Raw genomic sequence first — 60,948 nt, forward strand, 5'->3', positions numbered from 1 at the left:
GGGCGTGGTGTGAGCTGAATCTTTACCTTTGAAGACAAAAGATTCTCTCCCATTTCTCTTTCTCCTCCCTCTTCTCTTTCTTTACTCCTAAAACCCTTCAAATCTACAACTCCTACACATCAATCTTTCATAAATCACCGTCATTCTCCTTTCCTTTTCCCTTCAGAAGTTTTAAGATTCACAATATAGCAAATAGCTAAATAACTCCATAAAACCCACATGTCCAGCAAACATAACCTATAATGTTAACAGATACCCAATGTCTCAGAAGCAAACCAAATAGTTTTTGTAAAGTTTTTCTTCCTTCTGCCTGAGTGTTTCAAGGCCACTAGCATGAATTTCTTTTCCCCAGGAGGCGGCAAGCAGATAAGGTTTTATTGCTGTTACTTCTCTATAGCAGACTTTGGAAACCTACTTTTTAGGGAAAACTTCCCCACCAGTTTAAAATAGTCAAGTTTTTTGTTCTTTTACTTACAAAAGATTAAAAAGTTTAAAATCATAAGAAAAATTTTTATACTAAGCGCGGTTGCAACATTGAAATAACCAATTGCCAAATTTCTTAATCATTGTTCTTAAACCTTAACAGAGCTTTTTAAATCAACACAACAGAGACAAGTCACAAACACAGAACACAAATCATACAGCCATAGGTGGCACAATTACAAGATTAAACAAAACATTTAGCATATACAGACTAGGGGCTGTCCAGAAACCTTAGAATAGCCCTGAGGGAAGTATTGCAGCTTGAGAGCTTTCCTTCCAGAATCCAAACAGAGCTTTTTAGGATTCCGAGGCCCAGTTTGGTGCATTTCTCTGCCTCCACAGAGAACCAGATAGTGCAAAAAGGCACTCAGAAGCACAGTTGTGCCACTGGCTCACAGAACCAGATAGACACAAATACACTTAAAGACAAAGAAACAGTAGATAAACAATTCTGGAACACAATAGACAACCAGCCAGGGCACTCTGACAGCATCCTGTGCAGGGCAATAGGCATTACTGTTGCTTTGTCCCACGTAACCACCTACTATCCTTGAGTACTCACCCAGAATTAAACCGGTTCCCAAACACTCGAAGCCAATTGAGTCAAATTTATGTTTCCTCACCCAGTCCGCAAAAGTGTGTTACCGAGGTCCAAGGCTGAGGAACATCATCTTGGTAGCCACCCCCTAGAGACGGTAACCCCCTTCGCTCTCCAAGGAAAGGGACTGGCTGTCGAAACAGAGCCAAAAGCTATCTCACTGGGGAGCCTCCAAATGAAGTACCCAGGCGAGAGAAAAACAAGGCAGCCAAAAAAATGAAGTTTTAAGAGCGTTTATTACTGGCCAGGACTGATTTCCCAACACCAACATGGAAGGGGTCAGTAATGAGTGGCCTCAAGGTCACTTATTTATAGAAAGGAGAGAGAGAGAGAGAGAGAGAGAGAGAGAGACATCAAAATGTTTCTTGATACATTTGTTATAATAAAAGGAATTTCTATTCTAAACAGGAGGCAAAAGTTATCACTCTAAGAGAGTCATTCCCAGACAGGCAATAAGACTGTATTTCTTTAAGTTTATCAAGTTGTCAAGGTCTTAGGTTTTTAGGACAGTACATCTGGAAGTGTAAAAATACCATCTGCATTAGGGCACAAAAAACTAGTAATTAACTACAAAGATCTAAGATTAGGTTTCTGACGGTCCCATTTGGGGTGCTTTTCCACTTCAGAAGTGGGAGGAGAAAGCCTTAACTTAGACCTTAAAAGGGGTAATACTTTACACTGAAAAACTTTTACTAGCTCTACCATACCCTCTTTCTCCCTTTCCCTATGCAAATCTTCTAAAACAGAAACCAGCTCTCTGACACTGTTCTTTACAAAGTGATCAATGATCTCTTAGTGTCAAGTTCAGTGACCTGAAAGGTCAGTCTCCTTGACCTTTCTGCAGTCTTGGCCACTATTGATCATCCTCTCCTCTTTGTTCCCCTCCTCTGTAGGTTTCCAGGATTCTGTCTCCTTTCTGCCTCCTTGTCTGGCTCTTCCTCTAAATAATGTCCCTCAGGGTTCTATCCTGGCCCCTTTTCCCCTCTTTACTATTTCCCTTGGAGATCTCATCAGCTTCTATGGATTTAGTGATCATCTCTGTAAAATTCCCAAATCTATTTTTCCTGCCCTTCTCATTCTGCTGTCTTCCAACTTCTCATTTGAGTCCAATAGAGAGCTTAAAATGATTATCTTTCCTCCTAAAACTCTCCCTACCTCCCAACTTCCCTATTACTGTGGAGGGTGACACCATCCATCTTATCTCTCAGGGTCCCAACACCAGTTATTCTGCATTCACTCACATCTAATATATCAAGACCTGTCTATTTCACTTCTTTAGCACTTCACTTCTGCAGCATCCCTGGTTGGTTTCACCTCTGCAACACTTGCTGTTTATTTCACCTCCTCAGCATCTCAGGTCGATTTCTCTTCTACAGCATTCCTGATTGATTTTTCTTCTGCAACATCTGCTATTAATTTCACTTCCTCAATAGCTCTGGTCCATTTCACTTCTGCAGCATCCCTGGTATGTTTCACTTCTGCAACATTTGCTGTCAATTTCACCTCCTCAGCATTTATGGTCCTTTGCACTTCTGCACCATCCCTAATCGATTTTTTTCTGCAATACCTGCTATCAATTTCACCTCCTCAGCCTATCTTCCATTTAACTTCTGCAGCATCCCTGGTTGGTTTTACCTCTTCAACATCTGTTGATTTAATCTCCTCAGCATCTCAAGTCCATTTTGCTTCTACATCATTCCTGATCAATTTTCCTCCTGCAATATCTGCTGTCAATTTCACCTCCTTAACATTTCTGATCCATTTTGCTTCTACAACATCCCTGATCAATTTTTGCTCTGCAACATCTGCTGTTAATTTCACTTTCTCAATAGCTCTGATCCATTTCCCTTCTGCATCATCCTTGATTGATTTTTTTCCTACAATATCTGCTGTTGATTTCATTTCCTCAGCAGCTCTGCTCCATTTCACTTCTGCAACGCCCCTGGGTAGTTTCACCTCTGCAACATCTGCTATCCATTTCATCTCCTCAGTATCTATGGTCCATTTCATTTCGGCAACATTCCTGATCAATTTTTTTTCTGCAATATCTGCTGTCGATTTCACCTCCTCAGCATCTCAAATCCATTTTACTTCTATAGTATTCCTGATCAATTTTCTCCTTCCAATATCTTCTGTCAATTTCATTTCCTTAACACTTCTGGTCCATTTCGCTTTATAGCATTTCTGATTGATTTTTCCTCTGCAACATCTGCTGTTAATTTCACCACCTCAGAAGCTCTGGTCCACTTCACTTCTGCAGCATTCCTGATCAATTTTTTTTCTGCAATATCTGCTGTCGATTTCACCTTCTTAACAGTTCCAATCCATTTCATTTCAGCAGCATACCTGATTTATTTTTCCTCTGCAACATCTACAGTTAATTTCACTTTCTTAGTAGCTCTGGTCCATTTCACTTCTCCAACATCCCTGATAGGGTTTTTTTTTTTTTCATTATAGCTTTTTATTGACAGAACATAAGCATGGATAATTTTTCAACATTGACCCTTGCAAAAACTTCTGTTCCAACTTTCCCCCTCCTTCCCTCCATCCCCTCCCCAGATGACAAATAGTCCCATACATGTTAAATACAATATATGTATACAAATTTATACAGTTAATTTAATGCACAAAATCGGATTTAGAAAGAAGGTAAAAATAACCTGGGAAGAAAAACAAAAATGCAAGCAAACAATAACAGAAAGAGTATAAATGCTATGTTGTAGTCCCCACTCATTTCCCAGTGTTTTTTCGCTATGTGTAGCTGGTTCTATTCATTACTGATCAACTGGAACTGATTTGGATCCTCTCATTTTTGAAGATAGCCACTTCCATCAGTGGCTATGATCAATGATCTCCTGGTTCTGCTCATTTCACTTAGCATCAGTGCATGTCTCTCCAAGCCTCTCTGTATTCATCCTGCTATTCCAAAACATTCATATACTACAATTTACCCAGCCATTCTCCAATTGATGGGCATCCATTCAATTTCCAGTTTTTAGCCACTACAATAGGAACTGCCACAAACATTTTTGCACATATAGGTCCCTTTTCCTTCAATATCTCTTTGGGTTAAAAGCCCAGTAGTAACACTGCTGAATCAAAACGTATGCATAGTTTGACAACTTTTTGAGCATAGTTCTAAATTGCTCTCCAGAATGGTTGGATCCATTCACAACTCCATCCACAATGCATCAGTGTCCCAGTTTCCCAGCATCCCTCCCTCCAACATTCATCACTATCTTTTCCTGTTATCTTAGCCAATCTGAGAAGTGTGTAGTGGTATCTCAGAGTTGTCTTAATTTGCATTTCTCTGATCAATAGTGATTCTGGAACACCCTTTCATGTGAGTAGACATAGTTTCCATTTCATCATCTGAAAATTGTCTGTTCCTATCCTTTGACCATTTATCAGTTGGAGAATGGCTTGATTTCTTATAAATTTGAGTCAATTCTCTACATATTTTGGAGATGAGGCCTTTATCAAAACCTTTAACTGTAAAGATGTTTTCCAGTTTATTGCTTCCCTTCTAATCTTGTCTGCATTAGTTTTGTTTGTACAAAAGCTTTTTAACTTAATATAATCAAATTTTTTTCTTCTGCAACATCTGTCGATTTCACCTCCTCAGCATCCCTGGTCCATTTCACTTCTGCAGCATCCCTGGTTGGTTTCACTTCTGCAACATCCCTGATCGATTTTTCTTCTACAATATCTGCTGTCGATTTCACCTCCTCAGCATCTCAAGTCCATTTTGTTTCTACAGCATTCCTGATCAATTTTCCCCCTGCAATATCTGCTGTTGATTTCACCTCCTTAACACTTCTGATCCATTTTGCTTCTACAGCATCCCTGATTGATTTTTCCTCTGTAACATCTATTGTTAATTTCACTTCCTCAATAGATCTGGTCCATTTCACTTCTGCAATACCCTTCTCGGTTTTTCTTCTGTAACATCTGCTGTTGATTTCACCCCCTCAGCATCCCTGGTCCATTTCACTTCTGCAGCACCCCGGGTTGGTTCACCTCTGCAACATCCCTCCCTTTTCTTCTCAGACATTGCTCCTGTCTTAGTCTAGGCCCTTATCACCTCACGCATAGATTCATGCAATAGCCTGAGGCAATAGGGTATAGCCTCAGAGATTTGCAACCTCATTATCTTCTACTCTTAACTCTTTACCCTTCACATGTAGTCAGCTATTGATTTGTCATTTCTAACCACATTTTCCTAATGTGTAATTTTCTCTGACACAGTCCCCCATCACTTCACAATGGATTATTTCAATAACTGCTGGGATTGTGGGGATTGGAGGGTTTTGTCTAGCTCAGATCTTTCCTTATTTTTATTCATCCTCCAGTCACCAAAGTCATTTTCCTGAAATTTAGGTCCAATCATGTCATGCACTCACACACACATCCTACACAATAAACTCTAGTGGCCCCTGTGGCCTCCAGGAGCAAATACAAAATGTTCTGTTTAATATTTTAAACTCACTACAACCTGATCCCCTCCTTCCTTTCCAGGCTTAGGACACATTCCCATGAAGCATTTTGTGGTTCAGCCACACTGATTTTGATCTTCCTTTTTTACTACCTACTCCATATTCCATGTTTGTGCCTTGGCAAATACCACTACACCTAGAATACTCTACCTTCTTAATTCAAAGTTCAAATGATTAATGCTTTCTCCATGAAGCCTTTCTTAATTTCCCCATATGCTAGTGTCTTTCTCCCAGAGTCATTTCTATTTCCTCTTTTTTATGTTGCTTATCCCAATAGAGAGTAAGTTCCTTGTCTATTCCCAGTCCTTAGAATACTTGCTATTATAGTTAGTAATACATATTTGTTGGTTCCCACTCTATACCCTGTGACCCTTAGAGGAATGAGAAAGGAAATGATGTCCTGAATGGAGCCCTCCCTTGCCCCACACATCCATTAGACTGAGAAGACCAAAATTGGATTGGATTGGGCTGCCCCAGGGGGCCCAGCGCCCCTACAGAGTGCAAAGAGGCATGGTGTTGGAGGATATGATGGGAGCCTGGGTGGAGGAGGTGCAGGCATGTCAAAACCTTGACTTTCAGGTCCAAAGACGGCTCTGGGAAATAACTTTCCCTTTATGGGCCTTTTCCATCTCCTCCCCACCCCCATTCTCAGGATTTTCATGAGGAAGAAGTTTCCTGCCAGTGCAGGGGCAACTATACCAAAGGAGTAGGAGTCCGCAAGTGAGGGCTCCACCACCAAAAAGCTATGATTTGGGGCAAGTCACTGTTTTCAGGGTTTCCCATCCAGGTCATGTGAGAATTGCTTGAAAGAAATGGGCAGATTTCGCCTAGAGAAGAGTTGGAGGCAACTGGAGAGCTGTGTTCACTGATTGGAGGGATCAACCTTGTTCTGCTTGAGTTCAGAAAGTGGAGGGAAGATGCAAGGAGACCCATGTAATCTCCATGTACGGAAAAGCTTCCTAACCATGACAGCTGTACTCAAGCGGCAAAAGGCTTCCCCTTCCTGGAAATGCCCCGTTGTTGGCTGTGTTGATGCTGGTGAGCCCTGTAGATGTGTGGATAGCTTCCGAGGTCCCCTGGACTTGGAGATTCAGGGATGTCTATTGTCCCCCAGATGGTTACTGGCATGTTGAGGGCCTGGAGCCCCATTCATACCAGGATGAGATTCCCCACAAGAGTCAGCCTTCTCATTTGCCCTGATCCAGCCTGATGTCCTTCCCTCTCCCAGGGAGAGAGAGGAAGGGAGAAGAGGCAGATCTCTGGCTGTGTCCATTCCTTCCTCCAGGATGCCTTGTCATCCTCCACCTTCATCCCTGGATTCACACTTCAGTTTGGCTCCTTCCTTCTTGATTCCTCCTCTACAGGAGAGGGTTGGATTTAGTGATCTAAGATTTTCTCCATTTAGAAGGCCTTGGAACCTACCAGAGTAATGGGCCACTTAGTACCAGGCAATGGTCTCTTGGAATGACATTCTCTGAGTTCACTCTCATTAATTCAAGTTCAATTATTGCAAGAACGAGGACAAACAAGAACTTCAGGGAATAATAGCTGTCCCACTGGGGACCCAACTGGACCTGGCCAACTGGGCCAGCTCTTTTCTTTTCTGGGAGGGGAAGATCAGGGAATCCAGCCAAAAGAGAAAAAACGGTCTCATTTCTTAATCTAGCTTTAATCACTGATTGATTGAGCATCGCCTGTTAAAGACCTCAGTTTAAAAATGACCAAGGTCTCTCACTGCATCCAGGGGTCTCTAGTCATTCTGATCTACATCTGGCCCATAGTTCCAGATGGTTCTGGAGGAGAAAGTCCCTCCTCCTTCTACTTAAACCCAATTCACTTGCAAATCATAGCATCATCTCCCTATGGTCAGGGTCCTCTTTGAAAATGGACAAAAATCCCTCTGTTGTCCCTACTGGGTACCCTACCCTTACCTGCTGGTGCTCTGCCCAAAGGAATATAAATTATTGGTCCCTAAGATCTCACAAGATAGCTCGGGGTTTGCCAGCTAGATTGCTTAAGAAAACCTTAAGAACCATAACTTACTTGTGATGGAAAGAGCCATTCACACCAGAGACTGAATGTGGATCAAAACACAGTATTTTCATCATTTTAAAGTTGTTTGATTTTTCTTATGTTTTTCCCTCTTTTTGATTTTTCTTTCACAGCATGATGAATATGAAAATGCATTTAGAAGAATCATACATGTTTAGCCTATATTGGATTGCTTGCTGTCTATGGGAGAGAGAAAAATTTTAAACAAGGTTTTGCAAAGGTCCAGCAAAAGTGCTGGAAACTGTCTTTGCAAATATTTGGGAAAAGCAAAAGCTATTTAAAAAAATCATGCCTTAAATCCAGATTGTGCTTACTGATTGACAGGTCCCAGGCCAAGCCCACTTAATTATTGTTTGGGCCCTGATTGGCTCAAAGTGAATGCAAATAGCAACTGCTTCTGTTTTGGCCAGAAATCCAGAGGGTCTTTCTCTTCCAGCCTGATGTTTTCTGACTAGGTACAAGAAGCCATTCTCTGCTTTGTTTCTTACCTAGCCTTAAGCAGTGAATGAATGTTACCTCAAACCCAGACTGGTTAAAGACCTTAGCTAAGAAAGGTGACGTCTCCCAGCCCATCGGGCCACCTGCAGTCATTCTCATCCATCTCCTGCCACTGGACCCAAATGGCCACAGAGGAGGGAGGCCCATGACTTTGCTCGGCCCCCTCTCACTTAGAACCAAGTCACGGACAAGTCACGGCCTTGCCTCCCCCATGTCATGGTCCTCTTCATGAGCAAAGGCCAAATAGCAGCAAGTCATTAAAAAACAACCTCTGGGCTCATTTCTGAAGGACCGCATGATTGCCGGGAAGTCTCTAAGCCCTGTGACCTGAGGCAGCTGACTCTCTAGACTGCCTCAGTTTCTGTATCTGTAAAATGAAGTTAGAAAATGGACACGGGTGGACAGGGATGGTTAGAAGAATGACGGTCCATGATTTAACGTGGCTGCGCTGCAAGCCACGATCCGTGTGGAGGCCACAAGGAGGCAGGAAAAAACACCGTGCGATTACAATGGCTGGACACCAGCTAAGAGGAAGTTTCCTTCCCTTTTCTGCCTCGCTGGATGAAGACTGCCCCGTCTGGCTGCGGGCTGAGCTCATTTTGTATTACACAGCATAGCTCACGAGGTGCAAGGGTAGGGAGAGTTCCTTAAGGAAGATGATATAAAAATGAGATGTCTCTTCAAAAGAAAAGGTGAGATTGGAGCAGGTGTCCCCCCAGGCCCTGTCCCCCTAGGCCTGCCTCCACTCCAGAGAGGAGCCTCCTCTCCCTTAAGGAAGGGAACAGAGCAGTACCTGCAGATGGGACCTTCCACTGGTTCCCTCTGGTGAGTCCAGGAGCACAGACCAGATTAGGTGGGGAGCAGCATCTCCAGGGCTGGACAGCAGCCAGGAACACAAACACCACAGCCAGGGAACAGGCCTCCGTGACACCCGTGGCCTCTGTGACACTCGTGGTCTCTGTGAAACCCGTGGCCTCTGTGACACTCGTGGTCTCTGTGAAACCTGTGGCCTCCATGAAACCCATGGCCTCTGTGACACCCGTGGCCTCTGTGACACTCGTGGTCTCTGTGAAAGCCATGGCCTCCATGAAACCCATGGCCTATGTGACAATCGTGGTCTCCATGAAACCTGTGGCCTCCATGAAACCCGTGGCATCTGTGACACTCATGGTCTCCGTGAAACCCATGGCCTCTGTGAAACTTCTGGCCTCCATGACACTCGTGGCCTCCATAAAACTTGGGGCTTCCCCATGTCTCAGTCAGGTACACTTAGAAATGGGAATAGCAGCGCAAGTAACCCTAGAGCTGGTGAGTGTGGGAGGCAGCCCACGAGGATGGGCCCCAGGGGCCATCCTTGACTCTGGCCAAACCATCAGGTTGGGGCTGAAGGTGGTTCTGTGGTTCTGTGGAGAAGAGCTGCTTTGTCCTGCCTGGCCCAGAGCCCCGCTCGCTCCCTCCCATGGCGGGGGCTTCTTGCCCACGCAGACGGAAAGGCAGGAGCCGTGGCTGAAGTGCTCCTCGGTGCAAGGCCCCTGCGAGGGTCTCCCCGTGAATCCTCTGAGAAGGACGTGTTGGGGAGCTCCAGCACGGAGCCTGCTGGGATGTGTGAAGGAAGCTTTTCCCCCAGCAAGCCATTTGAGACGTGAGGTCCATTTTCTCCTGGCTTCTCTCCACCTCCTTCCTCCCAGAGAGCTGTCCCAGGGAGCAGAGGCATCTGTGCTCCCCAGGGGACCCTTCATTATCCTGCTGGAAGACCGTCTCAGGGCCCCCTTTGACCTCTTCCTCTTGGGCCCCTGGGCTGGACCACCCCAGTCCCTGGAGCCAGCCTCTGCAGGAGCACCCGCCCCCACCGGCAGTCAAAGGCCAGCCAAACGCCAGTCTTGGCTCTGCGCCGGAGGCCAGCCCGCCCAAGGCCCCAAGTCCAGGTGTCCACTGTGGGCCTCGCCCGTGCCCCCCCCTCTATCTTCCATGGTCACCCAGGCTCTGGACTGTGCCCTTTCCCTCCTTCCGGACGCGGCCTCTCTCAGTTCGTCATCACCTGGCAAATGTGGACAATGCCACTGGCTCTACGGCCTACCTGGCAGGCGCTGGCTTTGGGCACTTCCCCAGATTCAGCCAGACGCTTGCCCTCTGGGGAGAAGTCCGGGATCAAGTTGTCCAGGCTCAGGGCCTGAAAAGAGAGAAGGAGGGAGGGAAGGAGGGGAGAGGAGAGGGAAGAAGAGAGGGAGACAGAGAGGAGGGAAAGGCAAGAAAGGGAAGAAGAGATGGAGGGAGAAGGAAGGGAGAAGGGGAAGAAGGGAGAAGAGAAGGAGGAGGAAGAGGGAGGAACAAGAAGAGGAGGAGGAGGGAGGAAAGAGAAGAGGGAGGGAGGGAGAAAGGGAGGAGGAGGAAGGAAGATAAGGGAGGAAGAAGGGGAGACAGGGAAGAGGGGGAGAAAAGAGGGAGGAGAAGAGAAGATAGAGAAGGGAGGAGGAGGAGGCAAGACAAGGGAGGAAGAAGAGGAAGAAAAGGAGAGGAGAGGGAGGAGGAGGGGGAGGAGGGAGAAGGATGCAGAAGGGGAAAATAGGAAGGAGGAGGAGGAGGAGAGGTGAAGGAAGAGAGCCAGGACCCCAGTAGGACCCAGTGGCAGGGCAGGGCAAGCCTGCTATAGCTGCTCCTTGGGAGTCCCAGAGTCTCCTGCTTGCTCCTTTCTAAGCCCCTTTCCCTCAGAGTAGAAATCCAGGGTCTTGGTGGGGCCTGCCTGGGTTGGGGGCACCCAGTTCCACAGCCCAGAGAGCCCTATGCTGTAAGGAGTCTTTGGCCAGAACAGCGCAGCTTGTGAGGAGTCCCATGGGCATCCACTGTAGACCCTACATCCAGAGAAGGGGGCTTCAGGCTCTGCAGCTTCTGCCTTCCCTCCACAAGCAGAGCTCCCCAAAGAGGGGGCCAGAACCTGGTAACACCCCGAGGTCCACCTGCTCCTCAGTGACATGGACGTGGAGACAAGGGATCCCGAAGCCAGTGGACCCCACTGGACTCCCATGACCCTGAACTGAGGGCTACCGGCTGGCCCGATGAGGTAGCCTCGGATCAGCCTGGCCCACAGAGAAGCAAGAAGGGGATGGGAAGAGGAGCTGCGGCTGGCCCCCAGAGGCCGTCTCACCCAACCTGGGTTTCTCCTGAAGCTGTGGGGGCCCACTGTGATCCCAGCCAGCCATCATCTCCTGGTCTCGGCAGCAGGGAGCCTGAGGAGGAGCCGTTGGAAGCAGGGCCGACTCCAAGCCCTCTGCCCACTGTGGGGACATTGTTGGGCAGGTAGGGGGTCCAGGGCAGGGCTGGCCCCACCAGAAGGGGGTGCCTCCCTCATTGCCCACCCCCCTCCTGCATAGGGTGGCCTGGACCCTTTGCCCTGGCCCTCACCCACACCCAGGAGGCGCCCAGCTCCTCCTCCACACTGCCGTGGCTCAGCAGCTCCTGAGCTCCTGGCTGGGACTCTGCAGCTCCTCCTCAGCCCTGGCCAAAGCCTCAACTGGAGCAGGCCAGAAATCGGGGGCTTCCGTCTCTGAAAGCATTTCCTGCCCAGCACCCAGACAGCGGGGAGTTGAGTCCAGGCTGCCCAGGAGCTCCAAGGTTATCGAACCCAGCACCCAACTGAGGCAGCCCAGACCAGGCCAGGGGATGCCCAGCTGCCCTCCTCCCCATTTGTGTATCTCCCATACTTGTGAACACTTGTGAATCTTCCATTGAGTTATCACCTTGTTTCAAGTTCTGGCTCATAGGACATATTTTGATGGAAGTGGATTTCTTTGACAAAGAGACCTGAGTCTCAATTGATAACTGACGGACAAAAGCAGCTACACCCAAAGAAAGAACACTGGGAAACGAATGTGAACTATCTGCATTTTTGTTTTTCTTCCCGGGTTATTTATACCTTCTGAATCCAATTCTCCCTGTGCAACAAGAGAACTGTTCGGTTCTGCAAACATATATTGTATCTAGGATATACTGCAACATATCCAACATATAAAGGACTGCTTGCCATCTAGGGGAGGGGGTGGAGGGAGGGAGGGGAAAAAATCGGAACAGAAACAAGTGCAAGGGATAATGTTGTAAAAAAAATTACCCTGGCATGGATTCTGTCAATATAAAGTAAGTATTAAATAAAAATTAAAAAAAAAAGTTCTGGCTCATAACAGGCTCCTAGCTCTTCAGGGCGAAGGACTGATGTTCAGTTTGGGAGGTGACTGATTCTACGTCATTGAAGATATTTGACAACATAGCTGAAAACATCAGGTTAAAAAGCCTGGGAGCGAGCACACGACCCTGTCTTGTTCCATTGGTGACTGGAAAAGCTCAAGAGCAGTGCCCATAGTCCAGAACCCGGGCAAGCTTGCCAGCACGGAACTGGTGAGCCTCTCTGGGCACCGAATTTTGACACAATTTTCCACAAGCCCGGCCGACCGACAGTGTCCAAGGCCTTGGCCAGGTCTGCGACGTATGCAGACATCTTCAATGGAAGATTCGCAAGATTGTGGGATCCTTTGTCTGCAGATGTTTGGGTGCTCAGTGCGACCTCCGGAGCTCAGACATGGATCCATTCTCCACTGCTTGTGCTAATTTTGGCCCATCAATCAACACCAAGAAGACCCAGGCCCTCCCCCCGGCGGATGAGCCGTCGGTTCCAGCACATGGAGACGCTGTGAGCTGGGGACAAGCTCACTTACTTCCCAGGGATGTCCACACTGACAATGAGGCTGGCACACGCATTGCCCGAGCCGGCCCCGCATTTGGGAGGCTCCCGGGGAAAGTGGAGGAGAGGCATTAGAGCGCCCGCCCAACTGAAGGGCTATCCTCGTTGTCGCCTGTCTGTGGAACCTGGACGGTCTCCCAGTGTCCCACCAGGAAATGGAATCGCCGCCAATTAATTTCTCTTGGGAAGATTCTGACCAGGGACCAGATACTGAGGCCCTTTCTCAATTTCAACTGCCCAGCGTTCCAACTCTGCTGCGTCGGGCTGGCTGAAAGCCCAGTGTATGCTTTGCCAAAAAGACTACTCTGAGGGAACCCACAAGGACAAGCACTCACAAGGTGGTCAGAAACAATGATGCAAGGACCCTCCCAAAGTCTCTGAAGAACTTTGGAATCCATTGTATGAACATGGAAGACCCTGGCCCAGAAACGCCCAGCGTGGATGCCCTCCTCAGAGAAGGGGCTGTGCTCTATGAGCAAAGCAGAACGGAGTTAGCCCAGAAGAAAAGTGAGATGCACAAAATTAGAGAAGCCCCCCCCACCGTTGGCATGGCTGCTGTGTGTCCCGCCTGTGGCTGTGCATGCTGAGCTCTTACTGGTCTCATCAGCCAGCCGCACACATTGTAACTGGTCTTTAACATAATAAGGTCACTTTGGTCCTCTTGCAGAATGAAAGACAGCACCACATTAGGACTCCCTTCCCATAGTCCCTGCCAGGATCGCCCCCTACACACTGGGCTCCCCTTCCCACAATTCCCAGAGAATGGCCCAGACACACATTGGGATTCCTCTTCCCATAATCTCTGAGAGGATCATCCCACACACATTAGGGGCCCCTCTTCCACAATGTCCTGGCCAAGTAGGCCCCCTTCCCACAATCCCTCGTGGCTTGAAGGCTCTAAGTCCCATAAACCTTCGGGTGCCAGGGTGAGGAATTCGAGTTAGCCCCTCTTTCCTTTACATCCTGGGTCGGGCCTGGGGTACAGGCGAACCCTCCTTCCCCCTCTCCACAACATTTCCGTTCCCTAGGCAACCTTCCCTTGTTGCCGTGGAGACGCGGAGAGAACGGGGTTGAGCAGCTGCCAGTGGCTCAGAACGCCGAGGCAGCGGAGGGTCCTGGGGGCAAGGGTGCTGGGGGCAGGGGCGTGGGGGAGAGGGCCGACCTCCCCCACGCAGGGCCTGGCCTTCCCCACCTTGAGCTGTCCACGAGTCCACGCGACTGACACTCCCAAAGTGGAGCCAAACCCCGTCGCACGCCCCGCCCCCAACAAGCGCGTGGCAACCGCGCAAACTTAAAAGGGTCCGCGCGGTCAAGGCCGAGCCAGGAGCGGGCCGGGAGGAGCTTCCGCTCCGGGAGGTCCCAGGGGCCGCTGGAGGTGACTGAGCAGGGCAGCCGAAGGACGGTGCACGGGACTGGGGAGTCCGGAGCCCGCAGACACCCCCCAGCCCAGCCGGTGTCGCGACATTCCAGGTACCAAGCGATCTGGGCCGGGGCTGGGGGGAGGGGGCTCAGAGGGGTGACACTTTCTACCGCCCCGGACGTTTGCCATCACCCCGGGCGGCGGCGCAGTGCCCGCTCCGGAGAAGAGGTGGTGCTTTAAGGGAGCCGAGCGAGGCTCGATGGGTCCGAGGGAAAGCTGCTGGAGCCGGCCGGCGCCCAAGAGTCAGGGTGCGCTCCGAGAGGCCCGGGGCTCCCCGGGGAATCTGGAGAAAGGAGCCCGAGCTGCCCCGGGCCGCGCCCGCCGACTGCCCACATCTGCTCCGAAGGGCGACTGCCCTTTCCCTAACAGCCTGATTTCCGCGTCTCTCAGCCGTTTCCTCCCTTCCTTGCCCATCTGGCCCTGTCTCAATGCATTTTTAAAAGGGACCTGAGCCGTCCGGGGTGGGGAAGTGGGGACCGAAGGCGCCTTGTAAGCGTGGGCAGATGCCGGAGAAAGGTGCGCTCTCTGTCGCTGTCCTGTTTCCGTCTCTGTTTCTCTCTCTGTGTGTGTCTGTCTGTTTCTTTTCACCTGCCTCTCTGTGTCTCTTCCTCTGCCTCTGGGTCTGTCTTTCTGTGTATCTGTCTGTGTCTCTCTTCTGTGTGTCTCTTCCTCTGCCTCTGTCTGTCTCTTCTCTATTCCCCCAGTCTCTCGGTGTGCATGAACTCCTATGGCATTTCACTTTCGTGGGGTTCACTTTGACTCCATCCACTCGATCCTGCCCTGTACCCATCGCTTTCTTGGCTCTTGGGGTATAGTTGTGTCCGTTCCCTGGATGTCCCAGTCTATTCAGCCATTCCCCACATAAAGATTGCCCGGGTAACTCAGTCCTTTGAAGCTCCTCCCCAAGGTGCTATGAAGACATTTGAAGGGTTTCTTTGGGCTTTTTTTCTTAGCACTTGAAGAGTGTGTGTGTGCGTGTGTCTGGGATATTGGGTGGGATGTGAACTGTGCACACTGGTCACTAATTGGCCACCTGATAAGATGAAGCTGATTGGGTCAGGATCCACCCCTCCCAACCTGACTTCTGCCCCCTCCCATCACCGGGTCCTGAGTGGAAGCGGAGAGACTGTCTCCATCTTCCCATCACCTTCCTTTTCAAGCTGCTGCTGTCTTTAGGCAAGTGGCATGTGAGTCCTCTTGCAGAGGGATCCCCAGAACGTTGCGTTGCTCCCCCAAATTTAAGGAAGTTGGCAGTGGAAGCTTGTGCAGTCAGCACCTCGGAGAGCGCACGGCTACAATCGGTCAGCACCGTGGAGAGCACACTAGGGCTCGGACCGGCAGGAAGTGGGGGGGAGGGAAGGGGCAGAGAGGAGGCGCATTTTCTCCTGCACTTGGAGGCGTGACCCTTCACTCCAAGCGGCAATCCTCTTCTTATAGCTCTGCCTCCTCCCCGCCCCCATGGGGAGGAAGTGTGTGTGTGTGGGGGGGGGGGGGGGAGATCTGCACACATGATAAAGGCCTGACCAGAGCTTCTGGGGGCTTCTAGGAGAAATGAACAGATCTCTCCCCCAAAACGCTATCTTTCTATTCCTCTGCCTCCTCTCCGCCCCAAAAAGGACGGATGCGAGATCTCCCTCCTCCCTTTGGAGCAAGAGCTTGCTTCCTAAAATGGCCTAGATGGAGCTGAAGGGGCTTAGACTGACCCACACGAAAGCTCGTTGGCACTGTGTGGGAGTAACCGCGAAGGCTTGTGGGAGGGGGCTTCCTCTCCCTCACTGGAGTGGGTCCTTCCAAGGCTACCCATGCAGAGATGGGGAGGAGGTGTGGGCTATCCCCCGGCCATGCCCCTGGGGCAGGACTGTGAGCATGGCTGGGCTCTGACTCTGCAAGGTAGTGCCAGACAATGGCAGGCGCTGTTTACCAAGTAGGCTCCGGGAATTGTGATCTGTTTCCCAGGAAAAGAGACTGGGGCAATTCCAGGGGAGCAGGACCTTGTCTGAGATCACGCAGTGAATGCAGAGTCCACTTTCTCAGGGTCTCCAAGTTAAGCTTTCTGACTCTCCCTCTTAGGCAGGAAGGAAGAGGAAGGCTGCTGGATAGAGCAATAAAGGGAGGACCCCTCCATCCTCAGCCAGAAAGGTCTTCTCTAGGGCCATTTAGGCTTCTTTTCCCCCAAGCACTCAGACAGCATTTGGGAAGAAGCCCTCGCCGGCAGGTGCACTGTGGCCAAGGGCCAGGTACCCAGACAGAAATATTGAAAGAGCCAGGGGCCATGGGTCCAGCGTCCTTACAAAGGGCCACAAGGAGGCTGGGAGATTCAGAAAGGTTTCCTGTAGAGGCTGACGCTCCAGCTGAGACAAGAAAAGGGGGAAGGGGGAGGAGGGATGGAGCAGTGAGCACAGAGGCAGAGAAAGAGACATGCACAGAGGCAAAGAAACAGAGACAGATACACACAGAGAGAAAAACAGAGATACAGAGACAGAGACACAGAGAAAGAGACAACCAAAAAAAAGAACAGCAAAAAAGTCATTTTGACTGTGCAAAGAGAAATGATGGCTGATGAAAGGAAGGATGGAGCCAGCTTAATGAGAGCTTGTCTCTGCTTGGGTGGGGGCGAGTTTTAAGAAAACTCCATTTTTACTGGGACACTGATGCATTGTTGGTGGAGTTGTGAATGAATCCAACCATTCTGGAGAGCAATCTGGAATTATGCCCCAAAAGTTATCAAACTGTGCATACCCTTTGATCCAGCAGGGCTACTACTGGGCTTATACCGCAAAGAGATACTAAAGGAAAGGGACCTGTATGTGCCAAAATGTTTGTGGCAGCCCTGTTTGTAGTGGCTAGAAGCTGGAAAATGAATGGATGCCCATCAATTGGAGAATGGTTGGGTAAATTGTGGTATATGAATGTTATGGAATATTATTGTTCTGTAGGAAATGACCAGCAGGATGAATACAGAGAGGCTTGGAGAGACCTACATGAACTGATGCTAAGTGAAATGAGCAGAACAAGGAGAGCATTATACACTTCGACAACGATATTGTATGAGGATGTATTCTGAGGGAAGTGGATTTCTTTGACAAAGAGATCTAACTGAGTTTCTTTTTTTTTTTATTTTATTTTATTATTTATTTATTTTTTATATAAATTTTATTTTATTTAATAATAACTTCGCATTGACAGAATCCATGCCAGGATAACTTCTACACGACATTATCCCTTGCAATCACTTATGTTTCGTTTTTTCCCCTCCCTCCCTCCTCCCCCCCCCCAGGATGGCAAGCAGTCCTATATATGCTAAACATGTTGCAGTATATCCTAGATACAATACATATTTGCAGAACCGAACAGTTCTCTTGTTGCACAGGGAGAATTGGATTCAGAAGGTAAAAATAACTCGGGAAGAAAATCAAAAATGCAAATAGTTCACATTCATTTCCCAGTATTCCTTCTTTGGGTGTAGCTGTTTCTGTCCATCATTTCTCCAATGAAACTCAGTTAAGTCTCTTTGTCAGAGAAATCCACTTCCATCAGAATACATCCTCATACAATATCGTTGTTAAAGTGTATAATGATCTCCTGGTTCTGCTCATCTCACTTAGCATCAGTCCATGTAGGTCTCTCCAAGCCTCTCTGTATTCATCCTGCTGGTCATTCCTTACAGAGCAATAATATTCCATAACATTCATATACCACAATTTACCCAGTCATTCTCCAATTGATGGGCATCCATCTAACTGAGTTTCAATTGATAAATGATGGACAGAAGCAGCTACACCCAAAGAAAGAACACTGGGAAATGAATGTGAACTATTTGCATTTTTGTTTTTCTTCCCGGTTATTTTTACCTTCTGAATCCAATTCTTCCTGTGCAACAAGAGAACTGTTCGGTTCTGCAAACATATATTGTATCTAGGATATACTGCAACATATCTAACATATATAGGACTGCTTGCCATCTAGGGGAGGGGGTGGAGGGAAGGAGGGGAAAAATCAGAACAGAAGCAAGTGCAAGGGATAATGTTGTAAAAAAAAAAAATTACCCTGGCATGGATTCTGTCAATATAAATTAATTATAAAATTAAAAAAAAGAAAACTCCATTTTTATTTTTAAAAAATCAGTAACAAAGTGAATGACGCCTACAAAAAAGCAGGAGGTGCCTACTCTCAAGGCTTAGTCACAGAAGGAAACATGGGGTGGGGTGAGGGGAGGCTCAAGGAAGAGGGCAGAAACTGGAGGCCTGGGGATTAGAGAAGGGGACATCAGGCCAGCAGCTCCTAAATGCACACTGGCCACCCAGAGGAGAAAGAGCTATCCCAGTGTTCTAGGAGCTCCACGTGTAAGCTAGCAGAGTGGAGTTGGGATGGGGCCCTCAGAGGTCAGTGTAGAGTCTCAGGATTGCCTTCCTGAGAGAACCAGAGACAAGTCCAGACTCACTCAACTAATCCCAAGAAATTCCCTTCCTTTGACAGCCTGGACGAAAGTCACCAGGCTCCCAGCACTACATAGAAGTGTCCATCCAAAGGGAGAAGGCACCAGAGGAAGAAGCAGCCAGAGAAGGGGCAGCCAAAGTTAACCGCTCTGTAATTCCCATTGACCCGCCAAGCCCAATCACCAGGGTCTATCCCCTTCTTGCATTTGGCCTTGACTAAGGGATATATAACAAGGGCAAAAGCTTAAACATTTTCCCCTCTGCTTTGGTGATACCCTCCCCTGCATCCATAAGTCAGCTGGTGTCATGCTACATAGAGCACTGGGCTTAGTGCCAGGAAGTCCTGGATGCAGATCTAGCCTCAGACATTTACTAGTCGTGTGAATGTAATAAATCGCTTGATCTCTCATTTACTTCAGTTTCCTCATCTGTAGAAAAGGGATAATAAAAGCACCAACCTCCCCAGGAATGCTGTGAAGATCAAATGCGGTAATAATTGTAATCACTTAGCACAGGACTCCCTCTCTCCCTCCCTCCCCTTCTTTACCTCAGTCTCTGGGAGACAGGGCTCAGACTTGACACAGGTTCTCTATAGATTTGTCCCAATGAGTTCACATCTGAAAGGGGCCATCATGGGTCCCCTCAGCTGTCAGAGGAGGATTTGTAAAGTCCTTCCTTGATCCTTGGGTATTGGTGCCCGGCTAGCTCTAAAACCTGACATGGAGAGCACTTCCAGGCTCCTGGATTCCTGAGATTTCAAGACTCAAAAAGTCATCATCTCCAGTCTCTTTACCCAACACGAGAGCAGATGCTGAGGTGAAGACCAAGGGCCTGGAGCTGGGGTTTCAGGGCACTCTCTCTCACTAGACACCATTAGCCAAGAGGAGATCCAACAAGAGGCAGAGAAGGCCCAGGACCACGGTGCTTTGGGAAGGTGCCCCCGATTCCAGTTCTGCGATACCAGTCACTCTATGTGGTGTCCAGCAGAGTGGAACCAGTTCCAGAATGTCTACAGACATTCCAGAATCTCTGTGAAAGGCTTTGTGTCCAAGAGACATTGTCTTGACCATCCTGTACGTAGACTTACAGCCTCTTCCAAGTAGGAAACTGTATTCACCCCATTCTGCACACACTCTATCAGTTCAGTTATAGTCTGTAAATGAAAAGAACCCAGAACTTCTGCTTTGGGTCCTCGGATTGGCAAATATGATAATGGGCTGTAGTGTCTGTTCAAAGAAAGGCCCTTTAAAAAGCTAGGGATGAAGCGACCAATTAGTTCAGCCTTTTTTGGAAAGAACCTTGGACCTATTCCCAGGTCACTAAACTGTTCATCCATTTTCACCCAGCAATCCCATTATTAGTCATATAACCCATGGGGATCAAAGAAAAAAAGGCTCCTATGCACAGATACTTAGAGCAGCTCTGAACCTGAAATGATGGGCTCCCCATCCATATGAAAGCTAACAAGGAGTTATGGCAGGCCTTTGTACCAGTATGGAGGGACACAGGAAGGTCACATTTCATTTCATTACAAGTAATGTAATTGCTTCATTACAAGTAAAAGATCTTATAATGAAAAAAGAAGTCAGAAAAAACAGTCTGGTTGGTACTTGTTTGAAGAGCCCCCTGAACTTGTTTTCTTGAGCTGCCCTGTTTTCCAGACATGAAGCTTCTTAAAGTAAAAGTAACACAGCACTGATCTTTTGCAACCGAATTCCATTAAGCATTAAGGCCTTGCAGCCGAGCTTGGGTCTGGCTGATCTGCCCAAAGCAATCAACTTTTATGTGGCCCGGACTCTTTCAGATAAATGGAGATCCTCCATGACCCTGCTTCCTCTGCTCCCCTCCAACTACTGTCCCCTTCCTCCTCTCATACCACTTCCCTCTGGGAGGGAACTCTCATCCCAGGAGCCTCCCCCTTTTTGGAATTCATAAATATTCCAAATTTCCATTGGTACTTTGAACTTCTTGTTCTTGTTATAGGGAGTTTCGGCATGCAGGTGCCTTTCTCTTGTGATAAATCAAGTTACTACCCATATCTTCAGTTTCAAGTATATATAGGTTGTTACAGAGTTAGAAGCAGGTAAGTCATATTTTTTAATTACAGAAATTTAGTTGAGGAAAAATTCATAATGAAATGAAATTTAACCTGTATCAAAAATTTAAAATTCAGGGTTTTGCTGACTTGATTTATCCACAAAGCAGATTAGGACACTTATCCTTCCAACATCAAGAGTGTTGGCAAGAAGCATCACCAAGATCTTTTGGGACCTTCCAGGAATAAAAAGTAAAATTGCCCCTTAACAAAAATGAATTAAAATAAAGGAAGAAAAGAAAGAAGGAAGAAAGAAGAAAGACCCATTTGTCATATAAGGTAGATGCCTCTTCTCACTAGGCAACCTATTCATGAGAAGAAAAGGGAAAAAAGAGGTAGGGTAGGTTACGATTTCCCTTTAGAAACCACATTGTCTCATATTTTAGTTTCTTGCCTCTGGATCTATTTCTTGATTCCTTCTCCCACATGACTTCTAGAAGCTTCAAAGTCACACTTCCATGTTTTGGGTAGGATAACAATCTGTTGAAATCTTGACATTACCATGGCTTGTAATCAAGGTATGATAGATTTCCCCCGAAAGTTCCAAATGCAAACCAGGTCATCCCCTGATCCAGACACGATCCGCTTTCCACCAGTGACCAGCATAGGGCTCAGGCCCCTCTCTTTGCTGGTCTCATACCATAAGCATCTGGTCCAGGTGCAGCAAAAATGTATCTACCATTTGGGGATAATTTCCCCAGAGTCACAAGAGGATGATCACCATCAATAAATGTTAACTATTGACCTGATGCTATACCCCCGATTCAGCAGAGTCCATCATGGCATCATGGCTACACCATTGTAGGGGGAAAAAGAGAAACTGAGCCCAAAACATATTTATTAGAGGAGTCCAGCTCTCCTCCAACCAAGTGAACTTGAGACCTCCCTCTCCATCTGAGGTGTCTTTCCTCAGGGCTCTATTTTTTTTTAGGATTACAATTATGCTAAAACTAGAACAGCATTTCGTTGATGACCATATAATGTCTAGACTAAAATATGAATATCAGCAGGGTCAGGAGGTTGCAGAATTGTCAATGCCGGCAATATTTCTATTGACTAGGTGATGAGCTAGCCTTTGAATTGGGCAAGGGGACATAGCGCATCCTGGAGAACATCTCAGGGAAAGACTTTAGGGGCTTTCCATCATGCCAATGTGGATTGTGGGTGAAACACAACAGGGATACTCCATGTCAGTGTCCTCATGATCCTGTAGTTAGACAAGTAGACCTCATCCCTGGTATGCAAGTAATTTCCATTATATAAGCATGAAGTCTGCAAAAAACCTCTACCAGAATCCGTATTCCTATATGACTTATACAATAAATTATTTATACTTACTATTAAATAACTGATCAGGTAAACATTAATAAATGAATAATTATTAATCATTATTGTCCCCCATAAGATCACAATGGAATGATTAATACTGATTCAGGTTTGAGTAAGGGTCCCCAATAAACCAGAGTCCATCATAATTTCACATCCTGTATTCTTTTTGCTGTTCTTAGTGTTCAATCATTTTTAGTCATGGCCGCTTCTTCACGACCATTTCTCTTTTCTTGGCAAAGAAACTGCAGTGTCTGGCACATAGTAAGTGATTAATAAATATTTACTGACTGACTGGTCAATGCTCTACTTTAAAAAAACTAATATTTAAAAACCAATCATAGAACTTTATCTGGATTAAATTTATACAATTTCACCCAACAATCAAGCAAGTCAAAAGTGAGAGGTTTGTACTACTGGAAATTTGACATTTTATCTATGCCTTCATGCAAGTCAGTGACAAAAATATCAAATCTCTGGCAGGAAGGAGATTCCCCCAGGCTCTATCTTAGAGACCACCTTCCCTGCTGAAGTGACCCCATCCACTACTGCTAGTCTATTATCCTATCAAGAAAGAAAATGAGGTTCACTTGGCTGTGCCCAGTTTGCATTTCTCCTGTTCTCTTACATGATCTCATCACATATAAAGAACACACTTCATTCCAGGGGGGAGGGTACCTTCTGGAAGCTAGATTTTGTCGCCAGATCAAATGATCATAAAGAAACACAATGGAACCTTTTAGTTAGGTATAAAAGTGTGATTTTCCCATCTGCTTTTGGAAAATCTTTCCTATTTTATTTTCATTAAAAAAGTAGTACAGTTTATGGCATGTAAGTAGGTAGGGTAGAAAGGTAAATAGGTAGGTAACTAGATGGGTGAAAGGCATATAGAGAGAGACAAAAAATACATATATAGGCAGATCAGGTATACAGACAGATATAAGGAAAGCTAACATTTCTGTGGCACCTACTATGTACTAAGAACTTTACAAATATTTTTTCAATTGATCTTCCTAACTCCCCTGGAAAGTCAGTGCTATTATGCCCATTTACAAATGATCAGAGAAGTTAAATGACATGGCCAGAATCATACAAATAGTGTCTAAGGCCAAATTTGAACTCAGGTCTCCTGACTCTAAGCCCTGTACTCTATGCACTGCTCCACCAAGCTATGAGAGAAAGAAGAGAGACAGAGAGATGAAGAGACAGAGAAAGAGGGAAAATTAAGAGATGTTCTTAAATATGTATAAAAGTATTGCACATGTTTAACATATATTGGATTACTTGCCATCTAGGGATGGGGATGGGCAGAAGGGAGGGAGAAAAAAATTTGGAACACAAGATTTTGCAAGAATAAATGTTGAAAACTATGCGTATATTTTGAAAATAAAAAAATTTTAAAACGAGAGATGTTTTAGCCAAACCAGGGGAAGGTCTGCAACAAGGACTCCTTGGCTGACTCAGCTGAGCTCAGCATCCCAGCCTTGAAGTTGCCTGTCATGGCTGGCCAATCAAGCATCAGGGAAAGAATCAGAACATGATGTCAACACTCCTTTGTCAATTAAATCTGGAGGATGATTTCAGTGCCATTTAAAGGAGGCAGGGAGAGGTAAGCTGTTCCCCCCACCGTCACAAGCCGTCTGCATAGTGGAACTGGGAAGTTGATGGGCACTTCTGTTCCCCTGTAACATCTTGATTGGAATGCAGCCTGGAGAGAGTAGGATATCCCTCTCCTCCTTTCCCTCCCTGGAGTAACATCTTCTGCCTTTCTTCATCTAGGGATGCCATGGATAGAGTATACCTGCAATCAGGAAGTTCAAGCCTGGCCTCAAACCATTTCCTAACGAGGTGACCCTGCACAAGACAAACTGTAAAATATCATACTATCACTTCTCTCTCTACATTATTGTGAATGTTAAATGAGTTAATAAGTTTTCGTAAAGTCCTCAGCATAGTGTTTGACATATAGTAGATGCTTCTGCTTCTTCCTCCCCCACCTTCCTCTCTCTGAATTTCTTTCTTTCCCCCTCTTTTCTGAGTAGCTATCAGAATCTAGTGTTCCCCACACATCTGAAAGACCCTGAGTTTGATCCATACGCTGACCACCTAAAGGTAGAAGTTTTCTGAAACAGTGTGCTTTTCAGTGATAAAAGAGGATTCCATGATGGAGCCAAAGATCCTAGGTTTAAATCCTGCCTATTTCTTCAGTTGTAAAAATGGGGGTGGGAAAGGTTGGACTAGATAGCCTCTTGAGGTCCCTTGATTGATGTTAGAAATGTTAAAGAGATGACAAAATTGGCTTATGGTTCAGCAGCTGTTTGTGTTCCGTTAGTTGATAGTGTTATTTTTGATATTTTATGATACTTTATGATTACTTTATGTTAGTTGATAGTGTTATTTTTGATACTTTATGTTACCTTATGATAAGCTCACTGTAATCATGCAAGCCCAGGTGACCAAGGATCCCATGAGATTATGGTTTCTGTTGCCATTGAATGAAATGAAGTCCACTAATTTATTCTTTCATCTTCTTGAAGAAGATCTGGGAGTTGTTACTGCAATTTATTTATGTCACCAGCATTATCTGTGCTAGTGTGGTTTTGTTTCTCACCTGTTTCAGAGATTCCATAAAGTATCAACATTAAATGGACATTTGTGGAATCTAATGTAAACAGCCTAAAGTCATCTGATTCTTCGCCCTTTGCCATGCTTTTGCCACTATTCTGGGGAAAGGGGAAGGGAAGGCGCACACAGGAGCAATCCTTTATCACCTCGGTAACATCTCTTGTTCGTGTTTACTGCATACCTGGCAATTTAACCTCTGTAACATCTCTTGTTGATGTCACCTCTTCATCACTGGTAGATTTCAACTGCATCATCTCTGGAATACTCCCCCTTCTCTCCTCTGAAGCTCCATACCTCTGGGTAACTACAATAGGGCTGGGTCTTCCTGCCTCAAATCTCTCTCTATTCCAATCCAAACTCCATTCTGCCAATAGGGTGATTTTCTTAAGATGCTTCTACTCACCAACCCTATTACTCAAGACAAAGTACTATAGGAGACAGAGAAATTGCCTCGAAACGCATTCTGGAGAAAGCAAGACTTGGGGTGGAGTGGGGAGAACCAGGCCCCAGGCACTTCTGGGGATGGGCCTTTAAACTTCGCTGCCTAGGAATGGTCCGAAACAAAGCCAGATACAACATGACTATTTCGCTGTGCTTGCTTGTTCCTGAGGTAGAATCGACTTTCAGAACAATAGGAATCCTTGCCTGAGAGGAGCTGAGACACAAGAGGCACCAAAAGATTTAAGCCTCAGTCCTACAGCCTTGCTTTCAGCCTTGGATAGTCGTGATCTCCCCAGCCAGTTTAGAGGACCTAAGTTACAGGCCTGTAGAGCCTAAAGAGGCTCTAAAGGGGCAGAAAAAAGGAGCTAGTAAATCTGGGTTCAGAAACTGTCAGGACAGAGGATCCTGTCCCAAGATGGAATGGGACTGTCCTTGCTAGGAGACTTCCAAGAGCAGGCCAAGAGAACACTTCTTGGGTCAGTTCTTGTGAAGATTCCTCTTCAGGACTGGAGCAGATTGGGCAGCTCCTGAGGTTCTTTCCAATTCAAATTCTGTGATTCTCTGCATGAAAAGACTAGTGACATGGGAGCCAGTCAAGAAGTGCACAGCCTCAGTGCAGAAAGGAGGGGAAGGACAGAGGCAGGCAGGAGCCTGGCTCCCATCCCCCAACCTCTGGGGAAGCTGGGCTGCAGGATGTAAGTCAGTCCAGAGTCATGTGCTTGGACAAGGGGCCATTGGGCCCCAAAGGCTCAGTTATGCCCACCCCTGCTTCCAGAACGAGAACTACAGCTGAGGCCCACCTGTAGGGGAGGATTGTCAACCCTCAGGCCCAGGATCCTGAGTCCTTACCCAGAGGGCCCTCATTCCCTAGCTTTCCTGTGGCTTGTCCCCTGGAGAATGCCTTCTGAAGGACACCGGCAGGTTCCATCCTCCCGGGAGGAGTCCACAGCCAGGGTTCCAAAGGGCACAGCTGCCTGGAATGAGCCTGTCTCCACAGGAAGAGGAAATTCAAATGGGGTGAGGAGGGAATGGATGGAGACCAGTGGAGACCAGTGGAGATGGGGCGCACAAAGCAGCCGAAGCAGGGGGAAAGGGGAGGAAGGAGGGAAGAGAAAGCAGGGAGGAAGGGTTAGCTGCAGAGTTTGGAGCCCAGGGACTGTAAAGGAGCAGAGGCTGCTAGCACAAGCACACAGACACACACACTCACACACCTTGGCCCCAAGCTGGTTATTCCCCCCCTTCTTTTCCTTCTACTGGGCAGCCATACAGAATTTACCATCTCCATTCTCCTCTTTCCAGGAATGACGACTGGGGGGGGGGGAGGGGGCGCCCTGGAGAAGAGTCTCTCCTTCAGTTTCCTGACAAGAGCCCCCTACTTAGCTCCCCTGGAGCTGGCAGGAAAGCCTCTTTAGGGGAAGCTCTGGCCCGGGGAGGCTTTTGTCCTAAAGGTCAGTGGGAGGAAGGCCTCCAAGAGGACTTTCTTCAGGGAGCTGGAAAGGCAGGGAAACGAGGACGACGTTTGTTTTCCGGTCCCGACTCTGCTCCAGCCGCCCCCAACCAAGTCCTCTCCCTCATCCCGCCCAGGGCTGCTTGGACCGCCCCAGGGGTGGTGCACAGGGGCAAAGGCTGCAGAGTCTTCCGGACCCAGGGACTTCGGGAAGCGAAGCTTTTTCCTCTGGTGGGGCGAACCCAACGTGCGGGTAACAAAATCACACGCGAGAAGGCAGCAAACTTTCAAAAAGCATGTATTTTTCAAAGTAAACTGAGCGCTGGGCCCGAGTCTCCGCAGCGGCTGCGGCTGGAGGGGGCGGCCCCCTATTTGGAGCCCTGCTTCTTCTCCAGGTACATGTCCCGGTAGCAGCTGATGAGGCTGTGGACGCCTCGGGACACCCTCAGGCTGCGCTCCAGGTTGGGGTCGTTGTCGGTGAGGATCTGGAGGCCGGCGTCGAAGTGCGAGAGCGCCTTGGCCAGGCGCTTGGCGGTCAGCTGGCGGGGGGCGGGCGGGGCGTCCTCGCTCTCCTCGCCGGCCGCGCGCTCCTGCTCCAGCTGCATCAGCTCCTCATTGGACAGGTCGGCGCCGTGGTTCTGCAGCAGCTGCACCACGTCGGCCTCCACCACGTCCCGGAAGCCCAGCTCGTGCGCCAGGTTCACGATGTCCTGCTCGATCTGCGCGATGGCCTCGGCGGGCAGAGACTCGCGCTCGTCCGACACACACTCGGGCCAGAGCTTCTTCCAGCCCGAGTTCAGGGTGGACTCGGCGAGCTCCTCCCACGACTCGGAGATGTTGTACACGGCGTTGAGGATGTTGTAGTTCCGCCAGAACTCCCGGATCGTGCCCTTGTCGTCCCTGTGGGCTCTCTGCTGCAGCAGGTGGAAGACCCTCCGCAGGTAGCAAGCCTTGAAGGTGGCGATCACGCCTTGGTTCATGGGCTGGATCAGGGACGTGGTGTTCTTGGGGAGGTACTCCACCCGCACGTTGTCGGACAGGTCGTCTAGGTTTCCCGGGTGGCCCGGGGCGTTGTCCAGGATCAGCAGCGCCTTGTTGGGGAGGTTGTTCTGGGCGCAGTATTTCTCCACGGCCGGGCAAAAAAAGTGCACGAACCACTCCTGGAAGAGGCTCATGGTCACCCAGGCCTTCTTGTGGGAGCGCCAGATCACGGGCAGGTTGGGCTTGGAGAAGCCCTTGAGGGCGCGGGGGCTCTCTGAATGGTAGACCAGCAGCGGCTTGAGCTTGAAGTCACCCGCGGCGTTGCCCCCCAGGAGGAGGGTCAGAAGGTCCCTGGCTGCCTTAAAGCCTGACGCGGTTTTCTCCTCCATCGAGATGAAGGTCCTGTCGGGCAGGCGCTTCCAGAAGAGCCCCATCTCGTCCACGTTGAACACCTGCTGGGGCGTGTAGCCCCCCTCCTGGATGACTTTCCTCAGGGCCTCGGGGTACTTGGCCGCAGCTTCTGGATCTGTGCTGACCGTTTCACTGCTAGTGCCCAGGTTGGGCAGGCTGTGGCGGGCTTTGAACCTGGTGAACCAGCCGCGGCTGGCTCCGAAGGTCTCGGCCTCGGCACCCTGGCCCTGCTCCCGCTTCAGATCCTGGAATAGGCTCTTGGCCTTGTCCTGGATGGTGGAGACGTTGACCGGCACCCCGCGCTGGTTCTGGTCCTCGATCCAGACGCTCAGCAGCCGCTCCATGTTCTCCATCACCAGGCTCCGGCTTCTGGTTAGCTTGGTGGCCACCTGAGGTGTGGCCGCCAGAGAGCTGGCCCGGATCTTTTCCCGGTTGTCTCGGATGGTGGCCACGGTGGAGGTGGAGAGCCCCAGGGCCTTGGCGATGCGGCTGAGCTTCTCGCCTGCCGCGAATCGGCGCAGCACTTCCAGCTTGACGTGTAAATTAATGGCTTTGCGGTCTCTCTTGGTCCTCCGGCTGTCGATCTCGCTCAGGGACCTCTTGGCCCGCAGGGAGGCCTGGTCCATGTCAACATCTCTGAGGAGCTCAACTGAATAGTTCTTTCCCCTCCCTTTGCCCAGGGCTGCCCCATCTCTGACCCGCTGCAAAATGGGGAGACAAGCATTTATTGATCTCAAGTTCTGAGGGTCTTGGGAGAAGTCTCTTAAACAGAAGGCCAGGAGAGGCCTACAGATGGCCTTAAGTACATTTCTACCCAGTTTTAATTTCCTACCACCTTCCTGTGGGAGTTGAAAGTCATACTTCAGAATGCAGCAAACCTTTTGGAAAGTCTTGCACCAAACAGGATGGGGGTTGGGCTGGGGCTTTTCCTTCAACTCTCTGAAAAACAGTTTGTCAATTCTGCTTCCTATGAGAGGGCCGGACTCCTTACAGGACCTTCTAGGGCTGGCCAGAAATAAAAAGCGGCCTCATAAGGAATCTTTAATAAGTAACGAGATTAAAAATGGCACGAGCCCGACTCGAGCACTTTGATCTGCCCCCCCCAAGTCATCCATTCTTCATTCATTGGAGAAACACTTTTTTATGGTTGGCACAAGCCTAGGAACGAACTAGGGTGGACCTCAGGGGCCCCAGTTGCCCTGTCACCTTACAGATAGGGCTACCTACTTGATCACTCCAGATCTGACTCTAAATCAGTGCTCTGCCTGTGGAAAGTCCCACACAGGCCTGTGGCTTCAGCCAACAGCAGCCCCCGCCCTCCAGTGAAGGAGTCCCTGCTTGAAGCTCCCTGAGAAGGGCTGGTCTAAGGCTGGGTGTGGGGACTTCTCTGATTAGGCAGCCCACCATCCTCGAAGGTGACCCTTCCCTGGTGGGAAAGTGAGCAAAGTGAGACCATTTCCCCTAAATTTAGATTGAAACTGGTATCTTGACAATCTCCCTTCACAATGGACCAGCTCTAGATTTTCTCCAACTCTCTGGGGAGTCTTCCCTCCCTTGAAGGGGAGTCCCTGCCCTGGAATGTTATACGCCCTCCCCAGGGGAAAGAGAACCTCTCTAAGACAAAACGGACTCTCTGTAGAGGAAGGGCAGCCCCTTTGGCCCTAAACCGTTCTGCTTCTGTAGCCCAAGGCCCAGCTCCCTCCCTGGGGCAGGGCAGCCAAGATGACCAATGGGGTCCCTTGGGGTCAGAGAGAGACAGCAGGAGGAGGATTATCTCTGAGACCAGGCAAGGGGCAGATAGCGGGTTCCCCACCTAGGGCATTTTCCAACCCTCGCAATGGCATCTGGGAAAATGGGAGATCAGGGCAGTAATAAACAGCTGGCGAGACCGGGTCTGATGCTGCCTTCAGCCAAAAGAACAGGGCAGGACAGACTGTGCCCACAGTAGACAGACCCAGTGCCCTGCTCTCCCAACCCAAAGAAATCAGAGCAGACTCCAAGCAGGGGGCTGAGGGCAGGATGGAGACTGAGTAGGAGAGCTGCCAGGAAGGGAGTCTAGCCATAAGGGAAGTGACGGCTGATGCTAGGTAGGGCGCAGAAATGACTCCCGTCCAGGACAGCACATTGTCTCTGCTGGCTGAACCAAAGAGTACAGACAGCCGTAGGAAGGGTTTTGTTAAGGTGGCCAGGGAAATGGTTCTGGCTTTCTGGAGAGGTCAAGGGAGGAAACACGGACATCTGCCTTTCAAAAACTTCCAGGAAACCAATCCTATCTTGAATTAAGCCCAGAGTGGAAGGGACCCCAGGGATCCACAATTCAGGGAGGAACCCTCTCTGCAGGAACCGTACCAAATGGTCATTGAGCTCTTCCTTGAAAGTTTCTGGAAATGGGGAGCTCTCTACCTCACAGAACAAACCACTTTCCTTGGGGTTTTCATCAGTGACTTCATGGTCTGCTTGGGGAAGAACACACTGTGTAGCTGAGTTGAGCTTCTCAAAGATCTATATAGGTCAGAAGACTGAGCTGACTCCAGGACTGACTCTGAACAAAGGCTGGTCACTTGTTGCCCATATACCGAATAGCAAGACGCCTGCCCCAACCACGATCAAGAAATCAGACTCTGCTAAGTTCCAGGCCAGAATCTCACCAAAAAGCCCGGCCCGAGTCTCCTGCCAAGGCCTTTCAGGGTACCGGAGAGGCCTGAGACCCACATGGTCCAGGAATCAGGCTCTGATCATCAGAAATTTCTCGGAGCAGCAGCATCCAGGTGGTTCTGAGATCCCTAGCACTCTGTCCTTAGGGATCAGAAAGGATCCAATCCTCAAAGCAGAGGGGCTGGAGGAGGAGGAGGAAGAGGAGGCCCCAACCAAACAGCACTTACCTGCACAAATGGCAAGGGATGGAGCCTGACCCTGGCACGAAGCCCGAGAAATGAGTGAACCAAAGCAGGGACCGACCGTCACAAAGAATTGTTAGTCTAGAGATGCCCCAAGTCTAACTGGGAAAGAAACAGCAACCCTTGCCAACTCGGAGCAGAAACCCAAAGAAAATCATGTATTTTTGCATAAGACCTTAATATTTGGAAGGGAGAAAGTGCTAAATTAATCATGCTTCCAGAAGGAAGAATGGGGAAGACTATGGCCTTCTCCAAATGGCACCCACAAATCAGACCAAAAACACAGGGGCAGCACAGGGGTTTGCTACTCAGAGCAAGGAAAGACCAACTAAGGAACCCCCAGAGTCCCTGGAAGAAAGGTTTGGATCTACTGGAACCGGAAGAGGGTAAAACACAGCCAGAAAAAATGATCCCCACAAGAAAAGGTCACACAAGACTTGGAAGCTTCTGCCCTGTGGCGCTCTTGGAGAACCCCGCTCACAGCCGAGAGGAGGCTGAAAAGGGGGCCTCCCAGTGCCAACAGAGACCCCCCAGATGGAGAGCTGAGTCCATGGTTCCTGCAAAGCTTCCAGGGAAGCACCTAGGGACTCAAGTATGAAAAGGAGAGTATGGGGGGGGGCGGAGAGGGGGAGAGGGTAGAACAGGGAAAGAGGAGGGGAGGAGGCAATGGGACTGGGGAGGACAGAGCCCTGGAGGATGGGCACCTGACTCCCTGCGTGGAGGGAAGAACTCCCCCTACAAACACACACACACACACACGGCTTGGCTCAAAGTATGGCTAACCCATCGAGGAGAATGACAGAGCTTAAAGGGGCCTCCCCACAACTGTGGGCAGAGAGCAGCCATCTTGGGGCAGGGCCACTGGGGGAGCTTGTACTTTCCTGTCCACCAGGGCCTGGGATGGAGACCAAGGCCTCCTGTGGCCTCTTCTGTGTCCCACCAGTATCAAGAAATGCTCATTCTCCTGCCCAACCCCAAATTCTCCAGGCTGAACCCCGAGGACTCCTGCGCCTCCCCCTGCTCCCCAAAGCCTCTCCGGGCTGGCTCTCGGCCCTGTGTCCACCCCCTTCCTCTCCGCTTTGACTTGTATTCTCGTGGCTCAGCGTGGTGCCTGGCACACAGTAGGGGCTTAACTGGATTTTCAGTTCTATACTTAAGTCTCCAAAAGTCAATTTTGTGGCTACAAATGGAGGGAAGTAGGGTTAGAGGCAGACTCTGCCTGAGAAAGATCTGGGGTTGTGGGTGGACCCCAAGCTGGACAGCAGCTGGAAAGGTTCACTCAGCTTTCCTGGGAGAAGTGAAACCCTCAGGTCTCATCTGGGGGGAGAGGGTCCAGATCCGATGGAGAGGAAGGAAGGGGGCCGCATGGAGAGCCAAGAGGGCAGACCTGTACAATCCCAGGCACTCACTCACATGCCACCACCCACATCTGCCCAGAACCACCTGGGGATGGAGGGTGCCCAGGGCAGGTGCCTACAGACCTGGGGGCCCGCAAGGGCCAAAGACCCTGAGGTCTGCGCTGCCCTGGCTAGGCCCCTGGGCCTAGAAGCTTGGTCCTCTCCCTCGCTTGAGGAACCTCATGGGTTTTCCCAGCATTTTAGGTTTGCTGCATCCAATGGACATGATCTCTTGGGCTTTTCAGAACCTGTGCTTTGGGTCGGAGGGAACGGGCTGAGGCTGCAGAGGGAAGCAGCACTCACCTGGCATTTGTCAGAGAGCTTGGCTTCCTGGTCTCTGAGGCTCCCCACATCTGCAGGATGGGCGGGGACCTGGGCTGAAAGCAGAGCTGGGGGGTGGGGAGGAGATGGGAGTTGTTAGATGGCCCAGCTGTGATTCAGGGCGCCGGCTGCAGACATTTTGGCCCCCCGTTGCCTGCGCGCTCTGGTCGCTGCCATTTCTCCCTACCCAGACCCATCCTGGATGTCCCACCATTTCAAGGCAGATAGTCAGCCCTAGCCCGGGTCCGAGAGCCACCTTCCCTGTGGCTCCCTCTGGGAAACCCCATGGCCCGAGGGTCTGCCTTCTGTGATGCCCCACTCCTGTCTCCCTCTCAACCTGCCTGCCTCCAGTGTCTGATAGGTTTTTTCCCCTTTCATTCACTCATTTCCTTCGGTCTTCCTTGCCTCAAATACAACCAGAACAGACCTAGCTTCAGACAGGGGCCTCCTTGGCCCGTAACAGCCCTCGGGGCCAAAGTCTGTCCTGGGCCTCCCTGAGTGGGGAAGAGAGGAGAGGAAGGATAAAGGGGGGAAGGGAAAGAGAAGGGGGAAAGAAGAGAGGTAGGTAAGAAGACAAAGAGGGGGAGGGGGAAAGGAGGAGAAAGAGGAGAGGGAAGGGGGAAAGGAGGGGAGAGAAGAGAGGAAGAGAGAAAAGTGGAGAGGGAAGAGGAAGGCAGAGCTCAGCTGTGGGAAGCACCTACCTCGGAGGTGTCTGGAACAAGGAAAATGAGCCTGATCAATCCCAGCGCTGCCTAAGACCTCTCCCTGTTCAATGGAGGCTGAGATTAGGGCAGGAGCAAGCCTGTGTCCTCATCGAGTAACATCCGATCTCTTAGGTCTCGGGGACTGGAGGTGGGGGCATTCTGCCCCCCTTCATTACCTCTTGAGTGCCCCCTTCTCACATTTGGTGATGTCCAGTTTGGACGGAAGGTTCCCTTGCCAGCATCTTCATCTTCCACCCCCAACCCACCTTACCGGCTCTCAATCAAGCCCAACTCTCCAGTGGCCCGACGCCATTTCCGGCACTGCTCTCTATTCCCACGGCCCCTCCCCACTCCGACCCAGATTCTCCCTGCTCTGTGCCCACTGCACATCAAACCCTTCATATGCTCCTGGGTCCAAATTGTTCCATTCCACCTCCCATCTCTACACTTTGCCTGGGCCGTGTCCCTCCCTCTTCAGAATCCTTGTTTGACCCCCAGGTTGAGCCAAGAAACATTTATTAAGCATTTGCTGTGCACCTCAGCTTACAAAAACAAAAAGCAGCAACTCCAGCCTAATGGGGGACAGCGGGATGGGGAGAGATGGGATCGATGGGAGAAGCCCCTCGTGCATATTGTACTGGCCGGTCCCCGCGTTCAAGGCGCTTTCCCCTCCTGAGTGTATGTCTGTCTGTGGGCATGTTTTACATGTGTGTATACACGCATTGCATTGTGCACACATGTACACTGTGTAGGTACACGCCTGTTGTACTGTGCACATGCACATTGTGTAGACATTTGTATTGTGTGGGTGCACCTGTCGGTGTTGTGTTATGTAAGCCTGTTGTGCGTTATATAAGTGTGTATGTACACATCTCTGTGCTCTGTGCGTTCACATGTGCGTGTGCATGGTATGCAGGCGCACCGTGTACATGTGTGTATGCATATTGCACTGCATGACCTTGTGCACGTGTGTGGGCGTTCACGTCTGTGCCCGTGTATGTGTGTGTATCTCACAGGGGAATATAATGGCACCAAAGGATCACTGATCTAGAAAGACCTGGGAGGAAGCTTATTTTACAGGTCAGGAACGGGTTAGGGAGAAGGAGCTTGCCCAGTGTCACACAGAACCTCGGTGACTCCGACTTCAGACTCAGTGTGCTTTCCTAAATTCCCTGGGAGACTGGAGGCCATTCCACTGGGTACCTGGCATCTTGCTGCCCAGACCAGTGATTTTATTGTGTGAGTAATGTAGCTGCTCCTTCAATAATTCAGGGTCTCAGAGCATCCCCCTGAGCTGGAGAGGGGTAGGAGTTGCCCAGAGCCAGGACTTGTTCTCTATCCATCCACATTGTGTACATACAACACAAATGAGATCAAATAATGAGCAAGCTCCTACTATGCACCTGGCACTGGCTAAGTGAAGAGTTATTAAATCAGAATTGCTCTTAGGCTCCCAAGATCAATGGGATCTCAGAAGGTATCATGTATGCCCCCTTCATGTGAAAGAAATAATTGAAACAGCCAAAAGCTGTAAAGGGACTTGGCCAAGGTCACATGAGTCAAGTCAGCATGTACAAATTAAGCACCTACTGAATGCCAGGCACAGTGCTAAGCATTGAAGATATAAAAGAAAGTCAAAAAACAGTCCCTGCTCTCAAGGAGCTCCCAGTCTAATGAAGGAAAAAAACATACAAACAACTATATATAAAGAACCTGTAGACAGATCAAATAGGAAATAACGAACAGGCAAGGCTCTGGACCTAAGAGCTATGGGAGAAGACTGTAGAAGGTGGAGTTTTAGTTGAAACTTCAAGGAACCTGGGAAGGTCAATAGTCAGAACAGAGGAGGACAGCATTATAGGCCTGGGGGATGGCTAAAGAAGTGCTCATGGCACAGCCAGGAGACCAGGGACAATGGATGGAAGAGAATGTGCCAAGGAATGAGATGTCGAAAACCTGGAAAGGTGAGAGGGGCAGGTGATGAAGGGCTTTGAATGGCAAAGCCATTCGTCTTTGCTCCTGCAAGTGAGAGAAAGATACTGGAGGTTACTTAGCAGGGAGCTAAAATGGTCACACCTGCATTGTAAAAAAATTCCTTTGATGACTGAATGGAGGAAGGATTGAAATAGGGAGATGCCCAAGGCGGGGAGACCACCAACTAAGCCTGAGAAGACAAGCATTTGTGCCAGAGTGAGGACAGTGTCAGGGGAGATAAGGGAACATATTTGAGGTGGTGCAAAGATGAAATGGACCAGAGGTTCTGCAGAGGTGAAATGGACCAGAGGTGCTGCAGAGGTGAAATGGACCAGAGGTTCTGCAGAGGTGAAATGGACCAGAGGTTCTGCAGAGGTGAAATGGACCAGAAGCTGCAGAGGTGAAATGGATCAGAAATGGACCATAGGTGATACAGAAGTGAAATGGACCAGAGAAGCTGCAGAGGTGAAATGGACCAGAGATGCTACAGAGGTGATATGGACCAGAGGTGCTGCAGAGGTGGGATGATGGACTATGGCTCCATATTAAATATGAAATGTGAGAGAGAGCAAGGAGTCCAGGGAAATTCTTGGGCTGGGATCTTAAGGGCCTTGGAGGATGGGCATGCTCCCTGTAGTGCCAAAGAAAGTGGGAGATGGGAAGAGTTTGGGAGTAGGATAATGAGTTTGGTTTTGGACGTGATGAGTTTTAAGATGTCTACCTGGACATGCAGATAGAGAACTGTGAATGGCCACTGCAGATGAGAGATTCGAGGTTAAGAGAGATCGGGGCAGGATGAGTAGACCCAAAAATCCTCAGAATAAAAACTGTCATGAAATCCACATGAGAGAATGAGATCCTCAAGTGAAATAATATGGGAGAAGAGAGGAGAGCCCAGAATTGAACATGAGACACTGAAGGTTAGAGGGCATGACCTGGAAGAGCGAGCCAGAAAGGCAGAAAAGGAATAATCAGAGAGGGGGAGGGGAACAAGCAGAGACTGTCCTCCAAACCCAGAGGGAAGCAGGTATCTAGGAGGAAAGGACAACCCAGAGAATCAAGGAGAACAAGGCCTGAGAAAAGGCCATTGGATCTGGCCACTGAGGGACAGCTGGTCACTTTGGTTACCAAGCTTGGAATGATTACGTCAAAAGTCAGACTGTAAGAAATTAGGAAGTGAAAGGAGAAAGCAGAGGCCCTGCTCATCCACAGCCTTTGCAAGTTCAACCACAAAGGGCAGAAGGAATCTAGGACATTAGTGAGCAGAGATGGAAAGGTCAAGTGACGGTATTTTGAAGATAGGGCAGATGTAGGCATAGATATGCCTTATAGTTGACTGAAAGAGCTGGAGGCAAGGGGAAGACTGAAGAAGAGTGGGAAGTCCCAGGACAGAAGGATGATGAGTGACTGAGAGAAGAGCTAGCCATCCCTCCTTCAGAGCTGGACTCTGAGCAAGCCGGTCATCCACCTTGAGCACAGACTCCAGGGACGAGATGGGCAGAGCCAAAGGAGGCCCACCTAACTCCCCTACAAAGGAGACATTGGCTCCTAGCTCTGGCGCCCCACTTCCTGAAGGAGGGAAGGGCAGAGGGGACATTGCTGCCCCTTGTTTGGGAGAGGTAGCAGCTTGTCCAAAGACCGCTTTGGGATGGAAACAGCCCGTAGACATCTTCCTGTAGCCCATTTCCCTGGAGAATGCTGATGCAGGGGGATTGGCAGACAAGACCTTGGGACCCATCAACCTTTAGAACTGAATGGCTTCCCTGCCATGCCATAGATGGGCTCCCAAAAGCCCCACTGCAGGCGAAACAGTGAGAGAGTCAGAAGCAGAATCACACTGAGGGGGAGAGAGGAATGTCCTGTCTGACCCCAGAGGGCCAAACTAGGGCCAGTGTGGGAGAGGGGGAGTGAGAATCCCAACCCTTGCCCCATTCCTGGAGATGCTCTGGACATAATGAACCCCTAATATGAGAAGGAGGTGCTGCTAGCAGACAGAACCAGGCTCTGAAATAGTGAATGCCACAAGGGAACATTTGAAGGAGGGAGGGAGGAAGAGGCAGGCTGACCTTTCTGGCCCTGTGAGGTAACATGTTCCCTCCCCAGAAATGCTGCACTGCAGGTGCCCAGACCCAGAATACACGAGCCTTCCAAGGGATGGAGGCTGGGGACTTTCCTGCTGCACGACTTCGAGGGTCCAGTCTCCAAGCAGGCCCACCCTGTGGGGTCAGAGGCTCCCAAGTGATTCGCTTCCACCCCAGGGGATCAGCTTTGTCAAGTGCCTAGCCCAGAACAGGTGTCTAATAAGCCTCTTCCCTTTCCTTGCCAAGGGCACAGCCTTGAATCCCAATGACTATTCTCTTATGGTTTCCTAAGCTAAGGGATTACTTCAGGAGCACCTTGGAGAAGGAAGAGAAAAAGACGGAAGCAGGGAGGAAGAAGGAGGAGAGGAGAAAGATAAGGGGAGAAAGAGGGGGATGAGGGAGAGAATGAGGAAAAGAACAAGAGGGGAGGAGGAAAGGGAGAACGAGGAAGGAGGGCAATGATGATGGTGGCGATGATAAATCGCTAACCCTGATGCAGCCTGACTCCATGGCAGGTACTTATACTCATGCCTTTCTTTGAGCCTCCCCTGTCCCGTGAGGTGGATGCTATTATCCCATTTCACAGCTGAGGAACCTAAGCTAGGAGGGCCCCCCGGCTAGCAGGTATCTGAGGGGAGATGTGAGCCCTGATCTAACCCCAAGATGCAAGTCACAGCATGAATCCAAGAGTCGGGGCTCCCAGGCAGGATTCTGGAGGGTCCTGGCACCCGTCACACCTTCTCCTAGCCTTCCCCTGCCCAGCTGTGCTCACCACTGTGTGGAAACATGTGGGCCAAGTCCTCCACCAAGGCCACAGCCTCCTCCCCACTCCCAGGGCATTGGGCTTCCACCCAGGGCCTGGTCTCCGGGGGTAGGACGCTCAGGAACTGCTCTAGAATGAGCAGCTCCACAATCTGCTCCTTAGTGCGTATTTCTGGCCTCAGCCATTGGTGGCAGAGCTCGCGGAGCCGGCTCAGCGCCTCACGGGGCCCTGCTGCCTCCTGGTAGCGGAAAGCGCGGAAACGCTGGTGGTAGTCCACCAGCTCGGGGGTCTCTCCAGCCCTCTGCGTGAGGGGCTGCGGCTCCCATGGGTTCCCTTCCTCCTCTTCGATCTTCACAATCAGAAGCCCATCCTCCTCCTGTGGAATGGGAACCTGAGGGTTTGGGGCCACAGCCATGGTCCAAGGCTCGGAATTCTGCCTAGGGGAGCAGAAACCAGAGATCAGCCACTGGTGAGGGAGGGGCCTTGGCTCCCTAGCGCCTCCCAGAGAAGCTTGGTTTGGCTTTCAAGGTCTAGGGCCTCTCCCTTTCACCCCCTCCCACCACTCTAGAACTCCGGTAAGGGCCCCAATCTCCATCCCCTGAGAGGCCACACTGGGCCAAGGAGCCTCATTGGGATTTCTGCCAAGGCCTCCTGACTCGTCTCCCTGCTTTGAGCTGCATTTTGTGCTGTCCTTAAAAGCAAAGGTTGTGTCACTGCCTGGCACACAGCAGGCATTTCATAAATGTTTCCCAAGTGATTTTCCAGAAGCTCCCACTGACTTGAATCACTCCCCTGAGCCTCCTGGCCTTCCCTCCCCATCCTGCCTTTCTCTGCTCCTCACACACAGAGAGCTCCCTCGACCACCTCCATGTTGCTGCAAGGCCTTCCCTCCTCACCTCCGGCTCAAAGAATCCCTCTCTTCCTTCAGAATCCCACCCCCCAAGTGTTTGTGCAGTGGTGCTGGGGTGGTCCTACATGGGCCTCTGAGACCCTTGAGATCAAACCATTTTGAATACATAAAGACATTTAAATTCTATTACAATACCGAGAGACATAACCCACACAAACAAATGCTCTTTGAGGGAGGGTCCTCAATTTTATTTAAGAGTATAAAGGGACCCAGGGACTAAAAAGTTTGAGCAGTATTTTTCTCCCTAGCTCTGTGGAAGACTTCAAATAATGACTTGGACTAGTAAGGGGTCCCTCCTGAGCTGTAAGGGGGCCTCCCTTCTAGAACACCCTCACGTCCTAGTCATTATTTGCATTTATTTAGTACACACTTCTTTTCTAACCCTCCTGCCAAACACATTCTTGTTTGCATTTATCAAAGGCCACTCTCGAAGAGGACAAAAATGGCACCACTACATCAGGATCCAGACCGAAATGACAGCACGGGGTCGGGGTCGAGGTCCACAGGGTCTGACTGGCTAATCAGACTCATAAGAGCTGGGATGCTCTGCCACAGGAGGCACACAAATAGTCCCTACAAACATTCGGCTGGCTTCTCTCCTAATTCACTTCTGCTTTGCTCTTAGAGCCCGGCACCTTGTCTGGCAAGGGCCGTCATACAATCAGTCCAAAAGTTCTTCAGAGAGCCCTCGAGTGTCCTGGCGGCACTTTTCTGACCACCTTGTGAGCGCTGGCCATGTGTCAGTTCTTCAGAAAAGAACAGTGTGGCTGCCCCCATGGAGCTGTGCAGGGGAGGCGGGACGCTTGGCGCTCTGTGGAGGAAAGGACCTCGGCGTGGGTCACCTTCTCCTGCCAGGTGATCTCGGCCAAGACCATTCAAACGGAAGCAAAGAGATTTCTCGGCAAGGCGCCGGTGGCCTGGCCAGGTTTCACAGGCACAGCGCCCGCTAGCTCTTCAGTCGGGTGGTCAGTCTAATCCCTCTGCTCTCCCACACTTTTCTTCGGAACCTCCCAGACTCCAAGCGACCTCTGGCACCACGTGCGTCGATCTCATTATCCGTGTGGACACCCCTGGAAAGTGCTGCAGGCGAGGGAGCCGATCCCCAGCACTCCCGGCTTCCCCACTTACCGGACCCAGGGTCCCCGCACGGACCGCGTGGTGCTGGCTGGTGCAGGACCTGGGTTTTCGGGTGTTAATTGCAGAGGAAAGGAGGCCCTTGGGCCAAATGTCTAATTTTTTCTGCTTCTCAAGAACAGAAGTATTTGTAACCCTACAAGTTGGCACAAAGCAGGTGTTTTTAAGAAATACTGTGTACCGAGAACAGGCCCCTGCGGCGGGCAGGCACTTAATGCTCACGGATGGGCGGGGCACACACTAGGCGCTTCATCCTGGCTCCAGAATTTAATGACCTAAACCACCGGGTGGGTCTTCATCCTCCCAGCCAGCCTGAGGGTCTTCAGAAGCTTCCCACAAGGTGCCATCCCCTCCCGGAGTCCTGAACCTGGGCCCTCCTTCTGGTGATATTCCCCCCAGGATTCGCCACCATTGGGGGGCGGCCCCAGGACGTACTCCTCCCGTTTCAGCCTCTCCTCCCACTCATTAAGCGCCTGCCCAGGGGCTCCTCCCTCAGGGCGCCTCGGCAAGGCCCGGGAAGATCAGGCTCCTCCCAGCTGGGAGGTCCGAGGTCAGTCACCCAGCCTGGTTGCCTCAGTTTCCTCATCTGTAAGCGGGGCTCGGGAAGGAGATGGCCAACCCTGCAGTCCCTTTGCCAAGGAAACCCCAAATGGGATCGGGGAGCCGGGAAACCGAGGGGACAGCGGCCACAACCTCTCCTGGGTGGGGGCAGGAGGGGACGCTCCGCACAGCGACCCCACCATCTGAAGACCCCTTGGAGTTTTCAGGTTCGGGACAACCGGTGCTTAGACTGTCACCTAGGAAGGTCTCGGTGCCGACTGGCGCCACCTGGCGGTCACGTGGGGACTGAGGCTAGGGCTGAATTAAGAGTCTAAAGTGCTTCCGACGCCAGGGGGCGTGCGAGCAGAAGCCCTGGTGCCGGAGGTGACGTCACACCCCGGCTCCCAGGTCCTAGGACCTCCTCCTCCCCCGCCCTCACCTGGTGTCAGAACCAACTCCGGGGAGGGCACCGCCCTCAGGACTCCACTTCCCAGCGGCCCCCACGGAAGCCTCTGCCACCTGGGCTGGCCCCGCTGTCAGGCCCAGCCTCCCCAAGTCCCGACGCTGGACTCACCGCCTCCTGAGACGTCGCACGGAGCCCCGCCGCCGTCGCGAACGGACACTGACCCCGTGCCCTGGACCGGAGGATCGGGCACTTCCGATTTTTTACGTCACTTCCGGGAGCTTTGTCCTCGCCCCATAACCTGTCTCTATGGCAACGCATTTCTAACAGGGGAGGCCGCAGCGTGTGTGTGCCGCTCGGGCCCAGCGCCTGATGGGAGATGTAGTTCGGCTTGGAGGGATGGCCTCCTGCCCCCTGACTTAGGCTACTCGGCCCTCCCCCCATATTGTCCACCTGCCAAGTGACCCCCCGCGCAGAACTTTCTCCAGAGCTACCACCTCTGGTCTGGGGCACTCAGCCCTGCCTAACTGCGGGGGCTGCCCATGAATAAATGCTCCAGGGAGAGCCCTGGGCTTGAGGTCTCTAAGTTAAATGCAAGCGGGGCAAGCCGGCTCATAGTTTGCCTCAGTTTCCTCATCTGTAAAATGAGTTGGAGGAGGAATTGGCCAACCATCAAGAAAACCCCCAATGGGGTCACAAGGAGCGGGGCAAGACCAAAAAGCACCCCAGAGGCAGCCACCCAGAACTCCCTCCCACCCCACCCCCACCTGGGGTGGCTCTGAATCAGGAGAGCCCCAGCAGCGGCAGGCAAGCAGAACGAGGCCTTGCTCTGGTCATCCCTGGACCTCCTCAGCGCTGTCCCCTTAAGCCTGAACCCACTCTCCTTCAGATGCCAGAGCGTGCCCGTCATGGTTTTACAGAGTCGGGCCTCTGGCTGACTGTTCATAAGCAGCACAGGTGGGGGCTTAGGACAGAGGATCCAAGTCACTGGTTGCCTTCTGGGGGTCCTGCACCAGCATCCATTTCCTTGGTGAGGGTTCTGTGTTGGGGGACCACAGGGTAGAGAGGGGACCTCGGGATCTCAAAGGGCGCGTCGGCGGAGCAGCCCCACTGGCCCTGCAGCCGATGCCGTCCATCTGTCAGGTTCGGAGAGGCTCTTGGCAGGCTGGCGGCCCTTGGGCGATGACTGGGGCCAACTCTGCACGCCAGGCCAGAAACCCAGACAGCGCCCGGCAGTAGTGAGGGAAGCATGAATTAGGGATCCACACTGTGCGCCAGGACCCCACTAAGCACTGGGAACACGCAGAATCCTGGCCGCAGGGATCTCATGGGGATGGCGCGTCCCAATACAGGCCTCACATTTCCTTCTGCCCGGCTAAAGCGTCCTTTGTGCGGAGGTGAAAGTCGTGGCGTTTCAAAACAAAAAAAAGATGGGGCTGAAAGTCTGCCATCTTGGGCTTTTTGACAAAAAAAAAAGAAAGGCAGGAAAACCTAGTTTTCCTTAGACTGATAGATTTGAGTGGATTTGGAATAGGTTGGAGTAGTTATTATTAGGGGCTCATTTTTTTCTTTTTCAGATTTTAATGTATTGATGTTTTAATAAAGAATGAAATAAATATGTATGGTTTTCTGAGTCAAAATATGACCTGTAGGGATCCTTATCCATGGTTTAGTAGCCTCCATTTCTATTGGAGTTTGGTATCATCATTCTATGCAACTATCAACTAAAACACAGGCCAGATTATATTCCCCCCTTTTTTAAGGGGCTGAATTTCAACTTGGAATCTATTCATAATTCTCTGCTGCTTAAGATGAAATTACATTGAAAACTTTGCTTGTAGTTGAAAAAATAAAATACTATATAATAAAAAAAGTGAAGTTACAGAATCGAGATCCAAAAAGACAAATGACAATATTAGGCAAATCCTAATACAATGAAATTTAATAGAAATAGATGTAGAGTCTTACTCTGAGATTCAGAAGAGAGCCAGAAGTGAGGAGCTTTCCACACCTCGACAGAGATCTAGAAAACACTGACAGAGCAATCCAGGCGCAAAAAAACCCAGTGAGTTCGTTTCTTCAGCTCAGTCTGTCTGCATCAAGATGAACCAAGGATGGGTTCTGCCCAAGGACAGCTGGGAAAGTCCCAGACCCACGAGGGAAGGGCTAAACTGGTGCAGGAGCAGGGTTAAGGAAGCGGTCACTCACACTCCAGGGACCTCTACCTACAACCGGGGTGCTGGGCTAAGAAGCAATCCTAGTCTAGGTTGAGTCCTGAGCAAGGCACTGGTGCAGAAGCTAATTCCAGAAGCAGAGCAGGAGCCTCAGTTCCAGCTTCCAGTCCAGTCTGAAGCCCGTAGGAATCTCAAATCAAAGGGGAGTCTGCAGTTCTATCCCTCAGAACCAGAACTCAGAACCATCCCAGCAGAACTTCCCAGTTGGGTTGAACAGGCTGAGTCCAGCAGCAATGTCCTGGGGCTCCACATAGGCACAAGCCCACAAGTGTGCTGGTCAGACCAAAAGCGGCTTCTCCAGAACGAGCTGCCCCGAGGGGTTCAGCGGACCAGCGCCTCCAGTGTGAGGCCTTGCCAAGCCCCTTTCAGGCCAGTTCCTCCACCTTGGTTTCCACCTGATTCGCCCAATTTCCAGCTGTGGCTCCAAGAAACTCCGGCACGCTCAGCAGCCATGCTCGAGGAAATCATCCCAAGCAAGTGACCCAAACCAGCCTCTTAGCGCCCAGGCAGACACTCGCCCCAAGCATGGGAGACTTCTCCCCAGGAGCGCAGGCAGAGGAGAGCCACGTGTGCCAATGGCCACGAAGCAGCGCTTCAGAGGGCTCAGCGCTCGTTCGGACGCTGAGGGTATCAAGGTCCTCACTGCGTCCTGGGCCGCTGCCAGCGGGTTCCCCCTGTTCTTTGCCACCAGAATCTGATGACTTAGGAAAAGAAAGCGAGGCTGACAACTTTTTGCAACTCGGCCTCACTTAAATACGATTCAAACTCAAATCACTCCATGATGCCGGTGGTCTCTTTTTAATTTATTTTATTAATTTTTTAAAATTAAAGCTTTTTTTTTCAAAACATATGTAAGGATAATTTTCAACATTCACCCTTGCAAAACCTTATGTTCCAAATTTTCTTCCTTACCCCCTACTCCCTCTTCTAGCTGGCAAGTAATCCAATATATGTTAAACATGTTAAAAAAATTATAGGTTAAATCCAATATATGTAAACATATACAATTATCTCACTGCACAAGAAAAATCAGACAAAAAAGGAAAAAAATGAGAAAGCAAAATGCAAGCAAACAACAACAGAAAGAGTGAAAATGCTATGTTGTGTTCCACACTCAGTTCCCACAGGCTTCTTTTCTGGGTGTAGATGGCTCTCTTCATCACTGAACAAGTGGAACTGGTATGAATTGTCTCACTGTTGAAGAACCACGGCCATCAGAATTGATCATCATATAACCTTGTTGCCATGTATAGTGATCTCCTGGTCCTGCTCATTTCACTCAGCATCAGTTCATCTAAGTCTCTCCAGGCCTCTCTGAAATCATCCTGCTGGCCCTTTCTAACAGAACAATAATATTCCATAACATTCATATACCATAATTTATTCAGCCATTCGCCAGCTGATGAGCATCCACTACAAAGAGGGCTGCCACAAACATTTTGGCACATACAGGTCCCTTTCCCTCCTTTAAGATCTCTTTGGGATAAAAGCCCAGTAGAAACTCTGCTAGATCAAAGAGTATGCACAGCTTGATAACTTTTTGAGCATAGCTCCAAACTGCTCTCCAGAATAGTTGGATCCATGCACAGTTCCACCAACAATGCATCCCCAGTTTCCCCACATCCCCTCCAACATTCATCAGTATCTTTTCCTGTCATCTGAGCCAGTCTGACAGGCGTATCTCAGAGTTGTCTTAAATTTGCATTTCTCTGACCAATAGTGATTTAGAGCACCTTTTCATATGATTAGAAATGGTTTCAATTTCTTCATCTGAAAAATGTCTGTTCATATTGATCCTCTTTAAAAACAAAGGACAAACAAGCCCAAGCAGCAACAAGACCATATAAGTCAACCAGAAGTGCATGGAGCTTGGCCCTAAACAAAGTCCAAAGTCAGAAACAAAGCTCCAAGAATCCCACCATAAAGAGCTATTATGGTGACTGGGATGATCAAGACACAAACCCAAAAGGAGGAGCTCCAAAACATCTATAGCAAAGATTCAAAGAAAAACACAGCTTAGGCACAAGTTCAACTAGAATTACTGGAAGAGAAAAATCAAGGCTTTTAAAAATGAATTTTAAAATTTTTTATAAATGAAATGAGAGTTCTAAAGGAAAGGAAAAAATTGAAAAAAAAAATGAGAGCTAATAAAAAAAAATAACTAGAAAGGGAATTAATGGTTTGGCACAAAAAGGACAAAATCTTGCCCAAGCATCAAATTCCCTGAAAGTTACAATGAGTCAACTAAAAACTAACAATAAGAGATGAGATGGGAAGAACTATCAAAAAGATCAAAGATGAAAAAACCGGAAAAAAATGTAAGTTTTGTTATAGCAGAAATGACTGACATGGAAAACATATTCAGGAGGGGAAAAATCTAAGATTTATTAGATTACCTGAAAGTCATGACCCAAAAAAACAAGCTAGACATCATATTTCAAGAAATCATAAAAGAAAATTGTCCAGATCTCTTGGAAACAGAAGGCAAAATGGAAATAGAATCTACCTATCATCTCCTGGAAGAAATTCCAAAATGAAAACTCCAAAGCACATTGCAGCCAAAATCCAGTTTCTAAGTCAAGGAAAAAAAAACTGCAAGAAGCCAGAAAGAAAGCATTCAAACGTCAAGGAGCCATACTTAGGACTACATGTAATTTATCAGCCATCACTATAAAGAGTAAAAAATTTGGATCCAATAATCCAGGAGACGTATAATGTTGATTTACAAACGAAGAATAATTCATAGAAAAGCTGAGTCTGATTCTACTGGGGGAAAAAACGGGTCCAAGAATGACAGAAGAAAAGAATAGAGATGTATAGAAACTGTGAAGCACAAACACAGGAATCAAGAGAAATGATTGTGCAATCAGAAGCTTTCTATCTAAAATGGAGAGGAGATCCACGTGAGCCCTCAGAACTCAATTATCCTCAGGGTTAGAGAATCCAATTAGATAAATGGCTTCTGAGGAGTTATGTCTTGATGATCTAAAAAGAACAAAAGGAAGGAAGGCGGGGAGATGAGAGGGCAATTTAAGGAAGGGCTCAGTCCCAAGCTAAGTCCTAATGATGTAACAAATATGGAGACAGTAGGGGCAAAGAACTGGAGATGGAGGGGACTGGTGAGAAACGTTGTGGTAGGGAAATGTGACAGGACACCATTATACTGGAAGGAATACTCAGTGGGTTTCAGGAAGACCTGGTAAGACATGTAGGGATAGAGACCAAGGGATGTGAGCGTATCCGGGAGAGCACTGAAGGCAAAATGGCTTTGGAAAATTTAGGAACTCACGGTAATCAGCTCAGTGACCCCTAAGATTGCAGACGACTACGGAGCTCAGAGGACAGACTCAGACTTTCTTGTGTGTGTACACACAGGGCTTTTATTTTCTTACTCTCATTTCCGAGGGAGGGGACAGGAAGGAGAGAAGGCTTAATTTCGCTATCTAAAAACAATTCATTGAAAAAAACTGGAATGAGATGCTACTTAATTCTGCGTGTGCTGTCTGGGCACTGGGGAGGCAGAGACTCACACTCTCCTGGGTTTTGTCTCAGCGCTTCAACCCCCGAAACAGAGACTGTCTGTATTTTAACCTAGAAGAATCATGGATTTCTGGGCAGCGCGGCGGGGCCACAGGGCCAGAGGCTTCTGTTCCTGAGTTCAAAGCCCTTCTAGCTGTCACTTAAGCCCCTCTGCCTCAATTTCCTCATTTTTAAAATGAGCTGGACATTCCAGGATCTCTGCCAAGAAATCCCAAATGGGGTCAACAGAGTCAGACCCAAGGGTGACAACTGAGCAACAAGTTAGAGATTCTGAGGGGCAAGAGGTCAACCTGGTCAGGGCTCTGTCATGGGACTTGGGCTGTATTTCTCCCACCATCTCCCTTTCCCCATCCATCCTCCAATTAAGGGGCTACTCCAGGCGAGAGCCCCATTGCGGAGGCAGAGCAGCAACGGCACTGAAATAAGCAGTAGAGGAGGAGGAGGAGGAAGAGGAGCCAAGGAGGGAGCCTGGGAGACGTCGGGGCCGGAGCGATGAAGATCGAAGGGGACTCGGGACTGAGAGGGAGATGGGCTCTGGGGGGCAGGGGCTTCTTGCCCTCCCTCCATCCTCCATCACAGAGGGAATGGCCGTTCGCACGTGCTCTCCTGCCCGTCGACTGGGCTCCCTCACCCTGTTTCTTGGTCAGTACCAAGCTGATGGCTTTTTACCCTTCGTCCCTATCTCTTTTCATTGGCCCCAGACACAGGAAAACTATGGTATGGAGGAACCAAAGATAAGTCAGAGGGCCTCAGGGACCTTCAGGCTGCAGGGACCTCACAAGCGGCGGCCTCCCCTCCTGGCTCCCTGACTCTTCCCTCCCTGTGGAGACAAGGAGAATCATCTCGGACCCGGCCACCGCAGTCCGCCCTCACAGGGAAGGAGTCCTTCGGCTCCCACTGGCTCTCCTCGCCCTCAGGGCCCCATCTCAGGCCGGTCAGTGGTGCAGAGTGCAGGGACTGTCCCCCCCCCCCTCTGCTGGACCACAGCCCTTGCTCACGGTGGGACCCCGTCTTGGGAACCCAACCCTTTGTCTGCCATCCTTTCCTGAGCTCAGGCGCCAGCTCCTCCCCAAAGCCTTCCCTTCCCCTCTCCCACATTTTCCTCCGACCTTGCCGACCCTCCTCCTGGCGGCGGCCGCCATGATTCGCCCCCTCGGCTCTCCCTCCCATCAGACCGGGCCCCCGTGTGCCCAGAGGCCGCCCCAGGGCCTGCGCCGCGGCCTCGCCTGCTGCTTGCTCGGGGGGCCCTCAGATCCCCTGCGGCTTTTCTCCGCCGTGCTACGTGGCAGCCAGCTGGCCAGGCCGATCTCAGGAGCCAGATTTGTCAACCAAACATGGGTTTATTTTCTTAACAGCCAAGTCCGGAGCCGTGCAGGGGATTGTGGCCCGCCCCCTCCCCCGAGGCCCCCCAGCTTCCTACCGCGCACTGGTCTCCGCAGCTAACAGCCGGCCTCGAGGGCCGCTTTCCGAGGCTCCTCCTGATGATTTACCTGCTTTGTATGCCGGCTCTCTCCTTCCGTGCATGGCAGAGGCTCCAGGCTCTCCGTGGGCACGCCGGGCAGGACCTCCGGCCCCAGGAGGCCCCTGAGGATGGAGACGGGCCATCCGAAGGTCTGGCCCATCCCCAAGGGAGAGAAGGCACTCGCAGAGTCCTCTACTTCGCGCCCCGTTTTTTCTCCCTGTACAGCTCCCGATAGCAGCTGATTGCGCCATTCACCCCGCGACGCACCTTCAGGCTCCGCTCGCGATTGGGGTCATTCTCGGCGAGGATCTGCAGTCCCCGGTCGAAGTGGGAGAGGGCTTCTGCCAAATGCTTGGTGGTCAGCTCCGGGGGGGTTCCTGGGGAGGGGGCGCCCAGCGGCTCCTCCTCTCGGCGCCCCCCCGACGGGTCTCCTTCGTGAGACCGGAGCAGGCGGACCACATCATCTTCCGCCGCCGCCCCGAAGGCACCGTGGCCGCCAAGTGCGACCACGCTCTGCTGGATCTGGGCCTCGGCCTCGGAGGAGGCGTGCACGCACTCGGGCCAGATCTTCCTCCACACGGCGTTCATGGTCGCCGGCTTGAGCTCCTGCCAGGACTCGGCGATGTTGTCCACGGCCGTCATGATGTTGTAGCTGCGCCAGAACTCCCGGATGCTGGGCTTCTCGTCCCCGTCGGTCTCCTGGAGCAGCTGGCAGAGCGTCCTCTTCAGGTAAAAGGCCTTGAAGGTGGCGATCACCCCTTGGTTCATGGGCTGGATCAAGGCCGACGTGTTTTTGGGCAGAAACTCCACCCTGATGTTGGCGGAGAGGTCGTCCAGGTGGGCCGGATGGCACGGGGCGCTGTCCAGGATCAGCAGGGCCTTGTGGGGCAGCTGGTTCTCGGCACAGTGCCTCTCCACGGCGGGACAGAAGAAATTGGTGAACCACTCCTGGAAGATGCTCATGGTCACCCAGTCATTGCGGTTGGACCTCCAGATCACGGGCAGGCTGGGCTTGGAGCAGCCCTTCAGGGCCCGCGGGTTCTCCGAGGGGTACACCAGCAGCGGCTTCAGCTTGCAGTCCCCGGCGGCGTTGCCTCCGAGGAGCAGGGTCAGGTGGTCCTTGGAGGCCTTGAAGCCCGGCCCGGCTCGGTCTTCCAGAGACATGAACGTCCTTTCGGGCAAGCGCTTCCAAAAGAGCCCCGTCTCGTCGATGTTGAAAACCTGCTGCGGGGTGTACCCGCCGTCGGCGATGATCTTTCTCAGCGTGTCCGGGTACCTGCGCGCCGCTTCCGTGTCGGCCACGGCGGGCTCGTCGGTCAGGAGCACGTTGTGCCGAGCCTTGAACCGGGCAAACCAGCCGTTGCTGGCTCCGAAGGTCTCCGCCTGGGCGCTCTCCCCGTGCTCCTGCTTCAGGGCCTCAAACAGGCTCTTGGCTTTCTCCTGGATGAGCATGGTGTTGATGGGCAGCTGCCGCTGCTTCTGGTCCTCGATCCACAGGCTCAGCAGCCTCTCCATGTTGCCCATCACCACGCCCCGGCACCGGGTCAGCTGGGTGGCGCTGAGGGGCGTGGCGGCCTGGGAATTGGCTCTGATCTTCTCTCGGTTGACCCGGATAGAAGCCACTGTGGAGGTGGCCAGCCCCAGGGTCTTGGCGATCTGCGTGAGCTTTTCCCCCTCCTCAAAGCGCCTCAGCACTTCCAGCTTGACGTGCAGGGTGATCGATTTCCGGTCTCTCTTGGGGCCCCTGAGCAGTCTCTTCCCTGGCACCTTGGGGCCAGGTCCTTTCTCCATTCCGTTGGCCCGGAGAGCCTCCACTCCTTCCTCTTCTCACTGATTCCGGGGCCTCGCCGCCTTCACCTTCTCTGTGAAAAAGACAGCAAGGTTACTGGCACGAAAGGAACTGGAAGTGCCGTCCATTCTCCCCGTCCTGATTGCCCACGGGCACCCCAAGGCTGAGGAGTCCCCATCCCAGGGACACGGCTGCATCTCTCGCCTTTCTGCTCGCTGCCTCTCAGCTCCCCGCCTTTCCTCTCTTCTCTCCTGTCAGTAACCGCTTTGCACATAACAGTTTGCAAGTGGGCCCCACTCCGAGACTTGGCTGCAAGCCCCACCTTTCTTTCAATCCCCGGTACGATGCCTAATCAACTCTTACTAATCCTGCTAGCTGCTGGTCCTGGAGGAGACACACAAGGGCTGAGATGTAACTCAACGTCAGGATGACGGGCGCCCTGGAATCAAGAGTCTAACTAGTCCCTGACCGCTGAGCTGTTCAAAAAGAGGTTACTGCAAATAGTTCCTGAATCAGAACCTGAAGAATTCCAAGGTCAGCTATGGCCACAGCCAGATCCGAGGATCAGTTCCGAGGGACGAGGCCACAATGAGGCGATTCGGGCCAGATCCAATGGTCTTGTGGCAGAGAGCCATCAGCACCAGAGACAGACTGAGGGCACTGAGTGTGGGCCACAACACAGCATTCTCGCTCTTGTTGTTTGTTTGCCTCTCGTTTTTTCTCATTTTTTTCCCTTTTTGATCTTTTTTTTCATGTGCAGCAGGATACTTGTGGATGTATGTACATGTTTAACCTATACTGGATCAATTGCCCTCTAGGGAAGGGGGTGTGGGGGGAGGGAAGGAAAAAAATTAGAACACAAGGTTTTGTAGGATGAATGATGAAATCATCCATGTATATATTTTGAAAATAAAAAACTTTAATAAAAAAAAAGCCAGTGCTAGATTTCACTCCATATGACTCTTTGCTCATCCATTCTGACTATGTGCCCTTTCTTGAGTGTGTGTGTGGGGTCTCCTAACCCTTCTCCTCGGAGTCTCATCCCTCCGTGGGGGACCCCGTTCTAAAGTCCCACATTCAGAGCTGAAATTAAAGGCCCCTCCGGCTTCCAGAAGCAGAACCGTGAAGCTGGAGATGAGGCGCCTGGGGTGACGCAGTGTAAGGAGCGCAGCCAGTCTGCACTGGGAAGCGGGGGGACCCTTCCGTCCCCCTCCCTGCCTGCTTCAGGGCCAGTCTGGGAGCGGAGGCCAGACCCCATGACCTTCCTGACCGGCCTGCCGGCCTGACTCCTCTTCTCCATCTCCTTTCACCCCGACTCCCAGAGACTCCTCTGGACACAGGACCCTGTGGTCTTCCAAGGCCGCCTCCCCCCAGACTCTCCAGGCCTGTCCCATTCCTATCCGAGTCAAGGCTACCCCTCAGGCACTGGCCCCCGCCCAGGCCGAGACCGGTCCCCGCGATCTGCCAAGGAGACCCCGAGCCGCAGCTCCAGCCAGCTAACGCCCATTCCGCCTCCAGAACCCTTCCTTAAGCAGAGCGTCTGCGGGGTTGGGTCCGGAGCTTCGGACCGCGGAGGGCTTGGCCAATCCCGGCCACAGTCCCGCCCGAGCGGCTCCTCCTCTCCCACGTGGGGGGCCTGCTGGGAATCGGCCAGAGCCCTGGGTGCCCCAGAGTGCCCGGCTTGGCACTTTCTACCATGCCTCCCGTGTGCCCCCCAAAGCAGGCCTCTCCCAAAGAACCCACCGGCGGAGGGGCGGGCTGGGTCCAAGCTAGGGTAGAGGTGGGGGGGCGGGGCCCTGGGACAAGGCCCAGGGGCTGCCTCCATCTTCTCTCTGGGCGGTACTCAAGGCCTCGGCAGCCTCCTCTCATCAGTTCCGTACCTTTACCTGGCCTCCCACCTCAGCCTGAGTGCCTCCCCTAAGGCGCAGAGGAGCCCAGGCTGAAGGGGACCCGCCTCCGCCCCTCCCCCCTCCCTAGTGGTGCGCGCACTGCAGCCCCCCCCCTTTCCCGCGGATGCTCCACCTCGGCCCTTCGGGTGGATGCGCGCGCAGCGGGCGGTCCCCTCCGCCCCGCCTCTCTCCATCCCCCTTTTCCATTCCCTCGGAGGAGACTCCGAGCGGCTCTCAGAACCCCGACCTTCGACGGGTCTCGGGCTCCCTCCTCCACCACCTCGGCCCAGTAACTAGCCGGACCGCGACGGCCGGACGCCCAAACCTGGCCGTGCTCGGCGCTTCCCCGCCCTCACCTGCGGACTCCAGAGCGGGCCTCTGGGCTCGGCAGCGCATGCGCACATGCAACCGCGACCCCTCATTTCTCCATTTCGCTATGGTGACCCTCCCAACTGAAGGCGAGGGCGGGGGGTTGCCGTGGAGACGCCGGCGCGAGGCAGAATTGCCGCTCTAGTGTGTTACATCACTCCATTGGAAAATGGCGTCTCTCTGCGAATTTGGGCACCCCTATAATAAGTAGGGGGGGCTACAGGGAACAAAAGCGCCATCCCCCTGGGTGAAGACCAGACGCGGACCTTCCCCCGCCGCCCTCAGACTTCTGAGATATGTAGGCGGAGAGCAGTCGCCTCCTTGGACGATCCTGTAGACTACTTGTCCCAGAAAGCCCAGCGTCAGTTGTCATGCGGCTTTACGGAGCGCATGCGCCCAAACCTGTTCGCGCTTTCTAGTTTGCCGTACTGGCGACGATTCGGTGCGAAGAGCTGGGGAGGAGGCAGGGGAAAGAAGCCCGAATGACGTCACTACCCTTGTTTTCTACCTTACCCTCCTCCACCCCCTGCAGCCGAAATAACCCGTCTTGCGCGTGTGGCTTCGAAGTTTCTGCCCACGCCCCAGCCTAGTCTACTCGCCTGGTGTTTGCGGGTTATCCGCGGGCCGTGGCCATCCGAGGCCCGGAACTGGGCAGCGAAGGGAACCGGGAGCGGAGGCCAGCCCCGCACTCTGCGGTTGGCGCAGCCCGGCTGTAGGGGAGGGGGTCCAACTGGAGGGGTGGGAGGCTTGCCTGGAGGAGGCAACTCTCAGGGGGTCTGGGAGCCGGCGCTGGGGTGGGCCGGACCACGTCCCGGTGAACTCGAATGCAATTTCGTTTGGAATTTCCTACCTAAGGGCAATTAGTCGTTTGGAAACTGCAGGCAGTGATTCCTGAAGCTCACTCCCTTCTGAAACAGCTTAGAAGTTTTGAGGAACCACTCTGCAGAATTTTGGCATTAATCTTATTTTTTTCTTAGTTTTAAAGATGTTTGATAAGATTAATAGCTCCATTGTTTGAGGGCACTGGAGGAAAGCCCAGAATCGAGCCTCTTGTTAATCCTTCCTTGACTTTTCAGGTTTTATCCCATTTTGGCATAAATGGTCCCCTTTAACTAAAGCCTCAGGTAGATGTTGAAAGCTTGGAGAATCACTCCCCTTTCCTGTGTCATGGGTGGGGAGTCACTGTGGGGATTGCTAACCAGACCATTATAACCTCTTAGCTCAGCTTAAGAAAAAGCGAGGGGCAGCCAGTTGGGGCAGTGGATAGAGCCAGTGGGAATCAGCCAGAGCCCTGGGTGCCCCAGAGTGCCCGGCTTGGCACTTTCTACCATGCCTCCCGTGTGCCCCCCAAAGCAGGCCTCTCCTAAAGAACCCACCGGCGGAGGGGCGGGCTGGGTCCAAGCTAGGGTGGGGGGGGGCGGGGCCCAGGGACAAGGACTTCAGCCCTGAAGTCAGGAGGACCAAATGGGATACACCGCGTCCTAGCTGTGTGACCCTGGGCAAGTCACTTAACCCCAAATGCCTAAACAAAATAAGGTGCTGGAGAATTGCCCCAGCTAGTGGTATGGGGGGGGGGGGCAGCAGCCCCAGCACAGCAGAACACATCACCCCAGGAATGGGAACGCCAACATCAGCACCCAGCACCTAGGCAGCCTTCTCTGTTCCAGTTGCAGAAATATATTAGCTGTGTAGTTTATGGCAAGCTGTTTTATCCGCTTGCCCTAGTTTACTGATTTATAAAGAGAAAAAAAATGGCTATTGTGGGATCAAAATAATAGAAGGCATCTGGCCTATGGAATACAGCAGTGGGCATGTGTAAGCACTACATCATCATCATTATTTCCCTAATTGAAGGTAACTGTTCCATACCTGATAACTTTAAAGTGGTTTTGAAATGTCAAAGGTTAATAAGATCAGTGATCTTTATGTGTGCCAATTTGAAGATGCATTTGATGTCATATAAAGTTTGTTATTAGACTTTCTCAATTGTATTTTTAAATTTATATTGTAGAAGAATGTAATAAAAATGGAAATTTGAAATATTAAATATTTAATGAGGTATATTATGGACAAATAATACTAACAGACTTGTTAATCTTGGCTATTATAAAAGCTACATAGTGGTTTAAAGATGTAGCTTCAACATATTAATAAGGAATCAAACAGATATTTGCCTATGTCTGAAGTCCCAGAATATGGGTAGTTCTACCTTATAAGAATTAATGAAATGTTAACTGTTAGGCAAACTTCAGAAAAGATATTCAAACTTGAAGTTATGGTTAATAGAATTTTAAGGTAAAAGTTCCTGGCACTATAATTTATTATTGTTTTGAGCTTTGATTACCAGCATAGTTATAATAAAGCCAAAAGCAGAAAAAAGCATTGCATGCAGTAACCTGAGAATTGCTAAGATCTGTGTCTGGAAAAGCTTGCTGGGACAGTACTGGGATCCTCCTGACTGCTTCTCCTTTGTCCTTGCTGAAAGGGAAGATCCCAGAGCTGGTTAATTTTAAGCTTTGTCTTTAACTATCTGTGACTACATGATTGGCTGTCAGATATGACTCGGGTCTGGAATCAAACAGAAGTAAGTAAGGTTTTTCCTCCCCTCCCCCCTTATAACTATGTCCCTCCATTGCCTTTTAAAGCAAAATTCTTAATTTTTGATTTTTAATGGTATTTTATTTTTCCAAATACATACAAAGACAGTTTTCAGAATTTTCCCTTGCAAAACTTTGAGTTTTAAAATTTTCTCCCTCTCTTCTCTCCTCCCCTTCCCCCAAATAGCAAGCAATGTGTGCAATTCTTCTAAACATATTCATCATGCTGCAGAAGAAAAATCAGATCAAAAAGGAAAGAAACAAAACAACAACAAAATGATCTACAGTCTCCATAGTTCTGGATACAGATGGTACTTCATCACAAGTCTATTGGAATTGCCTTAGCACAATTCTCTAATCAAAACGTTTTGTAAGTCCAACACTAAAGCTATTAAGTAATAGATTGGAAAAAAAAAAGTAATAGATTGATACTGGAACATTTCTGAATTATTATAGGATGCAAATGTGAGCATCTTAAAACTTTAATTTGTGGTCATATTATCAAAGAGGGATGATATCCTCTAAAGAGGGAAATGATTAGACAAGATAATAAGGAAAAGATGTAAGTTTTTAAATTAAATGCAATAGTAAATTTTGAAAAAAGCAAAAAGGATTAGACTTTTCTATAGAAAACTATATAGAACTATATACAGAGATTATATATGATTTTCTTCCAAAATATGGAAATTCAAATATTTGGTAATAAGCTCTAAGATTTTTATCAATTAAGCATTAATTGAATTTTACATATTAATTCTATGGGTACAGAAAGTGAAAACTTTTTTACCATTTTTAAAATATCTGATAATTTTAAAAGGCAGAGCAGGCCAAAAATGAGCTTCCTAGGAAAAAGCATTGGAATCATAGAGATTTAAAAGTGAATTCTATCATATATTTATCAAGTACAGGATTTAGGTTAGGATAGAAACAACAAATGATGCATGGACTGAAATTTTCTGAGGTTTCCAATTTAGAAAACCAACTTGATAATATCTAGATTTGGAACTAGAGAAACAGGCCCCTTTAGAGTTGTGCTGTGAATGAAGCATATTGTACAGCCGAATACCTCTCCTTTCCCACACTGTCCTTCACAGCCTCCTAAACCCTGAGCCAGCCTCATTATCGGTGTGGACATCCCTGGAAGTGAGCTTAGGGCCACATACAGAACTTCTCCGCTTGCTGTGATTGAGGGCTCTTCTCAGTGTTAGGCCACAGTCAGCAGCCAGTGCGGTTTCAGAAGGGGTCGGGGAGAAACACCAGAGGCCTGTACACAACATCTGGAGACCTGACCCCAACGAGACACAGCCACCCTTTCTACAACTTTCCCTCCTGTCTGTCCTCCCCGGCCCCCCGGAGCCTAAGAGAGCATTTGGTTGTCAGCTCCTGCCTCTCCCAGATGGAACCAGATATTAATGTCCAAATGTTCTTGTGAGCCCTATAATGTACCTTTAATGTAATATATGTGCTCGCTTTAATGTGATTACGCAAGCGTGGCAACTGTAAGAAAATCGACTGCATTGTGTAAACCTGGATCGTCCAAAGGGAGCCCCTGTTCCTGAGTGGAGACACCCAGACGAGGCAGCGCCCTGAGGTTCTGGACAAGGGCTGAGTCTGCTGGCTTAGTTTTATGTGGGGAGGGGGTTTCTTTCTCCCCTGGTGTCTTGGCATTTTCTCACTCTGACATTCTAGGCCCCTTCTTTCTTCCAGCGGGTCGCACACTTGGGATGCACTTTCCTGCTAATCCCCTGTGGTCTATTCCTGCCTCATCTTTATGGTCCATCAGGGTGGGCGTTCTTTCAGACCCCTTCCTTTTTGCCAAAAGAGGGAAATGTCAAAAACAGCAAATAGCCGGTGCCCTGAATTTGGCACGACCTTCATGCCTTATGCCTTGGAAGGTTCAGCCTTTGGCAAAATGTCCCCAGGATCCTCGTCCCCTTATTTCCCTGGGCTGTCCCCTTCACAGCCCTGTTTCTTGTTATCCATGGGCACTGCACTCCTGGTCGCACCACAGAAGTCCAGTTCTTTGCCCCACAGAGTGATCACGGTCCCCAAGATTTGAGCCGATGACCGTTCCCTCAGGGCCAGCACCGGCAGATGTGAGCCCTCCTTGGAAGGAGGACTTCTGTTTGCAAACATTGTCTTCTGTCCGCCTCTCTCCTGCCTCTGGCCTGCTGCGTGTGGCTCTGGCCCCTTCATTTTCCAGGGAAAGGAATAAACACTTACTAAACACCTCCCATGAGCTCAGCACTATACTAAGTGCTTTATGAACATCTGATCCTCACGATGACGCTGGATAGGCAGGTGTTATTATAATACCTATTTTATAGTGTAGGAAACTGAGGCGGGTGAAGCTTTAGTGTGTTGTAGAGCTGGGAGGATCTGAGCTCAGATCTTCGTGACCCCAGGCTCTGGTGCTCTCCTCGAAGTATAACAGACTTGGGAGGGCTAAGTGCGGTACCTTGCCCAGTATATCACAAGGTGATGAGAGCCATGAGGTGTCTGTTTGGTGGGGACAGGCAGTGGAAGCAGGTGAGGATGGCTGATACCCTCGGGGTCAGGTCAGAGTGCGGGGACCAGTGAGGTAGGGAAGCAGCAGGGTCCATGGGGGCTCTTTACACACTCTTAATGGTCTTGCAGAATCTGAAGTTAGGGAGGAGAATAAAAGCCATCCCCCAGAAAGCTGTACTCCTGGATCCCAGAGAACCCTCAAACTGTGGAGGTAGTTGGGCAGGGCTTTAGGGAGGAAGCAGAAGGGAAGAAGGCCCAGCCAGAAACGCAGCAAGAAGAGTGGTCAGAAGGGCCATGGCCTGGGAACAGGTTTGGGTCTCCGCATTCCCTGCACGTCTCGCCCACCCAGCTGCCCCACAAGAAAATTGTCGATGGGACGCTTATGGGCAGGGTGTCAGCCAGAAGTCAAACCCAATTGACTAAAGTTTTAAAAGTGAATAAAACAGACAAGCCATTAGCTAAGTTGATATTTAAGGAGAGAGTCAAATTGCCAAAAGGAACAATGAAAAATGATATGAAAAAAATAACAGTTGAAGGAAAATGATTTAAAAACCCTTTTGCCATAATTGGACATTGAAGGGATGCTCATAAATTAGAGAATGACTGAACAAATTGATATATGCTTGTGATGTAAGAAATTGTGACCAGCACAACACAAATGGGCTGATGGCGGCTGAAAATCAGGAGACGGGATTGCTGATAATTCAACAGTTATTAAGAGAAATGCTACTTACATATCTTAAAACTATATGGTATGAAAAGCATTGTTCACTGACTAACCTTGGTTCCTGTTTTCTATCTAATTCTCTGAAACACACTTTGAGTTTCTGAAGACTCAAATCTTGTGTAAAGTTTACAATGCCCCAGTAATTGTGCTGGTTCCTTATGTTTTCTCATTTCAAGCTTAAATGCACTCTTGATTAATCTTGGGAGGAAGGGAACATCCCAGTTACCGAAGTCTCTAGCTTCCTGGGAGTTCTCTACAAGAAATGACAAGCAGGATGATTTCAGAAAAATTTTATTTATGTGAAGTGAATAGAACCAAGGGAATATTGTACACAGTAAGAGCAACACTATGTGCTGATCAACTGTGGAAGACTTGGCTATTCTGATCAAGACAATCATCCAAGAAAATTCCAAAGATCTCATGACAAAAAATGCTATCTATATTAATGAAAAAAAATACAAAGGATGGTGGCTTAGCAGTACCAAACCTAAAACTATATTATAAAGCAGCAGTCATCGAAACCATTTGGTACTGGCTAAGAAACAAGAGTAGTTGACTAGTGGAACAAGTTAGGATCACAGTTCAATATAGTCAATGACTATAGCAATCTAGTGTTTGACAAACCCAAAGACCCCAGCTTTTGGGATAAGAACTCACTGTTTGACAAAAACTGCTGGGGAAATTGGAAACTAGTTGAGGTCCAGGAGGCAAGAATAATCTTAGAGTAACTTGGCTCTCTACAACTAGTATGGCAGAAACTAGGCACTGACCTACACCTAACACATTATTGTCAAACTATACCAAGATAAAGTCGAAATGGGTTTGTGATTTAGACATGAAGAGTGATACTATAAACAAATCGGAAGAACACAGGATAGTCTACCTCTTTGAAAAATGCTATCCATTTCCAGAGAGAGAACTGATTAACTCTCTTTTTCTTTTAAATAACATGACTAATATGGAAATGTTTTGTTTAACTTCACATGGAAAATAGGTATCATATTGCTTGCTTTCTAAATGGGTGGAAGATGGGTCAGAGAGGAGAAAAGAATTTGGAATTTAAAAAGGGATATTAAAAATAAAATGAAAAAAAATCTGTTGTGCTCAATTATATGCCAGCAAAACTCACGAGAGAGATGAATGCTTACAAAAATAAAACACCTAGCATAAGTACAATCTCCAAAAAAAAAAAAAAAAAAATTGAACCATAAAGGAACCCCCAAAGGTGGGGAGAAGGGTTTACAAGTGATTTTCAAGTGAATTCTATCAAACATTGAAAGAACAAATCACTCCAATACTATGTAAATTATTTAAAAGGAGGGGGAAAGCATCCTAGCAAAAACCTATGAAACAACAGTGGCCCTGATAATTTAAAGCACAAAAGAAAGAAAAGAAAAAATGAAATTTAAAGATTAATATCTACAAAGGATATTGAGGCAAAAATATTGAATAAAATATTAGCAAAGAGGCTACAGTAATATACTGATCAATTACTACAGCTAGGTCAGATTTATATCAGGAATGCTAGTTGGTTTAATATTAGCAAAACTATAAATAGAACAATATAAACTATAATATTAATAGCAACCAGTAAATATTAAATGATGTAGAAAAAGCTTTTGACAGAATATGTAAAAAAAAAAAAAAAAAAAGCCCACTAAGAATAAACAGACTTTTCATAATGGCAAATGGAATCTATTAAAAATTTGAAACTAACATCTGTAATCATCACAATAAAATACTGTGATTGACAAAAACAAACTGAGGTACCAACTCCAAACATGATCATTTTATTAATAAGGTTAGCCCTTTGCCAATAAGGCACCAAAAATAATCCAGGGATATAAAGTAAATTAAGACTAGATGGGTTTATTTGGTATTGGCTTAGAAATAGATTAGTTGATCAGTGGAAAAGGTTAGGTTCACAAGACAGAATAGTCAACTATAGCAATCTAGTGTTTGACAAACCCAAAGATTCTAAATTTTGGGATAAGATTTCATTATTTGATAAAAACTGCTGGGATAACTGGAAATTAGTATGGCAGAAATTAGGCAAGGACCCACACTTAACACCACATACCAAGATAAGATCAAAATGGGTCCATGACCTAGGCATAAAGAACGAGATTATAAATAAATTAGAGGAACATAGGATAGTTTATCTCTCAGACTTGTGGAGGAGAAAGAAATTTGTGACCAAAGATGAACTAGAGACCATTACCGATCACAAAATAGAAAATTTTGATTATATCAAATTAAAAAGCCTTTGTACAAACAGAACGAAGGCAAACAAGATTAGTAGGGAAGCAACAAACTGGGAAAACATCTTTACAATTAAAGGTTCTGATAAAGGCCTCATTTCCAAAATATATAGAGAACTGACTCAAATTTATAAAAAATCAAGCCATTCTCCAATTGATAAATGGTCAAAGGATATGAACAGACAATTTTCAGATGAAGAAATTGAAACTATTACCACTCACATGAAAGAGTGTTCCAAATCACTATTGATCAGAGAAATGCAAATTAAGACAACTCTGAGATATCACTACACACCTGTCAGATTGGCTAAGATGACAGGAAAAAATAATGATGAATGTTGGAGGGGATGCGGGAAAACTGGGGCACTGATGCATTGTTGGTGGAGCTGTGAACGAATCCAACCATTCTG

General features: G+C 49.5%; 2 protein-coding genes and 1 long non-coding RNA gene across 5 annotated transcripts; 1 reads left to right on the top strand and 2 right to left on the bottom strand.

Annotated features, from left to right (window-relative positions):
• Positions 1-26,927: 26,927 nt before the first annotated feature.
• Positions 26,928-41,647, bottom strand: LOC127556885 (tigger transposable element-derived protein 1-like). 2 transcript variants are annotated; one of them, XM_051990383.1, is made up of 4 exons: positions 41,334-41,647; positions 38,185-38,612; positions 32,636-32,721; positions 26,928-28,739 (listed from the first exon to the last, which is right to left on the bottom strand). In XM_051990383.1, the coding sequence occupies exons 2-4, from the start codon at positions 38,588-38,590 to the stop codon at positions 27,015-27,017; spliced, it is 2,217 nt and encodes a 738-aa protein (XP_051846343.1). In that variant the 5' UTR covers positions 38,591-38,612; positions 41,334-41,647; the 3' UTR covers positions 26,928-27,014. The 2 variants fall into 2 exon arrangements, with proteins under 2 accessions (XP_051846343.1, XP_051846344.1); XM_051990384.1 differs by lacking the exon at positions 41,334-41,647 and having other exon boundaries at positions 26,928-29,043; positions 38,185-38,276.
• LOC127556933 (uncharacterized) lies at positions 38,628-42,780 on the top strand. Its single transcript, XR_007952569.1, has 2 exons — positions 38,628-40,559; positions 40,619-42,780. It is a non-coding gene; the product is annotated as an uncharacterized LOC127556933 (long non-coding RNA).
• A 1,398-nt stretch (positions 42,781-44,178) lies between these two features.
• LOC127556898 (tigger transposable element-derived protein 1-like) lies at positions 44,179-53,156 on the bottom strand. 2 transcript variants are annotated; one of them, XM_051990407.1, is made up of 2 exons: positions 52,433-53,156; positions 44,179-50,260 (listed from the first exon to the last, which is right to left on the bottom strand). In XM_051990407.1, the coding sequence occupies exon 2, from the start codon at positions 50,187-50,189 to the stop codon at positions 48,591-48,593; it is 1,599 nt and encodes a 532-aa protein (XP_051846367.1). In that variant the 5' UTR covers positions 50,190-50,260; positions 52,433-53,156; the 3' UTR covers positions 44,179-48,590. The 2 variants fall into 2 exon arrangements, with proteins under 2 accessions (XP_051846367.1, XP_051846368.1); XM_051990408.1 differs by lacking the exon at positions 52,433-53,156 and adding an exon at positions 51,931-52,199.
• Positions 53,157-60,948: the final 7,792 nt, after the last annotated feature.

This window comes from Antechinus flavipes, chromosome 3 (assembly GCF_016432865.1).
Source record: "Antechinus flavipes isolate AdamAnt ecotype Samford, QLD, Australia chromosome 3, AdamAnt_v2, whole genome shotgun sequence".
Classification (NCBI taxonomy): Eukaryota; Metazoa; Chordata; class Mammalia; order Dasyuromorphia; family Dasyuridae; genus Antechinus; species Antechinus flavipes.

Excerpts from the sequence above, each read along its gene's own strand:
- LOC127556885 (XM_051990383.1), bottom strand. The coding sequence starts at position 38,590 with ATGGCTGTGGCCCCAAACCCTCAGGTTCCCATTCCACAGGAGGAGGAT. Across the intron at positions 32,722-38,184 it reads CCACATGTTTCCACACAGTG|CTCTGCTTTCAGCCCAGGTC; the intron begins GTGAGCACAGCT and ends CCCACCCCCCAG. Across the intron at positions 28,740-32,635 it reads AGCTCTCTGACAAATGCCAG|CGGGTCAGAGATGGGGCAGC; the intron begins GTGAGTGCTGCT and ends CCCATTTTGCAG.
- LOC127556898 (XM_051990407.1), bottom strand. The coding sequence starts at position 50,189 with ATGGAGAAAGGACCTGGCCCCAAGGTGCCAGGGAAGAGACTGCTCAGG.